Raw genomic sequence first — 60,948 nt, 5'->3', positions numbered from 1 at the left:
TAGATGCAACAAAATGGTTAATAAATTAGAAAAGATGGTATTTTTATCCTCACTTTGTATCGTATTTCAGAGACTAAAAATTCAATGAGTTCTGGATCATTAATACTTACAGTGAGAAGTGCTGTTTTCCTTTTTTAAAAGGTTTTTGTGTTTGAAGAGCTAGATTCTCCTAATGCTTTCAACCAGAACAGCAAGTTAATATCTGTCCACCGATTCCCAAACTGTTGCCAAAAGGAACTGAAAATTAGTTGTGACAGTTACTTTTCATAAAGGCAGCATTTCAGAAGTGTAGCTGACACTCTTCCGCAATATATAACAAGAACATCGATGTGGTGTTTCAATTTCGAAAGCATAGAGAAATTATTGAAGTTGCACTAGAAGTTGCACCTTCAATATACATTAAACACATCACAGAAGACTAAAACAGCCAAAGGGAGAGACGCAAAACCATTTTCAGTAATGCCCTTCAACATCCTTTATTTTCTCCCTGCCCACGAGGTGAATGCTATTGTCTGTACTCGCTTACTGATTTAGCCCTAGCGCAAATGCTGCTGCACTGGAACAGCAACATACTGCTTCCTGTTGCTGAGGCTTCACTGAACCTGCTCTTTGGGACACCTCAGTCCCCCACCACCCACACATACCCCAGTGGCACTTCTTGGAAAGTCTGCATTCTTAAAGATAGAGCACATATGGCCATACTTTAGTCTTTGACAAGACATGACATTTTTGGTTGTTTCTTCAGTTTGGGTTTGTACTATAAAAATCACTTTAGTACACTGTACTTGCTGATAAGCAGTTATGTTTCTAACACAGAGATACCTCAATTAGCAAGAATAAGGGAGAATAACAGCTGTAAAATCACAGGTATCCCCACTTTAATGTGTTAAGTAGCGTTTATTTAGTTCCAGCTTATTTAAGTATAGTTGTCCTCCATTTCACTCACTCTTCATGTCTCCGATTTTCTTCTAGTAGATACTTTGTCTTCAGCAACAGAAAAATATTCTGATGCACTGCTGGTATCAGTAGAGACAGATGTTTGACTTAGCTCTTCAGTGTCAGAATCGCTTTCACTTGGCACTCCTCCTGCCTCATTTACCGTAAGCACAGAACCTCCTAAAGATGGATCATTGCATATGCCAGGAACAGAACAAGCTGCATTCTGAAACTGTACAGGCTCGGGTTCATCTTCCCGCCTAGGACAGGAACAGTTGTTTTCAGCAACAGTTTCACTTTCTTCATCTTTTACCTTTGTTTCTTGTTTTGTTGCTGTAATAGTAAGTTGAGTGGAAGAAGCATTCTCATATTTAACAGGAAGGACAACTGAACATAAAGGTTGACTATAAGAAGAATTACTGTCAGCAAGCATTTCTGCACTTTCAGTTTTCTTAGATGAGTTCAGAGGAAAGAATGAACCTTCACATTTTGGATGACTATGTCTAGAAGCAGGCTCTGCACACTCTGAAGATACAGGCTCCCCCACATTTAGAGGTGTTTTGTCAAGAGATTTCATCTTTTCTTTTTCCATTTTTTCCATACCATTTCCAGACAAAGCCACAGAGGAAGTCAGGGAATCAGAGGTATTTCTGACAATACTTCCGAATGAAAATACTGGTGAAGACAATGGAAAACAATTATGTTTGAAGGAAAATACACAGTTACTGGGAAGAGGGGACTCGGAGACATCATTCACACCAGCTGCAGTGTTGGTTTCTGAAGTACTGCAAGCTACAGTTGTGATGGATTCTGAGGTGTTAGCTCTTTGTTCCCATGAGACAGATGGTTTCTGTGTACCATATTCCACAGTTTCCTTTGCAGAAAGTGGTTTTTCTCTCATGTGAGATAATGTATTTTTGTCAGATGGCTTCTCAGATTGGCTAAAAAATGAGGATAATGGTAAAACCTTAAAGGAAGTGCTGACTCCTGATCCTGCAAAACAATCTCTTTCTGAATTGCCAAAGGGAAACGAAAAATCTGGCTTCTCACTTTCTGCCGAGTCTAAAGTAGGACTGGTTGAGGCATCAGAGACTGTGGTTTTGGTTAGAGCACCATATTTTCTAAATTTGCTTTCATCCTGGTTATCAGTTTTATCTGCACGATCACATTTTCCTAGATAAAATTGAGGGAAAACATATTTCCTGTCTTTCTTTTTAAAGGAAAATGTACCTGCATCTTTAATAAGTCTGGGTAATGAGTTGTTACATGCACTGAAAGCAAAAGGTGAAGCAGAAAGTCTCTCTGCAGAAACATCTAGAAATTCTGAATTTGAAACACCAACAGCTACTGATGCTGCTGGTTTTAAGCCGGATGAAGTGCTAGAATTTGTGTCCATTTCATTGGAAACAATAACTGCCGATGCCTGCATTGGCAATTTTTCTTTAATTACTAAGTCTTTGGAGTTTTCTGATATGGCTGGAGTAGTTACTTCCTGGGAACTTCTCTCATGAAGTAATTTTAAGTCACCATTTGTTTCAGAAAAGTTCATATTTGTGGATGGGATGCTGCGATTACTGGTTCCAGAAAAGCTTCTCTCAAAGCCATCTGCTCTTTGCAGGGTTCCCATTTTCACTTTATCTGTATTATTTGCTTTGGTAGGTGAAGATGCCAAAGGAGTTCCTGAGGACCTATCCTTCCAAGCCTCAGTTACAAATTTATACTTTTTATTTGTAGGTAAAGTTTGTGTCTTGAACTCATCAGTAAGCTTTTGATGTTCCATATAGTATTTGTAACGTAACTCCTACAATTACAGCAAAGAATCACGTTAAGTAAAACGGCATTTGTGGATTCAGAGGTTATAAAACTCACATACAATCCTAAGACTGAAGAAAAGTTTTAGTATATTCTATAGCATTTATGATGTATTTTTCAATATTTTTCACAAGTCATTATCAACTAGATAATTGGAAACAAAAAGACACTGGATTCAGTTTCATGTCAAATTATCAGGAATTTAGGTAGTCTTAGAAGAGTGAGTTCTATTATCTTCAGAAAACAGAACACAGGCAGATCACTTCCTCTTCAAATAGGCAATAGATAAGCTTACATGGATTAAAAAGCTACAGATGTGACTCAAAAAGCCGCACTAAAATATAAGTATTTGAAGTCAGTAGTAAGATTAGGTTCCAGCTTTCTGAAGAGAAAAAAAAAAAAAAGAGTACAATCCTGACAGCTTTAATAACCTAGTCAGACTTACACTCTAGAAATGGAAGGGTACCTTTCTACTAAGAAAACTGAGAAAGATTATAAAAGCTTATTTAGAAAGTTGTGTCATAACAAATAGTAACTTAGCCATACTTACAACAGATGTTCAATCATACCTCATGACTCATGTTTTGAAATGCTGACATTTCTGATATTGACATTAAGCGAGTACAGATCCTGCTACCGTCTGCTAGTGCTTCCTCCTGTCCTGCCACAGGCTGAAAAATGTTTTGCAGCAGACATTATAGTTCATTTTGATAAGACAAAATAAACAAAATAGTACACTGTTGTAGCCCCATAGTCAATAACTTACAAAAAATGTGTTGGGTATATTCTTCTGGTCCTGCCATTGCTTTACGTTATATTTAAATAGAGTATTTCTTGTTGAGTTCTCATTTCCTCCAGAAGGTAGATCTATTAGAAAGAATATAAGAATACTGAAGGAGAGCATATTAAGTATGGAAAATACTGAAAGGTTCCTGTGCATCTAAACATAGATTCCAAATAAGAACAAAAGTGTATTGCCCAAAGTGAGACCCTAGTACTTGTCAAAACTTCTGTGATATAAAGCAAGAGGCCTGCATAAGAAGTTTTCTAAATGCCTGGAGATGCCTGCCCTGATACAAAACCTAACATTTTTTCCTATCAGGTAAAAGCATTTAATCAGAGCATAGTTAACATTCATATTACACTACAACAAATGTCCATCTAGTTCAGCAACACACTTCTGTCAGTGGCAATACTGGTTGGACAGGAAAATTATAATGATACTTCCCCCAGCTTCCAAAAATACAGCCTAGAAACTGTAGAGAAAGTACGTTCATAAAATGCATTTAAAAGCCCTTGAGGAATTTATCATCCATTAATTTGCTCAGAGGCTTTCTGAACACTTGCATACTTTTGCCATGCAGACTGTTTATTAGCAATTAGTTCCACAAATTGCAGGTACCTAGAGTGACTTCCCGTATCTTGTCCTATATTAAGTCCTTTTTCCCTACCTTTAACTATGCCTACATTAACGGGCATTAACTTCAAAGCCAAGATTTCATTAACCACAGGTTTGATATCCATCTTCTTTTGAGTATACTCTGGTGGTTTTTCATAGCTGGATGCTATATTCATCAGGTCAAGCTGAGTTTTCATTCTGGAAAAGGGGGAAAAAAAACCCCAAACCAAACTTAAACACTTTTCTCAAGGCTCACATGCCAGCAACTAAATTACACCTGCCTAATACAAAAAATTATTTTAAAAAGAAATCACTAAGAGGGAGAAGAAATCAGAAAAATTAAGTCTTCAATAAAATACCAAGTTTCCTACATTTTTTTCTTTAAAACTTACTACTTGATGATTCACTTGAATTAGGTTTCATAAACAATGAAAACTGCAAGTAGTGCCTGTAGTTCAGCAAAGATTAAAACACCCCCACTTTACTTAGTGTACTATACCTGAATCTAAAGTATACTCTTTCTTCAGAGGGCAGTGCTAATGTTAAGTCTGAACCACAACATATTATAAAGAACTCCATTTACAATATTCTTTCTTAAACTCTGCTTAAAAAGTGGTAAGAAATCTAATTAAGAATCTTTAGAAAGAAATATACAGGGTATGTGCACTGCAAACACAAAAATGAAGACACTGCAGAATCTCCATACACACTCATAGACTTAAAGATATGTGTAAGAGCTCCAGGCATGCTTCAGTGTTCCTGACTTTAAATAATATCTCTAAAAATATCTGATCACCATGTATTAAAGAATTCCTATACTCAGTTTTTGTCAGGGAGCAGATTCAAAAGATCTATTATCTCTAATCCCAGATCATGAAAATTCTTGACAGACTTCCTAAAACCTGGAATACAGAGCATCCAAAAATCTGAAAGCATTATAATGTCTTAATTAACTACTATACTATTTTCATTTTAAGTTGCTATATCTGACCATATCCAAAGTAACCACTTTATTAGTTTATAATCTTAAAGTTACACTAGAGAACTAAAAGCATGAAAAAAAAAAATATACCTTGTATTCAAGCCACAGGCCACCTATAAATAAAACAAGAATTTGTAAGATATGAATGAGTTTTCCTCCAACTCTCAAAAGGAGATTATTGCTTTATCAAAATATTTCAGAGACTAAACTCCCTTTCTTCATTTCACAGAACTATAGGAAATAAACCTGTTAACATTCAAAAAAAGTGGAAGGCAAAAAAAGAGCATCCAAATGCAGAAAAAAAGTACATCTGGGACAATGATTTATCTTATAACATTTTGTGTTAAAGACAAAAAGAACTCCTTCAGAGCCAAATGAAGGCATTCAAATCACGAGTCATATGGTTGTTTAATCCATTTCGGATGTTCAGATATTTGTAAACATTCATACAAAAGACTATTTTGTATTTCTTGGTGAGGGAAGCCTCTGCTACCTGCTCTCAAGGTGCTATTACACTGAGATTAAAAAAAGCTGTCTTTCAGTTTTAATCAGCCAGATAACAGCAGTATGAAGTGCACTGAGGTTTAGTCAAGCGACACTTCCCAAAAAATGGGTAGTGAAAAGTAAAAAACTGATTGGACTATGGACTAGCTGCTTCCCTATAAAAGCCTGGTGATGTCACTGTACTGAATCTTAAAACAACAAACAACAACAAAACCCACCTCACTGAAATGAGTTGTGTACTGATATGGGGGGCAGGAGGGAAGGTGCTAAGTTTAAAGCATACTAATCACTGGAGTCAGAATACTTCTTCCAAAAGTGAGAGTCACTTTTACTTTGGGTAAAAGTGAAATTTTCCTTGATGAGTCGTTACCAGAAACTTTAAGTACTTTCTTAACTTCTCATTTATCTGAAGGCAGCAAAGAGACCATTGCAGAAAACAGCACAGAAAATATGCTGTGATTGCTTAGGAAAGCTTAAGCCTTGAAATTAAAGAAAACACAAAATTCAGTAGTTATTTAAGTACTTTGCCCCATGTCTACCACCTGCCTAAATTCCATACAACTGCAGCCACAGTGTTTGACATAAACAAGATGAAAATGTCTACACTAGCTAAGGTAACAGTGAGGATTAAGCCTGTCTTGGGTTCCTCTAGCTTTTATCTCTCTAAATCAGAAACAGTGTTTTTCTCTGCAGTTCCCTTAAACACTATGAGGAAGACTTTCAGGGTCTTGTATACAGGAGCATATATATTACGTAGTACAGTGTATATCAGAAGTACCTAAGCTAACTTTGAATAGGCTGATTTATCTCCATTGCACACCTTGGTGCAAAGTTTACAGCAGGTTTTAAAATCAGTATAATCACCTTAGCTTAGGTATCCCAACACAGTACTCCACTGTGCAGCACAGACAAGTTACCAGTTCTGGCTCCAATCTTTCCCCAAAAAGCATTTTTAATATCTTACAAGTTTAAAAATGCAATGGAAGTGCTTAATACACAAAGCATTTGAAAATAAATACAAAAAAGCAAATAAATGTGAGACAATTTTGAAAGCAGTACTAGTAAATAACTCCCTACCCAGCACCAAGGCCGCTTTCACAGCTGGTACCATAATATAGGAAGTGTTACAACAACAGCTATAGAATCAGTATTAATTTCATTAGTTTTCAGTGAAGAAAATAATTCACTAAATATCACTCATAAACTGCAAAGAAACCTTTTCAAACTTCTAAAATGAAAAGCACTCAGTAAAAAGAGTATGAAGTGTTAAATAATTTTAGTCTGTATTTTTCATCTGTTGAATTTGTTTTTCCTGGTCCAGTTGTTATTATCTACAATATAGCAGGCTCTATATGACATTTGAGGTTCATTACACAACGGATATAAAATAATAACATAAAGGCCATCACCTCCAGGAAACGCTGAGGATCACACTCATGGACAAGCTTTTCACAATCCTTCAAAAAATTCTCAATGGTCTTCTTGTGAGTTTCCTTCATTTTCTTCCAAATCTGAAATTCTTTCTCTTTTTTACTTCTTTGATTTTCAACATCTTCTAGCAATTGCCGTTTCTTCATTTCCAGAGTTTTGAAAATTTCTCCAAATTCCAGTGCGATTATCTCTGCATCATTGTTCAGCACCATCTAGAAGCACAAGAACATAAAAACAGATGAAAATGGAGTAGCAACATCTACATGGAGTCACTTCCCTAAGTAAGCTCAGAGCACATCTATGCCACAAGAAGCATCAGTATGCTCTATACTGTAACTAACCTATCATAAGAAGAGAAACAGACATATATATATATATATGTGTATATAATATCCAGCATCTGTAACTCACCTCCGTATCATTTGGTTGACTTGAGATTTCATTTGTCAGCTTCTCATTTAATATTCTCATTTTTTTCAGACTGCTGAAGAAGGTTAACTGCAAGACAATTGAAACACTTATTACAACTTTATCCACTCCATAAAAAAAATACATTTCAGTGGTTATCTAGAATCACATCATGGGATGTTCTGTAGAACATACTAAACAAAGCTTGTGTTTCAAAACATCACTCAATAACATTTAAAGCTTTCCTGCATCAGTACACAAACTTTCTTTTGCTATTTCTCTCTCTCAAAGTAATGGTTTTAGGCTCACCTAGAATGCATATGCTAGAATGGCTACAGGGTTACTTCATAGTTAAAACATTGTTTCCCTCAGCCTTTTTTTTTTTTAACCTCTCCCCTCACACACACATCTATCACAATCTAAGTTTTAATGCTGTTATTCCAGTCGGACAAGCAACTGTGTATCAATTCACTTTTTTTTTTAATGCATCACACTGTTAAAATAGAAAGCTGTCCATAACAGAGTTATTTCTGTTTGGTTTTAGACTAAGATTATGACTGTTTTTAACTCCTTTACCTCACTACCTTATCACTAAGCTTTACATAGAAAATCTAGTGCAAAGACTGTTTTCCCCTGGTTTCCTGAGTGACATGCAACTGGTGATGGGAGAGGCAGGAGTGAAATCAGTGCAAAAGCAACTTTTGGTTTAAAGAATAGTCAGTGCTGTACTTAAACTTTTATACCTATAATTTTCCTGACTGCTGTGCAGTTGTTTCAATTACTGCACAGCAGAACTGCTGGAAGACATGCCATCCTGCACCCAACTTGCATAGGGCATGAAAAGCTCATTCTACCCAAATGGTAGCTATTTCAGCAAAAATCACAAATGACTACCACTACAGCCAGCCAGGCATTAGGCCAGGCAGTTGCTTTCTTCATGCAAACAAGAATGCATTTTGGTTTTACATTTATTAAATTATTACTTACCTAAACCATCTATTTCTAAATATGTAATTATCTATGACCCAAATTACCTATGCCAGCTCAGAGAGCCTATAAACAAAGTATCTGTGGGTGGTTTTATTTTTTTTTTTCAGTAGGACTGGCATCTTCCTGAACTTGGAAGAACTGGATCCAGACAGGCAACAAACTCTTAGCATCAGTATGTTTTTTTCAACAAAGACTGCTTGTCTCTATATTTAAAAAAAAAAACAAACCCAAAACAAAACAAAACCCAAAACCCCAACTCTTCCGGTGTTTTGGTAAGTTGGGTTCAGATCTGTTGATACTGCAATATCGCCTGGTCCAATATATGTGGCAGATGAAGCCTGACGGCAGCAGGGGAAGGCACACCCGTTAGTCCACAAACAAATCCTGACTCCTGGTTCAAAGCAGCATGCCCCCTTGCTGCCTCTCGCCTGCCCACCACACTGCGTTTTCCCCTGCGTTTCCGAGTAAAAGCAACCCGGGCCCGGTGGGATCCCCTGTGGGACAGCCCGACGTCCCAAGCGGAGCCCTGGCGCGGAAGGGAAGCGCTGCGCTTACTTTTTCCTCCTGGTACACCGTGTCTATGAGGTTGACGGAGTGGAAGATGCCTTGGTGCTCCTCGGAGACGCACTGCCCACACCCCGCCTGGCGGCACATCCGGCAGTAGAGCTGCACCAGCCGGCTCGGATGCTTCTGGCAGGTTCCCCCGAGCGCCAGCGGGGAGAGCAGCCCAGGCCCCTGCCCCTGCTCTGCCTCCCCGGCCTTGGCGGGCCCCGCCGTGCCGGAGCGGTAGAGCTTAACCACCTCGGCCAGGGTGGTGTTGACGGGCAGCGCGGCGGCGCCGCCGCGGGGCAGCGGGCAGAGCTTCCTGCACAGCGGGCACGACACCCGGGCGCCGGCCGCGCCGCCGCCAGCGCCCGGCCCCGGCCCCCCCCGGGAGAGGCGGGCCTGCCCCTGGCCCCGCTGCTGCTGCAGGCGGGCGGCCTCGGCCGAGGCCAGGCACTCCAGCACGCAGGCCCGGCAGAAGTTGTGCGAGCAGAGGGGCAGCGTCACCGGCTCCTCGAAGAGGGACAGGCACACGGCGCACGTCAGGCTGGCCTCCATCTGCGACAAGCAGGCGGGCGGCCGAGGCCGCCGCTCCTGCTGCCCCGGGCCCGGCTCGCAGGCGGGCCGGCTGGGCGCCCCCGGCTCGTCCCGCTGCCCCGCTGCCTCCAGCTCGGCGGCAGCGACCCCGCCGCCGCCGCCGAGGGGCCGCGGGCCACGGCGAGGGAGCCGCAGGCGCCGCAAGCTCGGGACTCCAACCGCCAACTTCCCAGGAAGCGGAACCCGGCAGTGGGGGGAGGGGCAAGGAGAGAGGCGGCGGCGATTGGGGGAAGGCGCCAGATCGACACCGCCGCTTTCCAGTCAGGGCGGACGGCGGGCGCGAGGCGGCGCCGTGGGGGCGGGGCGCGGAGCCGGCGGGGCGGAGGGCGCGGGGGCCCGCCCCCTGCCCGGCCTGTGAGCAGCCGCGCCCCGCAGGACGCCTGGCCGGGCCCTAGCGCCGCCGCCGCCATTTTGTGCCGGGCTCTGCAGGGCGTTCCCGCTCTGCGTGTTGCGAGGCGGGGCCCGGCTCGGGGCCGGGCGGGCCTGGGGAGCGCGGGCTGCGGGAGCACCCTGTGAGCAAGGCGTTTGCAGCTGAGGGAGGTGTCCTTATTCCCGTCTGCAAGCATACGGAGTTGGAGCGAAGTAACTCCGCAGTGCTGAGGTACGGCTGTTCTAGCTACCTCTAGCTGCCGTTGAAAAATCGTAACGTAACTTAAGCTAGGATTTTGTTAGTGCTGACAAATTGGGATGGTGCTCATCGCATTCTCGTTTTTATTTTTCCTCCCAGAGCCGTTCCTTCCAAAGTTCTGGCTTAATAATTACATTATCCACTTGAAATATTTGGAAATGTGTCAAACTCAAGAGGGACTCAACTGAAATTATAAGTTTATTGTAAAGCAATAGATTTGTAACAGTAAGTCAGGCTTTGCAAAAAAGCAAGATACATTGAAAAGAACGTTATTTTCACAGACCGAGGGAAAGGACAGCTGCAAGCAGCATTAAAGCAAACACGTATTTGTGTGTTTTTATAGTAGTGCTTTATTCGGTCACACTGGCTATATGTGCAGAAAGTGCCTATTTATAAAAAAAATGCCTGTGTCAAGTTGGGAACCTTGTAGCTGCAGGAGAAAAACAAAGGGCAGTTATTTTAGTGAATATTACCACATTTTCCCTTACTTATGGCTTTTTACATGAGACCGACAGAAGGTACAAACACAGGGGCTGGAAAGTCTCATCGACGGGCTGCACTGAATAGACTCAGGATATTTAAAAGCAGTGGCACATGTTCCTGTGGGACGAGAACTCAAGGCCGGGCTTTGCCGCCTTTCCTCATTGCGGTACGAGTCCTTGTCACCGGGTGTTGTCAGGCCGCGTTTGCTGGTATTCTGAGGAGCGCCGCATCCTTCAGCCTCATTTGGAGGTGCAGTGTTACCTACTACTAGTCAGCTCCTGAATTATACCATGTGGGGCATCCTGGAAATACCTCAGGGCTTTGAAGGTCCATATTCAATTAATGATTAAAATGAGAGAGGCACAAATGGGGTTTCAGAGTTGAATCCTCTGGAATTTCTCTGCTCAAAGCTACATAATGGTTCGCCTTCCAGGGGCTTCTAGTGCGTAGCACTAAATCAAGAATGGTTTGGGATACTTGATTCTAATTTTTTCTTTCCTTTCAAAGGGAAGAAGGGAAATGCCATTAAGTATGTTGGCTAAATGAAAGAGAATACAAAAGCACTCTTTGGTGAGAGACTGATAACAGACTGGGGCAGATGCTTAGTTTGATAGTAACTAAAACAATAATGCCCAAGAGCCTAAAATATGAAGTGTAAGAAGTGGGAAAGAAAAGAAAAAATTACTTAAAGGAAGAAATCATGTGCTAAAAGTAAATAAAGCAAAACGTTTTTTCTCTCCAGTGTGGAAGCGAATAGGTTCTTCCAGAGCCTATTGTCTAATGTTTGGGATGTTGCAAGACTAAATGAGAAACATGTGCTTACATGGAGTTATTTTGCTAGTTGCTTCATTAATTTACATTAATCATGGAAACAGAAATATTAATTAGAACTAGGGATAAAACCATGTTCCTACCAACATTTTTTTTCCTGTCTCAAGAAAGATTTAATATTACCAAATTTATAGCATTGATTTTTCTGTTCTTTTATGTAGAATAGGGATCTCTTAGTATTGTGTATAGCTTCAATTTCTATTTAAAATAGATTTATACAGCCTTCAAAGTTCATATTCTTCCTTAATAATCTTCAGCATCACCAGCACAGATAGCAAGTAAGGCACTCTCATAATGCCCTGAAGCAAAATGCTGCAAGAAAAAAAAAAAAAACATTTCTGTGACTATGTGTTTTCTTAATTTCTTCTTAATTCCTCTCTTTGTGTGTGGTAAAGACTAGACTGATGTTGTAAGGTGTTGTAAAATATTACAGTGTTTTCATAAGGATTTTAGGCCAAGATTTTTTTAATTTCACATACCTTGGGCTTTAGTTGCTTAGGAACCTAGAGACAATCTACCTTTGAAAGGTTGGATCAAACCTGTTTAATGCTTCTCAAGTTCAATACCAAAAGATCATGAGCAATGTCTTACAGTTACTGCACATCTTATAGTTGGATTATAGCAACATAAAAAAGGTAAAGTGTCTTAGCAAGAGTAATTTTTGTACAATTAAACAGTGCAGAGTTTTGTTTTAAGATACAGAGCAAGAGTAGAAGATGAATAGTTTTTCTGAAGGTTGATATTACCTAAACACAAGGATAAAACCAGATTTTTATCTGTTTTGCATGAAAGCAGTATCAGCCTAACTTTACAGGACAGTGTGAAAGAAGATGGTATCAATTAGTGTAGAAACTATTCATGCAAACTATTCCTCAGCATACATTCTTCTGCCCTGTTTATATCCTCTTGCTATTGGGGAGGACAAAATCACGTAGAATGAGAGTGAGTAGAGAATTTGCTGCTCACTTGCTGGAGTCAGCCTGAGGCACTGAAAAGATACACTATTGCGCTTTTCTTTTTTTTTTTTTTAAACCAAGTGATTGAATGACGATTAACCCTCTGTATTTTTCTGGTAGGACTTGGCACAGTCTATGTGGTGCCAGTGCTGAATATATGCAAAAATGTGTAAAAACTTACTTTAATGTCATGAAAGAGTGATTTCCCATATCTCTCTTTGTATCGCTGCCGTATATTCATCAAGTCAATCTCACTCCTGGCAATGAGAATCCTTATAACTGTTTTATTGTGAAACCCAAAGTCCTAAAAAGAAAAGAAGATGAGAGGAGACTTGACAGTTGGACAATATATGTTTGCCTATCTGTATATGCTCATATTAATGTTTAATAGATAAGCCAATTAATTAGGCTACCCATAAAGATATCCTAGATTTTAAAGGAATCTAAGCATTCAAAGGTTTTATCCTACCGAGTTTTCACATGCTCAAATAATAGAATTCATGGTAGTGAATAACAGAGATTCCGCACATACCAGTGTTTTAACCATGCACTGAAACTTTTAAAAAGAAAAACCTGATGAATTTATCTCAGTAGTCTTAGGTATTCAGTCTGTAGGTAGATGTTGTTACTGTCATTGTGGAGCCCATTCAAACTATACTGAAGCCAGTAATCTATTTCACAACAAGTGCTGCCGAATATGAATTCAGTGAGATTTTTAACCATTGATTTAGAATTTACGTAGCTTATATTCAATTGTGTTTTATTTTAACTGTTTCTAAATACATTTTTATACTGTATCGTGTGGAGAATGGGGACATCTAGTGGCAGTAAAAGTAATCAAAACAGATTGAGGGTTGGGATGACTGATGACCAATTTAGCTTGTTTAAAGATAGATCGTAATTTTATTGACTAGCCATTGATATTGAAATCTTGTTCTCAAACAAACAAGTAATGAGATACGCTAAAAAGCTGCATATAGAGAATTTGATACATGTTTGATGGCTAGATTAAAATCTTTCTTCTAAACCATTATGGACTATGATTTCAAACATTAGAATCCTCGGTGGGTTTTCTTATATTGTATTATAAGTGGACGTATTAAAAGCTTTTCGTATAATCTGTACATAACTTGACTGCAAAAACAGACACTATTTTAAATTCTTGCGTTTCTTTTGAGAATTTTCTGTGTTCATTAAAACACTTTGTGGAAACAGAGGAAAATATTAATTAAACCAAAATGCAAATGTTTGTTCTTCATCATTAAAAACTTTTTCCTGCATCACATACACCATCTGAATATAATGTAGAAGAAAACTATCTATGTGATATTTCTTAATTTAAAAATGAGGTTTTGATTTGAAAAGCAGTCTTGGTACAGGACCTTTTAGAAACATCACTTTTCCTGATAGCTGGTATTTCCTGGTACTTTTGGCAAACCTTTTTCATGTCATGTGCCAGAATCCTCTTTTGACCACTCAGACAAAACATTGCCTCTTCCTCTCAGCCCCTGGGATTTTCTTTGGTTCTTTGCTGCCACTGCTGCTGGTGTAGCTGAAACAGGGGAGAGCAGTAGTGGCAGCATCTGAAAGAGGATACTGGGGCCCTGTTGAAGTGTTGCTGCATAGTGTTGTTTGATAGCTTGAATCCTATCTTTGCCATTCCTGTTCTAAGATGATACTTCGCATTTTACCCATGGCTGGCTTTTATGACCATCTTCTAAAGATTACACTTAAAAGATTAAGCTTAAAACATTATCCTTTGGTTTTTTTTATATAACATAATGCCTCATTTTTTTTACTAATGAATGAAAAACAAAAGAAAATGTGTTCAGTGGCCTCCACTAGGAAGAATTTGTAGGTGTTTCTTTGCATTTACACACGTTTCTTCTTGGCATTCGTTTCAGTATGTTAGCACTTGCACACAAAGATAAAGAACCTGTACGTACACATTGAGCCCCACAAGAAAATATGACCATTTGTTTTTATGTAATAGTAATTTATGATTTAATTTTTAGTGATACTTATTAAATCTCTAGATACAAAAATTGCATAGTAAAAAACTTGCACATCGAGTTCTGCACAGCAGAGGGAGATACAATCCATAGAAAGGAAAGGCTTTCAACTGGAAAGAAAACAAAATCACCGGACAGATACTTTTTAAAATAGTCAAAATAGTTAATCTTTCACTGTTACTGTTAAATCCTAACGGCTGCTTAGGCACTAGTGCTTTGACATTTCTGTAGGTACCAACAGTTTTAAAACACGCAATCACACCTTAAAGATTGAACAGACTGATTTGTAAGTACTTGTTAAGAATAATCAAGCGAAAAAAAAATAGGAAAGCTACTTTTTATGATATGTGAAGATGAAAGACTACTTACATGAATTGCGTCATAAAGCCTGTAAGCAAAGTAGGAAGGCTTGTCACGAACACAGAGAACTAGGAGAGAAATGTTGCAACAGGTAAACATAAGATTATTCTAAAAGAATTTTTATTGGCTTTGCGCTCCTTGAAATATAAAACTGTGTAGTGCTGTCCGTGACTCAGCTTAAAATTAAACTACCAGTTTTCACAAAAATGACTATATTTATAATTTTAAAATCTGGTACTAATTTTGGGTGGGTACTCATAACTGTTGTGTCGAAGGAATATGCTCACATGACATCTTTGTAGAAATATTATTATTTTTATTCTATAAATGGGAAACAAAGGCACATAAAGCTTGGAACTTGCTTATATGCCGCTCAAATCCTGGAAACTTTGCCAATTATTTAATATGTGTAGAATCAGTTGGTAATGCAGTTGTCATTGATCACACAAAATTTGTTATCAAATGGAGAACAGATACTAGTTCTGCTCAGTCAGAATCTAAAGCTGCATATATACACTTTTAGATTTACACAAACATGGAAAAGTAGTTCAAATATTCTTTTCTGATTATTTCTGAAAATTTAATTGCACAATATAAGAGAGTAAAGTGGATTAAAAATATCAGAAAAATAGTATTCTTGATGCATCAGAGATGCCATACTAGATCTTTATTAAGAGATTACTGCTAGTATAAAATAATATTTTTACGTTACCTATTGCAACCAGTAATTCTTGAAAGTATCCATCATAACATTCATTAATAGCATCTACTATGTCTTGCCCAGAGATATTTTGGAACTCCTGGAAGACTTGGGGGAAAAAAAAAATATTGCTTTATTCTAGTTCATTAATGATTATCAACTTGCCTTTTTTTTTTTTCCTGCTTCCCCCCAGTACTATAACTGTTTTTTTCCCTATTTATACTCAGTGTTTTGTTATATTTATATCTCTCAGGTAAGGCAATCTAAATGAGTAGCCTGAAACCTGCCTTCCAGGACATTCTCTCTCTGAGTCCTCCAGTATACAGTCTGAAATGAATGCACTCCAAAGCCTCTGTTTCACTGGAAGCTTTAATAAATTCTCTATGTAGTAACTCTGTTTATGAAACTTGTAAGAATGTCATATCATTAAGACAACTTCCTTGCTCAGCTTGGCTAAAACTGGCCAGAGATTCACAGATTGTGACAAGAAGCCATGGCATGACATGCATACCATGCCAGTATCCAGACATGGACACTGGATAATGCAGGTAACCAGACTTACACACACAAATATACAGAGTGTGCTTACTCCTTTAGGGAAAGAGGAAAATTTTCAACTCACTGCCCGCTACAAACCTTATGGACGGCTACATTACAGGCAGAGCCCCCAAATCTCTCTTACGGAAAGAGAGTAGAGCATAAGCAAGTCAGATTTTTCCCTTCCACTCTGTGTTCAAACAGCTGAACCGCTGGATTACCCATCCACAATTGCTGGTAACTCTTGTTGCAGAGAATCATTTGCAGCATGTTTTTGTGTTCGCCTGTTTTCTGCTGACATGCTTCCCATAGAATCTAATGTACCAGAAAAAAGAAAAAAAAATGCAAAAGATTTTAAGTAAGTCCTAAATCAATTTTCAAAATTTGTATTTGTTCTTTTTTTTTTTTTTTTTTTTTATGTTTGAGAAGCTCACATCTGACTATATTTACCATTGCGTCCTGAGCAGCTGTAGAAGGATCTGCATATCCTTCCAGCCTTGTTCCCTGGGGGGAAAAAAAGATACATTTTCTTCAAAAGTTAAATCCTAAAAGACTGTAGGAATATAAAGTTGTCTTTATATGAAGCTACATTTCATTCCTTGAGATAGCATGTATGGGCTTTTAGATTCGATCAGTGTATTCAGTGGCTGAATTTGCAACTGTAGAAAATATTTTAAAGTTTTCATGTTGTATTTTCATTTCCTCTAAGTAGAGGAACTTTGGAATGACAAATGGTCTTGTGACAGGAAAAAATAGGGGAAGTGGATAAACCTATCCCATTTTTAGTCCCATTTTAAACAAGCTGTAACCTTACCACTACCATCCCACCACCATTTCCAGTATTATGGGTGTTATATTGCTTACTATAATGTGTAACTGTGAGGGGAAAACAAGGATAAGAGTGACATTTCCCATTCACTGATTATTTCTTATCAATATGCATATTACCAGAAGAATTTTTCTATTTTTTTTTTCTCCCTGCACAAACCATAGGAGCAAGCACATCACATAACAGAGATTTTGCTTGCTTATAATCATTGTATAAAATTAAGATCCAAGACTAGGAAATTGGCAAATTTGATATATCAACCACAGAAGAATACTTCTAATTTTCCCATACATTTAATAGCTTTTCAGTGACACAGCTCAAGCTGATATGCTTTAGTAAACACGCTATGATCTGAATTATATAGCTGTTAGAAAAAGAGACAAGTGCACAACTTTTGGAATTGCTTTTTTTAACCGTAATTGTCTTGTAAGGATACAAATCAGCCCTGGTTGCAGAACCCTTAACAGTCTCAAGCTGCGTATAATCACTGCATTAATGATACATATTTGAAGCAATTTAGTTTAAAATTTACAGTGATTTTACCCTATATGTGAAAGGGAGGATTAAAATTATGTATTGGCTGTCAACTTGTAGAATGACTGATTTGTAGCTCTTTCCCATTAAAAATGTTAATTTATATTTTAATTAAACTGTAAGAATTTCACACAGTGGAGTTCCTAGCAACAAGATAAATTACTTTAAGGAAATTACATAGTTACGTACATGAGAACACACAGGAAAAAAAGACAGACAAGCGATCAGTAAAATAAGTTAAGTAATACTCTACATGAGTCAAATGCCCACTTTCCACAGTAACATTTAACAGTGACTACTCTTAGCATAATTTTTCTGGAGAATCCCACAATACGTATAATTATTTTTTATATTGTAGAAAATGATTGTATTTTAATTTATCCTCCAAAAAAGACAATCAGAATAAAAATCTGTTTGTCTCATACTAGAATATTAGTTAGCCTGAATTTGTAACTCTGTTAATTCATTTAGGAAGGACTATAACCTATAACTTCTAATCTGCCTCAGTGTGGACATGAAAGCCATAAATACCACAGTATAGCAATTGAATAGTTTGCTCTCCATATGTGAAGTACATTTACTTCTATCTGTAGTCAGATGTGTATGTCATCAATCCCAAGATTTAATAGAAATCAAAGCAAAGGGTGTCTGAGAAAAGCATTGAAGTATGCATTGGAAATGTTGCTATGGAATAATCTTCTGTAAGTTGCATGGTACTAGAACTAGAAAGGATACATTTTAATGAAATGTCACTGAGTTTTAATATAAGAGCATATCCAACATGGATGATTCAACTAACAATCTTCAGAAGTATACAGTATAACTGAGTAAAGTTGGAAGTTCCTGCAACTCTTCTTTATCTTGAGAAAAATAGCAGTTAGAGCTTGTTAGCCAGGAAGTTGCTGATTTCAGACCTCTTTATCGATATCTAAGGTTTAAGAAAATAAGGGCTAATAATGTAGTCTCAGATAATTTATTTTAAATTTGTTCTTTTGATGAGTAAAATGTGTCCTGTGGTTTTAGTAAAGATGAGAAGTGAGGTTGCTTAACCTGTAGCTCTTCATTTTTAAGCAAGGAAGAATTTTCATTATTAGGGGGGAAAACCATCCAACATTAGAAAAAAATATTTCCTGTTTATAGCTTCTACATTTGAAACCTCTGCTCTTTATCTCTGTACCTCAGTGAACCTGCTGCTGTTTCAAATCTGAGTAAGAAACACTTTTTCCCCAGACACACATATGTAAAAATACAGATATACCTTATGTATTCTGTTATCTCCTGGCAGTCCTTTTGTCATTATTTGTTACTCTGGTTTACAAAAGATTTTTGAGATAATGAGCACAGTGACTATAATGAGAATGGGAACTCATGATCTGACAAGGATGACCAACTTTGTTGCATAAAAATGCAAATTTTTGCAAAAATGGCAAAAATTGGTGTGTGATAGTGACAATTTGTTTGCTTGCATGCAGACATACTGTGATTTAGCATATGCAGTAGCATAAAGAACATAATGTTTAAAACAGAGAACTATTTAATACTTCCTTTCATAGTCAGATGTGGATAAATCTCCATTTTTACATAATGCCTAGACTGGATTATGAACCATATATTCTAACAACGGAGAAAACAGCTTTAAAAATGAAAATCTCATTTGTACATGTGAGTAGACTCCTTTTGAGATGAGACAGATTGAGCAGAGGGTCAGCAGTTGAATATCCAGGGACTTAATAAAATAGTCAGTTGACCTTTGCCTCCACCTGAAAGTCAAAGTAGATGAAGGAATTCAAGTTCTCTTCCTCTTCTGCTTTCCCCCCTCTCTTGTTCAAAAGCGTAGCCCTATTGAAGTAGCTTTAACCACAGTCACCTTAAAATTTAAGATTTCTTAAACAGTATCAAAAGTTATTATGAATTTTTTAGAAATGTAAGTCATACTACCTGTTTTTACAGTACCTGAGCAAGGTTCATGAGCGTATCTCTGAAGTGACCTGAAGTCTCAGAATTGATATCTTGTTGAAGATCATTATTATATTCTAAGTTAAAACAAAAATGTATAATCTAAATCACAAATGAACATGCTCTGAATAGTACTAATGAAGATTAGCAAAGAAAGGATAAATAAATAGGGTGCAAATATTTGTCCATTTCTGTGGTGATTATTCCACAGTAACCCGTGCAGGTTCTGCATACACCTAGCCATGGGGCTGGCAGGTCTGCCTGGGCCCTGCCGGGGGGCTCTGCCCTGCCGGGGGGCCTCAGCCGCTGCCCCGGCTCGCCTGTCCACCCACCCACGGGTGCAGCCCCACAACTGCTGCTGCTGTGTGGCGGTGGGATACTTGGAAATGCCCCATCAAGGAGGGGAGTGGAGTGTCCAGCTTGAGCAAACACTTTTTGAAGGAAAACAGCGTATGTTTTTTTTTTGAATCAAGTGTGCAAAAGTTTCTGAAAATCCCCAAATGTGGCTGCCAGCTATTTCAAATGTCATAGGCAGCAATACGCCTCAAAAATGCTATGACGTATTTTCAACTTAAAACATTTTGCTTCAGCCTTTTGTATATAGTTATGGGAGAGGAGTGGGAAGGGAACCAGTTAGTACTGAGAAGTCATTTTTGTAGTTCAGTTCCTTCATGTATGCTAATACACCCAGAGCACAAGTAGTACAACTGCTGCTGTGTGCTTGTAAAAAACATTACGCATTAAGTAGGCTTCTTTCATCTGGAAGATCTCCGTATTTGATCTTGAGGCTAATATGTCAATTAGACATTTTTCTTCTGTGTCTGCTCCCTGTGTGGAAAGAATTAAATATGAAAAGATGTTGTTAGTAGAAACCACAGCTTTTAGAAGAAAACAATGCTGCGCTTATCAGAAGTAACAAAAGAATAGCAGTCTCTGCTGGAGCAGTGCAGAGTGTACTTTTGCATAGTCTACCTATTCAAATAAAAAAATTACTTTTAATTAATAGTAGAACCCTGTATTTCAAGTATATTCCTATTTAATCTGAATTTTAGCATTTACATTAACAAGCGGGGAATGAAGCAAGACTAGTGTTTACAGAAACATAATGGGAAGAATTTTAGAGCTTTTGTAAGAATTTAGGATTTGCTGAAAGAAATCGGGTGCAAAGATTGAGTATACATCCCCAGCAAATGTTCAGACACTCTGAAGTAGATATGAGCACAACTATTACGTTGTGCTTCTATCTTCTTTTTCCATTTATTTATTTAGGAATGTTATGGTCTGTAATGTCTCCTGTAGAGCTCCTGTAGAGCTCCTAGAGTATTTAAGGGAAGCATCGTGGCCATGCATGCAGTGCTGCAATCACTGTATTTTCCCACAGGATTTGAATTAATTTTATAAACTTGAATTGCCATAAGATACGGTGCCTATGCTGCTTTTGACATGCATGTCTATAGCATTGGTGAGTATTCTGCATTTGGGATAATGGGAGAACGACATTGAGCCTGAGCCTGGAGACATGTATGGCCTGTTTTTTACTTTGGCCATATGAATCTAGATCAAGATGGAATGCTAGAAGAAAGTTTAACTTTGAGCCACATTTAGAAAAAAGTATAACTTTGGCAATCTTGACAGTAATTTTAATAAAAGTCATGCTTCCAGTGCTATGAATGGTATTTCACAGTCCTTTTAATGCCAACTGTAGTTTAAAATATATCAGTAGTTCTAAAAAGTGCATTGATTTAAGTGTCTCAAAGACAAGAAAAAACAGCATTAATCTTTTTTGTTTTTGAGGGGATTCTCAAAATATGTAAGATAGATCACCTTGCTGAGTCGTATAATCTGTGTCTTATTTGTGCAGTGGACAGTAGCAAATATTCATGGAAAGAAAAAGAAAACAGTGTTGAACTCTGATATGCCTTCCCATCTTCCAGGAATTGGCAATTGAAGAATTTCCTGAGAAGGAATTTGCCAGGCATTATTATTTTCAATAGACAACAGTGAACCTGTTTTCTAAGAATTTGTTGAAGTCCTTTATGAACAGATTTGTGCTTTTGGCCTCCACAATGCCCTGCGTGAATGAATTTCACCATTTAATTACATGATCTTGAAAAAATTTTTGTTTGTTTGTTTCAAAATATCAGTTGTTTAAGGAGCACAGGCTCAGGTCCTGGGAAGAAAAGGAAATATTGTCTTCAAAATGTGCAATCAGTTCCATTTGGGTGGAGTGATCATTGCTTTGTCACAGAGTAATTTGTAAATGTTTATGTAAAGACATGTTCTGCTAAAGAAGTGTTGGTCTTTTCAGAGGTGGAGGCTTAGTGCATGGCACTGGTTCATAACATACATAAATGCTTGCAGGGTCAGGGCCTTATGTTTCCCTATATAAATATTTCTTTATTTACTGAGTTTACCATGGGTGTTAAATGGGTTGTGTTTGTTACATGACAAGGATATTATTTGTGCTGGTTTTAGCATACCGATGAATAAACTTAATCTAGCACTGTATTTCTGATGACCTACGTACTAGTAGTACCATGTACTACGTAGTAATACACTATTCCAGTGTACTAACTTCCAGCAGTTTATCAACCATTTAAATGTAAAAAAAAAATCAATTTAACATATGTTCAGTACTGTAATAAGTAACTGCAACTCTAAGCAATTCTGAATTTGACAAGTACCTTCAAGGCATGCCAGAGCTCGTGGGCGTCATAGGAGGCAGGTGGATACATCAAGCCAACCATGACTTCTTTGAAGTGATGAGAGAGATTCTCTTTTAGGTCTGTTATCAGATCCTTGAAAAGAAAAAGCAAATGTGGAGACAGGATTATTTCAAGAGTCACACTTTATGAAGATAGCTTAAAAAAGGTATTAGTGGTTTTCTCTGTAAATGAATAAAGATCAACTGTTGCAGATGAATTCTGGCTAAAATTAAGTAAGAAAAATATTATTTTAAATAGTACATGCTTCTTCTAATAGTATGGGTGAGATGACAGTAGACACACAAGCAAGTAGACCACATAGGATTGTTGATTTTTGGTTATTAGAATACAGAAGAAAATTCAGGGGTTTAAGTGCAACTACTACTTAAAGGCTTGGAAACCTGAATACCATGGCAGAGCATCTGCAGCTTCCCTTGGCATATTCCCTGTGTGAATTGTGGGAGCTAAGCACCTTTGGAAGTCAAATCCCATAGAACACAGGCAATTTCTTGTGCTTTTTTCAGTGTTACTTGCTATGTGAATAGTTTAAAAAATCATCCATATTGCTCCTAGTACATAAAAATATCTGCTTTGTATTACTGGAAGGTTATGTGCTTCAATTTATGTGTATATTACATTCAAACTGAATTCATTACTTCTGACAGATGCTGGATTAATAAAAAGGACCCCCCCCGCTCTTCCCTCACATGTGTCTCAGCATTTGCTTGCCACGTAGCTGAGTAATGGATGAGAGTTTCCTTCCCATGCTCCCCTTTCCCAGTAGCATCCTTCAAAACACTGCGAATGCCAAAAGCTTGTTAGTTACACTGTTGCTGTTTCTGATTAAGAAGATACTTGTGTACTCTTTTTGTTTTCATTTTTTGTGTACATCACTACACAGCTGTCAGATATGTTCTGACCTAAGTCTGAATTTAAAGGAACACCAGAAATGGTTCCCACAATATAAATTATTCTTCAGAGTTGCACCTTTTTCAGGCCTGTACTTTGGTTTTGATACGTATCTGAATATAAATTAGTAGCTGGAGTAGCAATGCAGGAGGACATATACACATTAAAAATTAAATTTATGATGACGAAACATATGCAGTCTTCAGTGAATGCACGTTAGATGCATTTGACAACCACTAAATCACACATGGAATAGAAATTAATTCATTAAGACATTTCACTTCTGACAACATGCCTGTGGGAAAATGGATTAATAATACAAATGGATACTAATTAAAAATTACTCCTGCAATCAGAACTAAAGGAAAGGGAAGTATTGAAAAATAAGAAAAGACAACTCTAAGTTGTCATTATTAACATTTCCTAATCATCTCTGCTATAAGAAATCCTTGAAGGCTAACTGTAAGAAGGAATCTTAAAGCTTGTCTGTATGTCTAAATCATGCAGCCAGTTCAGGGTTTTATTTTCTTTTTTTATATATTTCTCCTTCTAATGTGTCACACTTTACATTTGTCAAATGAATGGGCATAGTGGCTACCATATTGAACAGAGTGAATTGAAATTAAGAGGGCAGAGGATTGGACTGACAGGTTTACCATAGATTAAACTGAGAAGGCTAAAATTGTTATTGCCTAGCTGTCTGTCTTGTCTGTCCTGCAGAGTTTACCGCTCATAAGATGGGACTGCTGAATGGCACATCTGCCCAATGCAATATATCCATTAATACAGTTTACAGCCAATGAAATGCTATCACTGATGTGTCCTGAAGTATCTTCTGAAGTGTAAATGCAGCAATTCAGGGCCAGACACATCCCATCCTGTTTGGCAGTTCCTGCCCAAGATAGCAAACTTTTGAGGGATCAGTCAAATAAACTACATGGAGCAATAACCAGATTAGCCATTTCAGTATATCTGCTATCACAGGTGAGAAAAAAAAACCCACCCCAAACAAAACCAAAACCAACCAGCATTTCTGTTTCATCTCTGAACTAGATTAGAGCTACTTTGTACTGACCCCTGTTTCGACATGGCAAAAGGTAGAACTAGTTGGGGTTTTTTTGGAAAGCTGTCAAGAGTATCTTGATATATCTTGTGCTACAAAGTATACCCAGTCCTTAACAGATTCATTTAAATTAAAATTGTGGGTGTATAAGGAAGATGTTCCATGAGTTGCAGAATTTTCTGTAGCCCATTCCTGGAATATAAAAATAGTTTGCTTGCCTTTCCCTTCTATTATTCTTCATAGTTTTAGAGATTGAAATTCTTAAAAATTACATCTGAGTTTTTCTTTGACTTTTTTAGTTCTTCTAGATGTTTAGATCTGTGGCCACTGGCTTTATAGCATTTCAGGTTGACTGAATATGGCTGACAGAGGTATAAATTTAAAGCTGGGGGTTTATTTAGGGATTTATTTATTTGTTTATATTTTTGTTTTGGATTTGAAAAGAAAATCCTAATACATTGGTGGAGAGCAAGTCAATAATTGTTCTCTTTGAATACTAAATATGGCAAATCATAACTCCATTCCCGAAGGACATTTGGCAATTCTTTATTGAGATATCATTAGTGTTGTCTCTAGGTCATCTTCATGTATCAGAGGGCAGAAATTAAAGGTAAAAAATGATATGGAGCTTTTAAATGGTTTCCCTTGTTAAAATTATAGGTCCAGTTGAAACACTCTAGAGAAAAGGTTAAAAAACCCCAGCCAGCTACTATGGATGGAGTAGAGAAGGAGCACTGTCCAGTGATTAAGGAGATAGATGAAAACTTGAAAAGAATGGGCTTAGGTGCTTTACTATCACAGGCACCTGTGAGTAGCTTGACATGCTTTAGTTTTCTATAAGTAAAACTAAAACTCAGTGAGGAATGTTGCATGGATAAACACTGAACTTATGTGGTTTGCATGTGTAATGGTAATGGTAACATCATAAACACCTCATAACAGAAAAACCCTTTTAATCATTCAGATCCACTGATTTCAATCATTGTCACAGTGTTTGGAAGGTGAAAGATATCTGTGATTCACTTATTGTTCTTTTATGGTCTATTTAAAACATACTCATCCATTCAAGGCTGCATCTAAAATATCACAGGAGAGACAGAAGGAATGAAAGTACAAAATGGCTCTGTCATACCCTGCCATACATGTCTCTGTACGCCTCAGCAATCATAAGCCGCTGCGAATTGCAACGCTGTGTTAGGATATCGATCAACACATCTTTTTCACAACCTGTAAAGGAAACACGACACAGACTCTAAATTAAGAAAGTGTAGTTATTTAGTTACATTTGTGATTGTTCATGTTTTGTTCAAGAACATTAACCTAAATTCTTGACAAAAATAGATCAACAGATTAATATCCCACTGGTATTTACCAGCATCAATTATATTTACCATGCTTATGTGTCTTTCACTTGCTGGTGTAATATGAACAAAAAGTGAAGTAGTCTGTTTTTATCAGATGCATCATCATCTCTCTCAAGCTCAATGGATTTTAAAGCATCAATTTGAAAACAGACAGAGGCTTTCATCTACTCAGAACTAGGCACACTAGAAGAATTTGTGGCTGAGCCTGGGAAGTTATACTCGTATGCTCTGTTGATATTGATGAAATTGTCATTTCAGGATTCAGGATCTCTTTTATGAGGGTGACGAATTATGGTCAGACCATTTGATGAAAAACTGAAAGATTATTTTCAGATGAACTATATAAAATAAGTTATGAAGTTTTAAAAAATATGATATTTTAACCAATTTCCAAGAGCATTTTATTGAAGGTTACCTTGTCATCTTTTGCTTGATAGCTAGAGCATACTGCTAAGCTTCTATAATGAATCAGTATTAACTGCTTATGAAAAAGAAGATAATGATTAACATATTCTGAAAATTATTTTATCATTTGTGTATTTTTTTCCATCCCAAAAGATGGCTCTTGGTAATTTTAGGTGGCTCAGCATTTTAGTGACATTCCAGCATAAATGTATCTCCAAGTCTAAATCAATTGACTTTACCACACTTGCAGCAGAGGTGAATTAGGCTCGAAAGCATAGGGATCAGCTAGCATCTGAATGGAGTAGGGCAGTCTCTCATGTTTCTACCAGTCATTGTTATATAGGCACATATACATATGTTACAGATACACATTCTGTACCTATTACAGCTTTGTTAGGCAGATTTTATCATATGATCTATAACTGACAGGTTCCTTTTTGACACAAATGTAACTGGATATTGAATACTTTTTTAAGTTGGCAGAGGAAGTCTGTATTTGTTCATTATACAGGTTAAATTCTCTTTCTTCTGGATTATCTCACCACAATTACACCAACTTTTTAGCATGCCACTGATTTAACATCACTCTGATTCTTTTCCATCAAACTCACAAAAGAGATGTATTACTAAAACTCTGTGCATAAGCATTTCTTTTTACTTTTCAGAAAATAATTATCAGTAGGAATCTGTACAAGTTATACAGTCTCTACAGTAAAAACTAAGAAGGATTCAGGAAATATTTAAAAACCTAAATAACTTTATTCATTTTTGTAATACCACTGGCATCAGTGGGACGACATGTGACTGAACCTCCTCACAACAATGAGTGTCGTGTGCAAGATTCAAGGTCAGGGGTGTCGCTGCCCGTAAAGTCTATGGAGACTTAAACTCCTCTGAAGCTGAACTTTGTATTTTGCCAGTTGTCCTTGAAATTAGATTTTGTTCCATGTACTTTGATAGGTAAATTAAAAGTAAGGTTAATGCACTTGTATTTACAGTATTAAATGAAGAGAATCATCTCTGCATTGTTGTGTTAGCAATGTTACATTAAAGGTACTGTTTGAAGTCTAGCAAAATGTTTCAAACTTTTAATCTGTAGCCAACTTAATCAAAAAGATACATCAGTTTCCTCTTGACCAATAATACCCATTTTGGTTCATTTGACATTAAGTCTGAGTCCTCACATTTCCATTGAAGAAACTGAAAACAGAATGCAAGATTTGGTGCCTTGTGAAAAGCCCAAGGGCTATAAAAATTTTGATAAAGACAACAATTTTAATGTGAGGAAAATGTTTCAGATAGTAAAAAACAAATAAATCAATATTCTGACCCTCAGCAATACCAACAATGTTCAACAGGAAAACACAAAAAACTGAACAGAGAAACATGCTTTGGTGAACAAAAGTTTTTTCTGTACATAGACTGAAAGCAAAAATTACTCCTGAGTGAAAGATGATAAATTCTTTAAACTTTCTACTCCATTTATTTTTATTCCTTGATGACTGATTAAAAGATTTAACAGTCACTGGTAATAGTTAATTGTTGAAGTTACAACTAAAGCCCTTTCCTTTTTTGGCCTTCACTGTAGTGCATAACATAGAATTCTGTTTTCTTTTTCTTATTTTCTCAAGGAAAGCATTCATTACTGTAACTGTTGGTATAGATTTTAGATTAATCTTAATCACCTCTTGGTTTCTGTAAATGCAAATACAAAATTTATTTGGATGTCACCAGCATGTCTTATTGTGATACCTTGAAGAATCAACAGATACATTGTGACACTTTTAATTTTATGAATTTTTATTTTGCCTAATGCTTGTTATTTTATAAGAGCTTTCTGAAAAAAAAAGATGTGTTAGAATCAGTCAAGGTACTCACTAATTCCCTGTAGGGCTCCTCCTAGCAACTGGGCATCCATAACAGGGTTAAAATTCGGAGCGGGAAAAATTGTTCCTTGCACCTGCTAAAGGGGAAAGCAGCCTTTAATTGAGGTGTTTTACATCTATAACACTGCGTATATAATTCTGTTGAAAACCAACAATCACAACATTAAATTGTCTTTGCTTCATGGGGAACAGGATGCAAAGTTTTTAATTTATGAAACAGAACTTAAACTTGCAGTAAGCCCTAGGAAGACAGACTGTATTTGAGGAAGTTTCCCCTAGCATGAGTTAAGCCTGGGAGAAAGAATACTAATTAGGTTTTTTTGCATTAAAATGTAACCACATTTTTGTGTCTATCTTTTTCCCAGCCTTCTTCTGAAAATATTATTTTATCTTTCAAAGTTAATCCATGATATCCCTGACAGCCTTCAATATGTATTTCTCATGGTATTTCTAATTTTAAAGGACTAGTGAGAAAATGATGAATGAGATACATAGGTTGCTTGCAAACCTAGTGATTTTTTAAAGAAGTGATGTTACTGTTAAGTATGAGATATCCATGTATATGTCATGTAGAAGGCAACACCATTTTTCTAGTTGCTTTGTAACTGATTACTGTCAGTTCAGTCACAGGGAAACTTTATTTCATGTATTTTTTCTTACTCTTTTTAAGAAATCTGTGAATAATAAATAGAACTGATATACTTATTTTAATAGAATCACAGACCCATGCGTATACAGAAGAAAATAACCGAGGTAGAAAGCTACTTATCTCTGTCCCCTGGTTAACCTCTTTAGTTCCTCTGAGGATTCTACCTGCTTTTCCAGATGTAACAAGTGTAAAGGTTATCTTTTATGATGATTCCTGGTTTCAGCCAATACATCTGATTAAAATGATACTGTTAAGTTGAAATTTACATTTCAAGGAAAAATGGGATATATTTTATAAAAACAAATGGTGTATTTTTACGAATACCTGCTAGAATCAGGAGTTACACTGATTACACTAATTAATTTGTTTGTTTGCTCACTTTACATACACTTGAAAGCCTTTTATATGTTGTGCCTTCAGTAGTAATGACGTACACATACAGATTTTGTGTATGGTCACTAATTATGCTTCCCTGGCTTGCAATTTTAACAACAGAATTAAAAAGTACCAAGCAAGAAGTGGGTATTTTAAATGAGGAGGAAGACATAATTTCTTGATATGTTTGATCATTACTTTAGACCCACCAAGCAAAGGTAGGGGCAACAAATTGTCAGTGTCTAAGTGAGGTCAGAAATTTAAGATTTTTAAAGGAGTTACTTTAAAAAGTACTAATAGGGCACCATGCTTTACACAAAGAAGAAAGTACTCACCAGTGGACAAATATCCTTCTGCAGTTTGTTCATCATTTGAATACAAGGCCCTATCTTTACAGCTGAGCATAAAATACATAGTGCCTTTTTAATCATTAAAACAATCAGGAAAATAATGAGAAAAAAAGTCTTTTGGAGTTATGGAGATAAACGCTGACCATAGAGAAGCCAATGAGACCATGCCAATTTTTGTAGGTTGATATATGTTGTTGTATCTAAAACGAATTTCAGACTCATCTTTAAGTTATGCTCCATTCCATCTTCCTTTGTCAGTGTGGGAATTGTCTGTGTACCCTGGGCCTCACTTGTCACTTAAGGTATCTCTAGGGTACGGCTCTGCAGATATTAGCCTCAGAAATTGAGAGTGTATATCCTCATGACATCCTAGTTACTGACAGTACACATACTTCTTCAGATGTCGTTCCTGAGAAGTTTCCTAGGCACGTGCTGTTTGCAGCACTGGGAGTTTGAGTGCTGTTTGGCCAGACGGTACATGAGGCTCCATTTCCCCCCCTCCTTGCTAGCATGTCAAATAATGCTGACCTTAGTTCAATCATCGTTCTTCACAGCTCAGGAGGCAGAAATGCTTGAGCTCGGTGGCTGATCAGCTGGACAAACCACCCCAAAGCTTTCTAATAAACAAAATCACTATGGAAAGAAGTACTAGAAGACACTGTTAGAATGCAGAATCAAAAATATATATTGATATATGCTATGAGTTTGGAAAAGAAATTTAGCTTTCTGGCTCTGTAATTCATGCTTCCCAAAATGTCTGAGACATAAAAAAGCTCATCAGTCTTGAGAGGAAAACAAAAACAAATCCAAACCCAACACAAGATCAAATACTATGTTAGCGTTGCCAAAACAGAAAACATTTTGATGGGGATAATAATAAAGAATGGGAGTATGCAAATGGAATGCAAGTAAGAGATAGGAGATTCAAAGACTTTGAGTCTGCACTTTAAACCAAAGGTAGAAAGCCTAAGCATATCTGGGATTCAGTTTAAGTGCCCTCTGAACCTGTTGCTGCCCTCGCTGGTCAGAAGGGTGGCAGTGGGGAGGAGAGAAAATGTGGGACGTGCATTTATTCAAATCTAATTTAAAATACTCGTGCTGGCTTTTCATCTCTGCGTCAGCTTTGAACAGGTTCACTTCCCATTAAGATTAGTTATCTCAAAGTATTTCCTTTCAGACATTCAGGCTTGTGGTGTCACAAAATGAACCACTAAGTCACTGATCTTTTGAGCATTTATGATACTTGCACTAAAATCAGAAATAAGTGACTTAGTGAATGCTTTAAAGGTGGATTCCTGCATAGTCGTCAGAAAGAAAAATGAGTAAAAGTTTTTTTCTAAGTAGATATCACCTCTCAGTCAGAATGGAGGCAAGCATTAATAATTTCTGAATACATATCTTCATTTATGAAACAGTCAAAACAAAATAACTGCCTTGCATGCATGTATATTTGCAAAAATATAATGGAGAATTTGATCATAGAAGAAAACAGTTTTGAATATACAGATTTGCAGGCTTGTATATTTTTGACCGAAAAAACTCAACACAGCCCTTGTAATGTATCTCTCAGGCAAAATAATGGATTTTTGAAAGTGCTCAATTCTCCCTTGGTTTAGCAGAGTTGCTGAACACTTCTTTTATAAAGTATTCACCATCCCATTATTTGAGGCTCACTATCAGTAGATTAAACCTTATCTAGTAAACAACTATCTCCTTGCCAGGATCTAATTAAAAACACAATGCTTTTAAGTAGAACTAAGTTACATATGAAGGTTCAGGTAAAAACTTTTAGAAGATAGAGTAAAATACAACTTTTTAAAAATACAAGTCCTTTGTGGGAAAGAACTCTTGTCCTTTTGTTTGCTTTTAAACAAATTAAAATTTAATTACAATTTTCTTATAGTGTACACATTGTACTTGGCTTTGTCTTCCATCCCACAGAAGACATTTGTCCCAGAATGTTATTTTTGATGAGGATTTTCAGTGTACCTCGTATTTGGATTTTCAGAGTGGTTTCTCAGGAAATTCAGCATTCTGCCAATATATAACAGTTATCTGAACCAAGATCTAGGATTTACAGCATACGTGCTATCAGAATCCTTGGAAGGAATTTCTAATTAACTGATGTTGTCTTACTGCTGGCATAGCTCACAGAGTTATTGTTGCAATGTTGTGTACCTTGAAGAAAGTACTTTGCTACTTTGCGGTGTTTACACAGCCTAACCTTTAGGAACATTTATCCCATCACAACCCATGTCAGTTTTAGCCTGTAACCACTTTCATAGTTTCAGTCTTTGACAAGCCTGCAGAAGCATTCCTGGTTCACTTCATACACTTAATGACAAAATCTTCAGGAGTTTATTACTTATTAAAGCTATTCCACCTGTTTTCATTGAATTTTTGAAATATGGGCAAAAGCAGGTCTGGGCCAAACATTTAGAGCTGAACTTTGGTAATTTTGGGTCTTAATTCAGTGTGATTACACAGCGATAGCCTACCACTTTGTGGGTTGTAGCCATTTGTTTTCTGTCCAGTAGCAAATAATTCGAGTGCGCTGTGTGATATTTACCATGGAAGGCAAAGCCAAGTGTATTTATTGGTAGACAGTTCAGTGGAGGAAGGGATTGATTCTTGGATGCTGCAGTGCCGTCTGTGCCTCTCTGAAGTAAATAACATGTGGACAAGCCATACACTTGTCATGGAGTACGGGGCCTTAGTGCCGTGATGGCAGGTGGTACTACTGTCCTGTGGTGACAAGATGCTACTCGGCAGGTGAGAAGGAAGAAATTTGATTCAGAAGCAATGCAAGAATCCAAGAGGTTGCTTTTCTGAGCAAGCAACTGCTCTAATGTCCTTTGGTGTAGTTTTATGGGGAGAGTGAAAGCATGAAAGAGCTGGTGTAGTTTTAAGTTGTTGAGCAAGACTGAATGCTCACAATAACCTCCTGTCCTGAGAGATCGTAGCAGGCATTTTGTTTTGCAAAGATTTGTTACAATCTTGTAGTAAATCTGTGGTTATGACATTCTTTTGCTGACATTCTTCAAGCAAATGAGGAAAAAACTTTGAAACAATGTTCACCTTGGGAAAGCTAGGACTCTGCTTCCATAACCTAGGGCCCAGGGTGAAAAATCATGTTTCCCCAAAAAGTTATACAGAGTTTGCACGCCTAAATGTGCCTAGGAAATGCATACCTAGCAACAGTGTACTGCACAAACTGAAGAAGCAGAGCAGCAGAGGCATTTGGTAACTGAATGAAATTACAACAGATTGCATTTTGATCAGGGAGCAGGCAACTACATGGGAATAGGTTGTTCCTTGCCATTATCTTTGATTAGAGAATTTCTACTGCCCTGTTTTGAAGCAAGGCATTTTTAGGGTTGATTGAACACCTGAGTGTGGTTACAGGTAGTGCTATTTCACTTCATTCCTTTTCACTGAAGTCAGCTGTGACTGACCAATAAACCCCTATAATGGAAGAAGGCTCAGAGGAGCTGGGCAAGGGCAGCGTGCCCATGCAGCTCAGGGAATAATGCAGGATGTGACTGACCACAGCTGTTGCAAAGAAAGCTGATTTTATCTCAGCACAAAGGAGACCAAGGCTGGCCTTCATTTTATATAAACAGCTATCAACAGTTGAGTGGGTAACTGGTGGTGTAAATGTTTATACCTTAGTTCATTACAAGGGTGTGAATGTCTCCCTGAGTTAGCCAGACCAGCATGAAGGAAGTGAGTATGTGGCTCAGCCCAACATAGAGTATAAAAATGAAGCAACTAGTAAAATAATTTGGAATAGAGCAATGGGCTTGAGTTGGCTTTAACCCATGTATTCCTTCCTGGTGATGCCCAGCTTTGCAACATTGAGCATATCATAGAGACCAGTAATGGGGATCACATCAGTGTTACATTTGCGTTTTGCGTTGTGTTTTCAGTACATTTTGTATTACTTTGCTAGACTGAAAATCCTGTGTAAAATCACTTATCTTTAAATAAGTAAATTTGATACTAAACATCACACCCTCCATGGGTAGAATATCTGAAAGAACCTGATCAGAGAGTATTGGACTCTGACATCAGCATGGCCAGTTTTGAGTCTATGGCCATTTCTGTTTTGCTTGAACATCTTTTTCTCCCTAAGCTCTGAAAAGCATAAGGAAATTAATAATACAATCTTGTGACTTTTCTTCCATATGCCTTAAGATGGTCACTAGAGGGATGTTAAGTCATTCCCCTGTTGAGATTTTCTTACTTAATATTTATTTTTAAAAATACATTTAATTCTTCCAAATATCCATCAGAAGATCCTGAACATCAAGTGAAATTTATATGAAAGAAAACACGCTACCTACATAGAGAAGAAATAAACCTTTAAACACCCTCCAGTGAATGAAATGTCCAACAGAGTTCTGAGTAATTCAAGCAACAGCTCCCCATCGATCAGGATGAATTATTAGGAAGGCCATAGCACTAGTACCATCATCAGATTCCAACAGCTTTGAGGCAGCAATCACACTACAATAACTCCTTCTGAAGATTAGTTGGAAATATTTTACAGGACCAGAGAGCACATCATAAATCAAAGTGCATAAAAACCTGCAGAATCACTACAGCTTCCTCTGCAAAATAGAAAACATGAGGTGGCAACTGCTGTGAGACAGAGCATCAACAATTACTGTGATGAACATCTTAAAAAGGGGGGGGGGGGGGGGGGGGGCAATGCTTTTATCAGAAGCCACCCTAGATAGAAACAAGGTAAAAAACATTACTGATGTGCCCAACAAGAGCATTAGTAAACTGCGGAAAAAATCAGTACAGAGCATGTTGTGCACCTTACACACTAGACTGCTATAGAATAAAGACAAAAGAATTCAGGAGAATAGGACCGGCAGAACAGTGGCTTAAGGGGCGGGGAGGGAAAGGCTAGGATTGCACAGACATGATCTTTCCCTTTCTTAAGAAATAGTTTGACAATTGAAGTCTTTATTATTTAATTGTAGTTCAGCACTTCTAGGTTATAATTTATAATGAAATTAAATTCCAGCTTTTCATCTACAGACTGAATAAGTTTCTTTTATTTGTAAAAAGCAGGCTCTTCTAAAGTTAAACTTTTCTGGACAGTACTCTAAATGTTACTTCAGCTTTAGTCTGCTGAAATTGGCTTTATTAGTGAAACTTTTTAAAACAGGAAAATCTACTAAAATACCCAAATTCTCCTGTATGTCCTTAATGATTAAGCTATTTTAAGACCCACACCAGCTTATATTAAAGAGTCAGGGACTGTTTCTGTTGTCTGGAAGGAAGGCAGACCAGGCCCTTATTGCTTTCTCTGACCCTGAGTTTAATATATCTGAGTTTCTCTCTGTGGGAAAGTCCCATTTTAATTATTTATCTGTAACCATCTACTGTATGGTTTTTACTTAATACTAAATTCAAGGCAGTATTCTCTCTCCAGACTAAATCCAAGTATGCTCTGTGTCTGCCTTCTTCAAGTAAAAGTGGTTCAGAGGTTTGCTGGAGTACACAATAACTGATTGACATAGGTGCTGAAATACAAAACTGCTGAAGTCAGGAAGATGGTGAGACATGGAGGGAGGAAATAAAAGATCTAAGCTTTATGCTCACATCAACTTTGCGGTCCTGAATTTCACACTTAAAATGAACATTATGTTGCTGTTTTCTGTGAGCAGAAATTACACTTCATGGCAAAGCTAAATCCACAGCAGTGAAAGTTGTGTTGTGGTTGTCTTGGTGATGTCAGAGAAAGAGTTAGGGGTATGTTTACTGAATATAATTTATCTAAATACAATGCTCTCCAACCCACCCACACAAGTAAAACAAAACTGTGATTCAGAAGTAAGAGAAATCTTTTTGAAAGTTGAGAAAAGCAGGAACATTTTTGGATCACTTAACATTCTTAGTAGTAGGACTTCATCCATATCTCATGGTTAGTGTCAATGGAGGTCTTTTTATTGATTTCAGGGAGCTTTGGGTTGTGCCCTCAATGAGAAAACTGTTTTACACCTTGCTGAGGAAAGCAAGAGGAGCTTGTTGATGGCCAGTGGAGGGACTCCAAGGTGGTCAAAAGGCTGGAGCACTTGCCTTGTGAGGAGAAGCTGAGGGGATTGGACTTAGCCTAGAAAAGAGACAGCCCTGCGGGGCCGCAACAGCTGCTCTGCAGTACTTATGGGAAGACCATCAAGAACATGGAGCCAGGCTCTTTACTGAGGTGCATGAAGAATGAAAGGCAACAGTCCTAAAACAAACCAGGGAATGTTCTGGCTGGATGTGAAGAAGACATTTTTTACTGTGAGGATAATCAAGCAGTAGAAGTTGCCTGAAGAGGTTATGGAGTCTCCATCCTCAGAGGTTTTAGAAACTGAACTGGGCAAATCTCTAACCACCTTGGTCTCAATTCAGTGTTGACCCTGTTTTGATAAGGAGGTTGGGATAGATGACCTACCAACCCTCCATTCAATATAATAATTCTATAATTTTTTTCAAAGCCAAAATTTAACAGGGATTTCTCCAATAACATTTTAAAAATAAGTAAACATTATCAAACGCCCATTGGTCTCAGTGACATGGGATTGAATGATGAAGAAACTTGCATTATGCTCTGGGGGTCAATCCTGTAGGATGTACACCAATTCCAGACATATACTTTAAAGAATTCTAAACTTTTTGCAGGATCAGGCACAAAATGTGACATTTGTGTCAGTGATCACTGGTGTCCACTGTACATAATGTGACTATTTGAGTTATTGTTCTGGTAAGAATTGTGTACATTGCCAGTATAAACCACTATGAATTTCATGTGCAATTTATTTATGCATTTGCATTTCCCAAAAGGGAAACTATTGAAAGTATAATGAGTGTGGAGCCTAAGAGATTTGACTATTAGGAGTGACAGACTTCGATACTTGCACAGAAAATAAAGTTGTTGTTTATGGATATTAAGTGAGCCCAACGATAATGTCTGTATGGAAGCTACAGCAAGCCAGTTTATCTTTACCAGTCATAAATCAATCACATTAAAAAGATTCTTTCCCTAAATAGGTTTTATTTATAATAATCTAGGGTGGATCCCATAGTAAGTAAGGTGTTCGTTATTTCACCAGTATCTGAATGTAGTTACATCTTTCCAAAGGGACATTAACATACATTGAAACTGCAGAGCTGAACTTCTAAGTATCTGGAAGCAGATCAGAGTCAGTGCAGACAACTCATTATTCAGCTCTTTCATGGTAAATATAGTAACTCATTAAAAAAAAAGGGGGAGAATATCTAAATGTTGCCTTAGGGAAATACTGATCTAAAAAGCATACAGAAAAAATATGAGCTAGGTCCTTGGTGTAAATGTACATAACTTTGTCAAAGTCAGTAAAGCTTTGTTTTACACAAGATGATGGTTAAACTTAGATAAACTCCTAATGCCTCTGTTACCCAGATATCCTTCAAATATCCTCATTACTAGTACGCTGTATGTTTCCACGATCTTCATAATGAACCTTGTGAAAACTCATGCATTCTTCTGTGGCTTTTCTCAGATTTGCATGTGTTTAGCTATATTCATTAGGTACAGTGGACAGGATATGGTAACACTAAACTTTGCCTTCAAGTTGTCTGCTCTCGAAAATATCCATCCTCACAAGTGCATACATAGGTGTTTTGCTGGCAAAACAATGTCACATTCAGTTGCTCAGTTTAGGTGCAAGAATGTGGATTTTGTGGAAATTAGGACTGTGTAATGTTTTGAAACACAGTGTTTTGTGACACAAGTTGTTCTGTGAACACTGCAGCTAGTAACAACTGGTTTCTTCCAGATTCTTTTGACTCTGTATTCCTACCTCCTCCAGCCACAACAACAGCAGTTAATTTCCCCTCCTTGTTCCTTGAATCTACATTCACTATCCATCAGGTCCTTTCCGAGTCAACCACTGGCTAAATAAAAGATGGTTTGTCCTGTGACAGAGTCCAAAGTATGCAATGTACTGCTTGGCTAATGCTAGGCCAATAGGATAAATGACTGTTGAGTTTAAACTGCTGTATTTTTTTAACTGGAAAAAGAATTTGGTTCTCTCACCTCCATTGAGCAGAGTTTTTACAAAACTTCAGAAGACATTGGCATTCCTCTGCCAAATATGATAGAAATTCACTATCAAGTTCAAAGCTACTGGTAGGGACAGGTGGATGGACAGATACACAGGAATACAGCCAAATTTTCTGAAGCAGCCACGGGGCAAGTGCCTGGTATGGTCACTGAAAGAACATGAAGAATTCCACAATTTAAAAGACTGTTTTAATTTTGATATCTGGATTCTAACATCCCTCATCACATACGCACCATTTTGTTGGAGCACTCTTTGCAAGCATAGTATTCAGCATGGCAGGTCTTTCTGCATTAGAAAGAAAATGCCTTCAAAGAGCAGCTGAGGAAAATATTCTGAGAGCAATTTGGCCTTTTTATGGGTTAGTTTAGACCAGATGCTGTATGTGAGCATAGAGAAATGGTTTTCATATTGTCTTTCTTCTGCAGCATCCTAATGAAAGGGATATCTATTTTTCAGAAATAAGAAAATCTACAATATTTTGCTTTTTTCCCCCGAAGTATCCAAGCACCTAAAGGTAAGGCAAACAAATCTCCAGAGGTGATTCAGTGATTTTTGACTTTAAGGATTTTAATCCTCTTCCTGACGTCAAGATACCCTCATCTACAAAACCACAGATCTGTTTCCACAGAGGTGGTCCAGGTGGGACACCTTTATACATAACTGTGTTTGCACATGTGCGTTTAACTGCTTTGAAAGGAACTGATTCCAAAACAACTGTGCAGACAGAACAGGTTTGTGTGGTGTTAGTGGAATGAATCAAAACAACAAAAGAGATTGGAAAGGGACTGTAAAATTTGTAATAAGTCTGAAAAATGATACGTGCACTCTACCTTCCTTCTGTGCAAGAGCAAGGAAGTTACAGTTTTCCCTGACCAAAGCCATAAGCAGTTCAACAAAAGTATCAGTAAAAGCTGAGGCTGCTCTTATCAAATTATTATGTGTAAAGTTCAGGCAATTCAGTCTTGTGATGGAAAAAGCAATCTAAAGTATGAACAAGCTTCTAATAATATTTGTTCAGTAAGTCATTCTGCTGATAACAAACAAAGTCAGACTCCTTAGTCTGAATGTTTCCCATAGGGAATATCTACTAAAATAAAATGCTTGCTTTATTAGCTAACTACATGCTATACTTTTGCAAAGATATCCTTTGTGTGCAACTTTATTAAATGAAGATTTCATGAGTGTTTTGATTTAACGTGAGTTTATTGTACATGTTACACTTCATTTGAATAATATATGATACAGTAATGGAAGGGGTACTTCTAACATAGCAAATTCTTTCTCCAAAGCCTCCCATCTTTCCCTGTGTATGTATTTTAGAGAGGTCACAGATGTCATCTTGTCTAATTTTGGTAGTTTTACCTCTGTGGTACTGTGGGGAACCGTTTTCTGTATGTAATCTCAGATAATGTTGTCGCCCTGCATTGCTGAATCTGGCAGAACTGCTGCTGGTAACATTTTGTACATCTCATTCTTGATCTTGGGGGACTCCATCCTATCCAATTGTTCATATATAACATATGTAATTACTAATACGTGTAACATAAAAAATAAAGGAGATAAAGAACCAAGTAAATTTTGAAAGTAATACTTCTAATTCTTTTTTAATGTTTCTGAATTAATGGTATATTAATGCTTTGGGATTCTGTGAAAAATATCTTTAAGTCTAAAGTGTGCTTTTAAGACTTGTTCTCAATCTAAGGTTGTGTTTAAGAAGAGTAGACAAGAAATTAATGTGACAGTATTTTGGTGCAATTCAGAGGATCAAAATTAGGAACTTAAGTTCCCTCTCAGCTCAAGCGGTTCTAAAGGCTGACTAATGCAGAACGATTACATTAAGTTAAGCCTAAAATAGCTGGTGTAAACATCTCCCACAGTTAAGAATTAATGTGGAATCTATTAGATTTTTTTGATAATACTATCAAACTATTGCAATATTGTTACAAATATCATAATTACCAATTTCAATCAATTAAAATAATTTCTTCTATGAGTTATTTTATAATGTACTACCATTAATATCAGGCAACATACTATATGCAGATGCAGTGTCAATTATTTAAATACATCTGGTCTCAATAAATCAGTAGAAGAAGCTGAACTTCCTGACTTCTCCAACTGAAATGGATCTACTAGCTTTGTCAGATTAAGTTATTCTTCCTGTCTTCCTTTAATTATCAGGAATAGATTAATAACATAGTAATTAAAAGAGAAAATAAGAAACAAAGAAGAAAATCCCTTTTCAGTTCTTAACTGGTCTAGCAGAGAATGCAAGATCCCAAATTGCAGAAAACCAAACACATTAGTAAAGCCCATTCAATACCTATTTCTTTAGAAAAACAAATATATGCAATATAATTTTAGTGGAAGAAATACTTTACTGATGAGATTGGAATAATTAGTGCAATTATACTTTCAAATAACATAAGTAAGAAAAAATGTTTGTCCTTTAGAAAATTCTATATTGATCTGTATATTTATTGGGAATTCACATGCAAAAAGCATTTGAGAGGAATGGATCATTATTCCTACTAATAATATTTAAAAGAATATGAAAGTCCTTAGTGAACATAATTATCAGTATGCCAGGTGCAGAAAGCAATTTCATATTTTGCTGTCATGAAATAATAACTATAGTAGCTTTCAGAATGGAGATTTAAAATTGCAGTATGAACTTTTATTTTCTTGAAGAGTGCTAATGAAATCATTTAATATATTGCTACAATTTATTGATGGGGAATAATTAATAGCTTTTCCTGTGTTACGGCCCTTGTAGAGATAGTATTTCTTTGCCTTAAAATATTTTTCACATTGTGAATGAAACCAAATGTTTATAAATGATAAAGCTATTCAGTTACTTTATGCAGTTACAGACTGTCTTGTGAAAATATAAACCCACCAAAATAGTGCTGGGTTTAGATGGGAATTGGTATCTTCTGAACAACTCACATTTTTATTTTTGATACAATTAGGTGATAGTACGCAATTTTTGTGTTTTGTGTAACAGCTAAGTGGAAGTATAGAAAACGTACAAACACAGTCTCACAAAGAGATAAAAGACAAATTATTTTGTCTTGAAAGGTCTACAACTATGAGACAGGAACTGATAATTCTTTATATTTTAATCTTCACTTCAGACACTTCATATATACTGTAAGTAACCCCAGAATTAGACCCAAATCACAAATTAACTTCTCCTGAGATTAATTTCTACCAATGGAGGGAAATGGGTCCCAATATGTATGATGACAACTCAAGAGTAATGAAAAGTTTTGAAAAATTTCAGAGAACAGATCATTATACTCACATAATCTCCACAATACATTTTGATACAAGTCTTCAAGTTCTGTTGAGATGAAAATAGTAGCTTTCTTAGAATAAAACTAACAGTTCAGTAAACAAAGTTGTTATAGTTAACTCCTATTCTGTTTTGGAGAATTGAGAGAAACCACCCAATCAAACCGATACCAAGTACATTAGGCTCCACGGTAACAATGAAGCAGGAACACTGCTTGGTACTGTACGTCCTTGGGTTTTATAGATTCACTGTATACTTAGTCATTAGTCATATATGAACAAGTATGATTATATCGTTAAGTAAACAGAGTCATTAGCACAACACCCTCTGTTCTGCTGTGTTGATTTTAAGAATCAGAATTCAGCTAGTCACAGAATGAAATGCTCACCTACAGAAAGTGCTTGTGTTAATGGTTTACTTTTCAGACTGGGTCTGGTCTAGTTCCTTTTTTCTTTGTGCTGAAATTGCTCAGCTCATCACTTGTTCTAATAACTATTTGTACCTGGCATGCATAGGAAGGTTCTTTATAGCCCTTACATGTTACCTGGAGTAATGAGGGCAGATCCTTGGGCCTCAGTGGAACCATGTAGATGGGGGTCTCTCTTGATGTTTTCACACCAGTTACAATTTGCAAAATCCTGCAAAGAACTGATAAAAAATCCTGTAACATTGCTCTATTAGAAGACTTATACAGAATTTGAACTATCCAACTGACAGCAAACCCACGTTTTTCATAGCTAATACCATGTATTTCTCCTATTAATGATAATTATTATTGTGATAAACCATTGAGAAAATACAAAGTCTTCTCAACCCCCCCCCCCCCCAAAAAAAAAAAAACCAACCAACCCAGAATATAAAATAGAGGTGCAGAATCAGTCTGTATATCCTCTAGTACCACTTGAATGGAAGACATAGACTGCCATTATCCTGATTGGGTACCAGTATAGAAAGACAATTTTTCTGCAATAGTTGGACAGGAATAGTCACTCAAAATCTGAATTAAATGACTTGAAATTTTCTTGGTTTTCTTAATGTATCCATCACATGCTTTGTAGCCCTTATTAAAAGCTGGATTTTCTTACAATTTAGGAAGACTTTAGAAATAATGAAAAAAAACCCTTTATTTTGTAGCCTTAATATCTTAGCAACTCTTCTAATCATTAAAAACTATCTCTGGGCTTGTATGAACCCAGCAATATTGATTGAGTACAAGGTTTTGCATGTCAGCCTGTGTTATGCATAAGGACTACATGTGTGTCCTTAGAAATAGTTGGAAGAGTTTCACAGAGAAGCATATGCGTGTGAAACATGGGCTTCAGACTGGCATGTCTTGGCTTTCTCTTTTTCATTAGGGCTGTCGTAGATATTTTTCTTGACTATAATCGTACCAAGTACTTACTTTAATCTCTGTATCTCACGTGCTCTTCGAGGATGGCTGGGGAATATAGTCCCACTGTACAGCTAAGCAAAATAATCCTTAAAGAATCTGGTCTGGTCGGTTGGAAGATGGCACATGTGAGGTGCTGAAGGTTGTACCTAGAGTAGGATCCAGTCTCCTAACGATACATGTTTTAAGCAGTGATAAGAATATGAGAACATTTTAAGCCTCTCTTTCAGACTCTAATTTTGCATGCATTTCCTTGCTGTGATTAAAATGTAATACAGTTAATCTTCAGTACAACACAAAATAGATTAAATTTACAGGATTACAGCAATATTTTAGTCTGCTTGTGTCAAAACCTTCAGTGCTCAGGAACCATAGGGTGCAAATAAGTAGACAAAAATTTTGTTCTATGAAATACTAATACCTGGTATATAATGTGAGGAAAGCACTTAACTGATTACTGAACTAGATTCTGGTTTTAATGAGTCTTTCTGAGAAAAGCCATGAGAGAGTCTAGAGAAAATGGGAAAGTGTTCAACAGAAGAGGAGGTTTCAACCTCCTTTTTCCTGTGAACGTCCTTTGGCTGTCCTTTCCTGCCTTCTCCCCTCCAAGGCAGGAGGCAGGGCTTACAACAAGGAAATGCAAAATATATTTGTTCATGTAATGCTCAGCAAAATGGATCCAATGTTTGTGTACCAGAGTGAACATGTTGAACCTAATCTCACCTTTACATTTTCTTCAAGACTCAGTAGATCAGAGATGTGAATGACTTCTAGGGGAGGAGGTTATCCTGTCTTTTGGGGGAAACCAAAGAAGTTGTGTTCCAATTTGTTTTGGCAATCTCACATTTAAAAAAAATATGGATGACTTGGAGAGACTGCAGAAGAGAGCAGAAATAATTAGTTATACAGAAAGACAGAAAACACTCAGTTTGTTTAGACTAAAGAAAAGTGGAGACCTTAACTGTTCAAGAAAATAAAAGCTGTTGCAAGGGGAATTGAAAGAAAATACTTTGTCCTCTTGTTCACAGTGAACTGGACAGATGAAAAGCTCTTTTTCTGTTTCTCCCTCTATTTAATCTTTGCAATTCTCATCCAGTTATAGGGTGAGATTTTTGTTACTGTTCTGAGCAGCTGGTTGCTTTTCTTCCTCTTTTTCTTGCTAAAAAGTTTCCTGTTTCTCTTCCTTCTTGATTTTCTCCTCTCTCACTTCAGTACCTGTTCTACATTTTTGGAGAGACTTAATTATTTTCTGTAGGGATGAGGAGGGGTCAAGATCTTCTTCAGATCCTCCCAGACAATGGAATTTCTCACCTGTTGTCGTGGTTAGCCCCAGCCAGCAACTAAGCACCATGCAGCCGCTCACTCACTCCCCCTGTCCCGGGGGGATGGGGGAGAGAATTGGAAGAGTAAGAGTGAGGAAACTCCTGGGTTGAGATAAGAACAGTTTAATAATTGAAATAAAATAAAGTAAAATAGTAGTAGCAATAATAACAATATAATAATAATAATAGTAATAATAATATACAAAGCAAGTGATGCACAATGCAATTGCTCACCACCTGCTGACCGATACCCAGCCAGTTCCTGAGCAGTGATCACTGCCCCCCAGCCAACTCCACGCAGCATATATACTGAGCATGATGTCATATGGTATGGAATAGCCCTTTGGCCAGTTTTGGGTCAGCTGTCCTGGCTGTGCCCCCTCCCAGCTTCTTGTGCACCTGGCAGGGCATGAGAAGCTGAAAAAGTCCTTAACCTAGTGTAAGCACTACTTAGCAACAACTAAAAACATCAGTGTGTTATCAGCATTATTCTCATACTAAATCCAAAACACATCACTGTGCCTGCTACTAGGAAAAAAATTAACTCTATCCCAGCCGAAACCAGGACACCTGTGCTAAAGGTTCTTCCTCAAACTTCCCCTCTCCTGCTCGTTGATGTGCTTAGGCTTAGACATTGCAACTGATCATTTTCGTGTTGTTCTAATGGAAACCTTGAGTAAAAATAAGACATAATTAATTCCTAATTAGAGACCCATATACTTATAAAAAAGAATGGTTTAATTAAAGTGAGAGGTAAAAATGATGTAATATGAAATTATTCTATTTATTTTCCCTGAAAATGAGGTTTTAGCATATCAGTTACATACAAATTAAAACCAAAATCCACATTATTGGTATAATAAGCTTCAGGTATTGCTCTGGAGTCTCTTCAGATAATCAAAATGTGGATGCTAACAAATACATTTGTACTGCTATTTTTGTCCAATATTACTGCACTGGCAAGCAGTAATGTGTTAAAAGCATAGGAATGAGCATGCAGTTTATGTGCTGGAAAGAAAATCTGAAAATAACCGGAGCTGGTGGCATTGCTAGCCTTCACCAGAGTAGAGAATGCGTCAGCGCACAACAGAGGTCAAGAAGTAGTGGTAGAAAGGTAATCTCTAGCTCTACTGTAATAGTAACAGTCTTGGGCGTTTGAAAAATGTGGCAATGGGAATTACACTCTCTGTAGGAGCTTACAATCGTGTGTAGAATCTTACTCACCGTGATTAAATGAAGTATATGGTGGTAAATACCTTAAAGTAATGGATCACCGTAGGATCTATGAGTCAAATTTAACTTTCGCAACTCCCAAGTCTGTATTTATATTACCAAAGAAATTTGGGCACTTATCTAGCTGTTGGTTCCCCTTAGGGTTGCCAGGGCCGAGTTCCGTCCTCTTTCTGAAAAGAGCTCTGAGTGCGATATGTGTACACAGGAGGCAGTACCAAATACTGTGACGACTGTGGAGCTGGTAATCTGCGCCTTGGAAGGGCGACTGCCAGCTGCCATTTGGGATATAGCCAGCGACAGAAGGCTGCCCGCATGAAGCAATGGAGTTTTTTAAAGAAGGGAAGAGGTTTTGAATGAGACGGTGAGTAATGAAAGGTGTAGTGGGTGTAGCTTTCTAGAAACAGCAGAAGCATTATTACTTAGTGAGTGTAAAATTCTGTCTTCATCATTGTGTCAATATAATTTAGAATTGCAATTTCTGGTGGTTCATCAGCAGAAGAAGGTGAAAAAAGTCTTGGGCCTACAGAGCACATCTCAGTCCTGAGTGTCACTTGTTTTGGTACCGGGAATTATGCTAGGCTTGCACTGATGTTTTTGCATTTCTGGAAGTGCCCTAGCTCAGAGTCCTATACTGTTAAGTACTCCTAAGTAGTATAATAATTGTAGTGAAGTGGTAGTTGCCTAGTGTTCTACTTTGGCAACAGCTAATAGATTATTTGTTAAAATATTTGCATACTGGCCACCCAAAACAAAACACTGCCACATTTGTGGCAAAGCTCTAATCCTCCAAATGACCAACTTCACCGCTGTTGGAGGTGGTGAATCAGTTTATAGATTATTTATAGTTAGAGGAGATGCAGAACCCCTTCCTTGCTTACTGTTTCCCACAAAAAATTGCAGGCTTTTTCCACAATACAAACCATAAAGCTCCACAGCGCACATTTTGTGACATCCTTTCATGCCACCACAAGCCGTGAGGTGGCTGCAAGTCTCCCAAGCTGGAGGGTAGAGCTGACCCCATCGCAGCCACCATTTGCAGTTTTGGTGTCCCAGGGGGAGCTGCTGAAAGGAGAGGTCCGGTGGGTCTTCTCTCTTTCCACTTCCCTTTTCCTTCTTCTCAACCTCCCATGCCAATACAGAGATAAGGCCAACAAGTCTGTTCAGCTCTTCTTTGAATCTCAGGTGATGTGCTACAGGGAAGATTTATTTGGAAGGAGTTAGGGACTGCACCAGCAGCTTCTTAGGCAATATTTATTCTCTGGGGCAGATGTGCTCTCTGGCACCCCGGTGATCCTGGTCCCCTGATTATCCATACTGGATGGGTACCCATTTAAACTAGATACAAGGGCTGAAGGAGGAAAACATGCTCAGTTTTTGTTCTATTATGAAGCTGGGTGTGATAAGGATGTTTGCCTCTACCTGGGGGCTGGGCATGGCCATGGGAGTTTGAGAGATGTCAATGTCTCATGGGCTTAGCTGCCTAAAATGGTAACCAGGTAGCTAAGCCTTTTTGTAGATTCGGGCTCTGAAGTTTATTGAGTAATTCACAAGTTAGACTTTGGAAAGTTCAATGTTTTTTATTTTAAACAGATTTTCATCTACAAAAGAATTTGTGTGGTATTACAGGACTAGCCATGCAGAGCTGGGAAGGAAAAGGAACTGAAGGAAAGTTAAGGAACTGAAAAAAGACTCCAGATTTTTATGACCTGTAAACCCAGAGAGGATCTAGGTGACTTCTCTTGGGACAAGCATAGTTTGTCTAAAAAAGAACAATCTTTCAGCATATCAAAAGCACAGATCTGTGATTTAAGAGAAAGTACTAAAATTAATGAAGAATAATTTAAAGACATTTCATACACACACAAAAAGAATTTGTTTCTATGAGAAGCAGTTAAAGGCTTTCTGAGTGTGATGAAAGGATTGGCAGGTTCTGGCAGTCTGTGTGCAGTAGATTGCAGTTCTGGTGGGCAAGATCCACCTCTAGTTCTACTGCTTCACCTCTTCCCCCCGCCCCGCATTTTATTCGTCAAATGTTTTCTTTCTATCTCCTCCTCTCAAATGTGCAAGCTTCATTTAATCTACTGTTAGGCAAGGGAGAGTGAACATGAATATATACAATTGTCACTGCATTTGCGATTTTAGACTTTTCTGGATAGACATCTTGTTTTTAATGGGTTAAATATAGAAATTTCTTTTGTGATTTTTATCTTACACTATAGACTCTTTCTGCCACTGTAATTGCATTCATTTACAGCCTTTTACAGCCTCTTTCATGTTTAACCTGCTCAGGTTATGTTTAAAACTATGGCAGATATGTGCCCCTGGGTTCCTAGGGTTCTGATCACTTGGTTTGGGGAACTGGTTGGAGCATGCTCTTCTCAACAAGAACTCTTGGCTTCTTCCCATGGGAGAATATATCATTTTAATATATTATTTGGATGTATTGTTTAGATATGTTTTCCTAATTTGATGCTGTGTTCTTCTATACAGTTATTCTTGTTTTATGGCACACTGCTAGTGTTTGCATGTAACTTGTATGTTTTAAGGGTGTGAAAATTGTTTCTACAAATTTGTATTTAGGAATGCAAGCAGTTGATGTGAATTCATTTTAAGGAAAATTTCTCACTCTTTGGACCTCACTTCTGCTGACAAGTTTACATGTGTTTCTAAAACTCCTGTAACTGTTATAACTGTTATCCTGAACCTTGAGAAAGTATTAAAGCAAACATCTGTACGCATGTGTTATTTTTAACACTTGTGTTAATGAAGGACTCAGCATTTACCTTCTCAAAGCTTGGTAGCTAAATGAAAAATAACTATGTTTCCAGCCAAGAAAAACTTTTCATTAAAAACCTATTAAAGCTGTATAAAAGTATTTCATCAGAAATTCTGACACTTTTGGAATGGTTGTATTTGAATCACCATGGGTGCATTTTTTAAAGTTTCACAGTTTAAATATAAAATTGGAATGAATGCAATAAAAAAATTAACAATGACAGTGGCTAACCTAATACTGCAAGGAAAATCATGTTATTTCAAAATATTTTTCTCTGACTATCATGGAAGGAATTTTTCACTATAAAAAAACTTCCCAATTATTTGCTTAAAAAAAAAGAAAAGGAGGCAGCCAAGCATAATTAATAGTGTTAACATGTAACTTTAATGGCAATGTGTAAATGCCAGTAGGATGAGTATCTGACCTTGGTATTGTCTTCCTACAGACATTTTAACTTTCTCTATGCGCGCCTTTCTGGGAAGCAGATTGTCTATGCCAAACAAGCAAAATACGTATTTCTTGAGTCTCAGTTATTACCATGGCAACTGGTAATTGGTATTAAGAATTATTTCACTTATAAACTGAACCAATTTTTATCCTTGTTTACAGAAGCTAGTTTAAAATGTTTAGTCATGGATAGCATGGTAAGCTGTGCAATACAGATGGAGGGAAATGTCATTGTAATTGTTTTTATGACTTTAAATACAATACATATTTGTCAAACAAATGCATAGCACTTATATTGCCTCAAAGGAGCAGACAATAAAACCATTCTGCTTTGTGTAATTTATTACTCCTTTATTTGGAAGTTGGCTTTGTTGTTGTTTTTTTGCATTTGATAGCTTGTATCTAATCCTGTTTCCTTTGTTTATCTCTCAACTATTGTATTTCCCAAGATTACAGTAAAACTGAGCAAAAGATTAATGAGTGAAAAGGATAGACATTAAAATGAGCAAATTAAATGCAAGGTCTTTTCCCAACCATAGTTATTTACAGGTTGTATCTCATGCTGAGCTGTATTCTGCATATTTTACCACTGCTTAGTAAGTTATCCTGAAATTTGGGAAAGTTTTTATCAACTTCAGGTTTTGTTGAATATGAAAGTTAAAGGATCATTTGCTTGAATAGAAACTGTGTGATTAACTTCATAATTCCCTTTTCCTATCAATGTCTTGCTTCAGAGAAGTATCTACTAACTGTGTCTGTAGCACCTTATATTCAATGATTATGTTTAACATTTTTATTTATTGTATGCTGTCCCCAGAAAACTAATATTATTTTCTTATTTTCCAAATGAAGGAAATAGCGATTAAGTTATTTGTGTAATGTCACCTAGGAAGCTGGTAGCAGAGCTGGTAGCAGGTGTCAAGGCTTTCAGGCCTTTTAGTAAAACCGCTCTCCTATGGTTAGCACAGATTCCCATTTACAAAAATACTCTCAGAAATGCTGGTCTAGTGAAAACAGTCTTGTATGGTGATGGGTTGACTGAAGTATATCCCATTAAGGCTATCTCAGGGGAGTGAGACTAATGATCAGGTGTAAACACCACATAGTCTAGTTGGTGTAAACTAGACTAGCTTTGATTTGCTTTTGAGTGTGAGGGCTTATTAACCTAGGCTGAACACAGCGCCAACAGCTCTGTACTGCTTTTTGGATGTGCGGTTATACATACCCACTTTGGGTATATGCTACATTGGGGATCTCTGTGCCACGCTCTGTTGTGTGATGTGCCCAGCTTTCTCGCTTTTTTATTGTCTAGCCGTGGTTCAAATGATTGTCTACTGTCCATCTGAGTAGATGTGCACATGCCTACACTTAAGTCCTATGGTGGCATCTCTCTGAATTACAGTTCCTGTATACTAATGTAAACAGCAGAATACATGTAAAATTGTCAAAAATAAGATTGCCATGGAAATGGAAATGAACTATATTGTGAAAAAGCAGATGAAAGAACCTACATAGGAATTTAAAGAGAAGTTTAGTAAATAGAGCTGTACTTTGAGGCATAGAATCATAGAATCATAGAATCATTTAGGTTGGAAAAGACCTTTAAGATCATCCAGTCCAACCATTAACCTACACTACCAAGTCCACACTAAACCAATCAAGGGTTGACTAGACTAAACCATGTCCCAAAGTGCCACATCTACACGTTTTTTGAACACCTCCAAGGATGGTGACTCCACCACCTCTCTGGGCAGCCTGTTCCAATGCTTGACCACCCTTTCTGAGAAGAAATTTTTCCTAATTTCCAACCTAAACCTCCCTTGGTGCAGCTTGAGCCCATCTCCTCTTGTCCTGTCGCTAACTACTTGGGAGAAGAGACCAACACCCACCTCACTACAACCTCCTTTCAGGTAGTTGTAGAGAGCGATAAGGTCTCCCCTCAGCCTCCTCTTCTCCAGGCTAAACAACCCCAGTTCCCTCAGCCACTCCTCATAAGGCCTGTGCTCCAGACCCTTCACCAGCCTTGTTGCCCTTCTCTGCACACGCTCCAGCACCTCAATGTCTTTCTTGTAGTGAGGGGCCCAAAACTGGACACACTATTCCAGGTGCGGGACAAGGAGCCCTTGCAAGGGTTCATGTAAAAAAAGGCATCATGTGTGCTTCTTTCACCCTTAGAATGTATGAAAATGCTTTCTTTTAACTTTGCCCTAGGAGTTCTTCTCTTAGCAATTTCCCTGTAGTCATTTCTCTTTGATAGCTCAGAAGGCTAAAGTAATTAGCATTTATAAGAAAAAACCTAAGCTCTAAATATGTTCACCATAGGAAGGAAATATTTGTATCAAATAAGACAGATCTCTGCTGACCTAGAAAAACTGGCTGTAGTCCAGCACTATATGAACTATTTCTTTATTTTGACTTTTTTAATGACTGTTAGGCTGTTCAAAGGGTGGTTGGGCAGGAGAATTAGGGCGTTTTGTGGAGAGAATGAATTTATGCCTGAGGCAAATGTAAACTTACAGAATATAGTGGATCTATGATATACTCAGGAAGTTACATGTCGAGGTAGTGGAAATACGGGTGAGTGGAAATGAGTCCTCCTAGGAGTTGTTTTCTTACACTTAAGTAGAACTGTTCTGAACTCTACTTAAAACATTCTCCTGGGTGTTTTGCATAGTGTTCAAAAATGCCTTGTTTTATTAATTTCAACAAAATCCACTTTTGATAGAGAGCCATAACAGAGGAAAAAGGTATTCCTTTGAGAAAATATACACAGAAAGGAAAAAAAAATAGGAAGGTGCCATAAACCACATAATTATCCAGCAGTAAGGTTCCTAAAGCTGCTGCCTAAAATATTATTGCAAAATGAAAAGGAAACAGTCACCAAATTTCTTGACTACTAATTTGTGTAGATGGCAGCAATGTTTCATAGCATTCTTGGTACAATGGTGTTCCAGTTTAAAATTAATATGGTTCTCTGGAAATATGGCTATATAAGGATGAACTCTCAGTTCTGATTCACACAGTACTTTATTACTGACTCATATCATATAGGCATGTAATTTATCGGTTAACAGTTTAAAAATAAATCAGATAATTATACATATAGAATTTATTGCAAACACTTCAAAGATTTGATACGTTTTATGAAGAATATTTAAGGATTACTTTATTTATACAATGAAATGCTTACTGTGTTCCTATAGACAGCACATTACTTTTTAAATGAAATGTATATAAATAAAATATGAAATATTGTGAATTTAGACAATTTGTTAAGCCCAACTGTGTTTGGAAGATGCACCTGTAACTTTCCACATTGATGCCTGGTTTAACTATTCTAAGTCTTGTCGTGTGTTGTAAGTTATACCAAAACCAGCATATACAGTGAATCAGTGGTTATAGACCACTGATTTACACAGGCACTTGTAGAAAACATAATGAATGTATGATTTCTTGCATGCTAAGCTGTCAAATTACAGCGCTGTCTCCATTATGCAAGCACTTGATCTTGCAGAGGATGGAACATTTCTCTACTGCATGCTCGTGCTGATAATGGATGTTGCTCATCTCCCATGCAAGCTCTCAGAAAGAGGAAAAGTGGCTGTGGGTGTGTATGTGGGGCAACTACAATTTATTTGGAGAGCATAGCTTATTTGTGAGCTTTTGTTTCTTGCGAGGAACTTTTCTGTTGTAATGACATGCTTAAATCTGTTAGCACGTCTCCCACCATAAAGGCTGAGAAATACAATTAGCTAGTTGTTTACAGCAGAGCTGCAACTGCTGTGACTAAAGTGTTATTGATAGAGTGAATCAACTTCTGTGAGAATTGTTTTCCAAAGATGAGTTTAATAACAGTTTCATATGATGTTATAACTTAGCCTTGATTAGGTACAATGTAAGGCTCAATGTTATTGCTTCACTGTCAAATTACTTCACATAAAAGTGACATGATATTTTGCCTACATTATTCCAGACGGTTAAGCCTGTTCTTACGACTTTTAATCCTGAGCGGTTCCACTAGCCTTAGAGCCTAGAAGCTGCTTGATGCTAAGCACTGTTGAAATTTCATTTATTTGGATGCCTGAATCTGAAGGAAGGAATGATAATAACTTCCATACTTAAGGTAGAACAATTTTCTGCTTGGGAGTGAAGTCAAAAGAACATAAGTAAAATATGATGAAAATTGGTGTGTGCAGCAGAAGAAAAAGTAAAATTAATGGTTCCTCTTTAATAACTAGTGCCAGTCATCTGTTTTTTAAAATCTTTGCCAATGCTGATAGTCACAACTCATGCATAAATAGGAGTTGATTTTATCTGGCTTGTGCATTTTTTGTGTGTGTGTGTTCTCCTTGTTGCCCTAGTAACTGCAGTAAGGTTGGCAATAGCATATGCACTTTCATCTGAAAAAATAATATTATTTATGTCTACTACACCTAAGGAGGAAAGCTTAGCGACATAGCCAATAACATAAGCCTAACTCTCCACAGTTGGCCATAAAAAGCAAGAATCATCTTAAACCCCTCCCCAGTGTTGAGAACATGGCTCTTTTCTGTGATAATCTGAGGTTATGATTTCTATATTTTGGTCATCATTTTCAGCATTGTGAGAAAGAATTGAAAAAAAACCCAAATGGACTTTGGGATCCAAGTTTGTGTTCTTGGATATACAATCAATGGGCTGAGGCCCCATCGGAAAGTTAACTTACCTGTCTGTACCTCCATCTTCCCTCTTTAAGTGGGTATAATGGCACCTTTTATAAAGTTATTTAGATGCTGTTTGTGAAAAGCATTAAGAACTGGTATGGACATATGGCTTTATCTTGTGTGCAATACATTACCCTGTGAATATAAATAACTTACAAAGCAGGAGGCAGGAAAGACTACATTAGGCTGAAAATAAACAGTGTGAGCTCGATTTCCAATATCTCCACGGCAAGAAAGATATGAGTCCTGTTTCTTTTATTGTTGAGAGGCAAATGAAAACTCCATTTATGATCAATCTGATCTCCATACTGAAAGATCAGCATTATTTTTTGTGCATATTCAAAGGCAATGTAGCCTCCAGTCTACAGAATTTTTGTACATCCAAACAAAATCTTATTGTCCTCTGTATGTAAAAGCTTATTTTTAAGCCTGAGGATGTATACAACCATACAGATTTTTCATCGCATAACAAGTTGCCCAACTTGTCTTACACTTCCTTCTCATTCTTTCCAAGCTCATTACATTTACCAAAATGGCTTGTATGTTCCTGCAGTATTTAGGTATTCAGATGAACATCTCTCCACATAGAGGAGCTATAACTGCATGATGCTGGGAAACCCATTTGTCAGATCTATTTAATCAATATTTTATAGTTATTCCTTTACACTTTCTTTCAAGGATTTTTTTTTTTTAAATACACAAATCCTTTTGTTTATCTATCAATAAGAGACCTACCCAGTAACAGTGTCTTTGCCTTTTGTTGATGTTGTGCAAAATCTCTAATTAATGTTCCCATCAGTAACCTCAGTACCATTTAGTCCAAGTTCTACAAAATGTCATCAAAACTGTAGTCAGTGAATCTTTTTTTTCTATTCTGCTTTTTTCTCTTTTCTATTGCTTACTGCTTCAAAGTGTTGTACAGATGACTCTTGTAACATTTCAGCCATTTGCCTTGAATACTATAATCTATGTTTTTGCTTCAATATCTGTGCTCTGACATTTTCCTCATCACTGACTGATTGACTGAAGATTTCACAGAAAGGCTATAATTTGAATACAGTCTTGTGTTTACACTCATAATACCTGTTTATCTTTGAACCTTAATGACCCAAAACTGATTACAGATGTTTCCATGTTTCTCCAGCCCTAACATATGTAAAAGTCACGCATTAACTTCCCTTGGCAAAGTACAAAAGCTAGGCAGGACACAAGGGAGAGTCTTCATATCCTTCAAGAATACTCCTGCTTTTCACCATACAGTGGGATTAGTCGTTCCAGTCAATGATGAAACAAGTTGTAAGAAGACTGTGAGCCTCTACACCCTTGTGCCAGTGGCTAAATATATGGTTGGAGGTGATAGTAATGAGTGTGGACACAGGAGTGTTACTGGTTGAATGAATCTGCTGCAGTAGTACCAAGCAGAAGCATTCAGAATCATTCAGCAGGTATAAGTATTAGATTTTGTAAAACTAAATCAAGCTAATACTCATCTTGGTTTCGTCTGTTCCTCTAACATATGAGGACCAAGAATGAAATTTTGAGCTATGTGAGAGCTTTAAATGAGTAACGTTGCTATTGGGGTGCCTGCCTTAGCCTATGATGGTAACAGAAACAGCAGAACAGATACAATGGCTTTGACAGTCATTTGGAAGAAGACACTGAGCAGAAAATATGGTGGGGGCAATTAAAATTCACTTCATACTTACATGGTAACTGAAAAAGACCTACATGGTAGATGTACAGCAGCACATTGGAAAAAAATGCATTAATTTTTGTCTTGTTGAACCAGCACCAGTCCTCATTTGGTGTAACAATATTTCTGAATATTTTTAGATAATGCCTGGTGAATCCTGTAAATTGTTAATTTGGCAAAGAAGGATTTGAAGACATCACAGACATTAATAATCCCATGAGTAAACCATTAGAAAAATGATGTTGATCTCAATTAATGATTTACAGTTGATCTTTACCTACTAGCATAATGGATTTCATCTTCCTAAGGCTTGTATTAGGCACCATGGCTCCTTATGACTCCTCCTGCTGTGTATAATAAGAAAAAATAACTGAAGATGTTAGGAATTCTATAAACAAGCTGCTGATTGAAAATCAGGTTTGCTGAGATCCTCCTGTCATAGAGGATCCATTAACTTTCCTTTAAGTCAGATTTAAAAATTGCTGACTCTTCTGCTGATTTTTTCAGGCTAATACATGTTATCTTGATTCTGGCTTCTGAGTAGGTATTTCTTCTCAGCACATTCACATTTCTAAACTGCTCAGCAGAGAGTCACTTCTGTTTCCTTGTAAGGAAGGCTACAGACAGGAGCTAGAGATGGCAATCCTGTTTCATAGTACAGCTGAAGCCAGGTCATTAAGAAGAAAAGGCAGTATCTGAGCAATCTTTCCTCTATCAATAATGATTCACAGGGTTTTCAAGAAATGATGTTGACGGGCATCTTTATTGTATCAAAACTTCAGAAGAAAAAAAAAAGTTTAAACAAACACCCCTGAAGGTAATCTATAGCCAGGGCTGTAATTTGCACCCAGCTTGCCTGGTGCTGTTGAAGCGACCCGTGTCTGCCTGGCACAGCTCTTAACTTGCCTTGGTGGGAGGAATACCTGTGTTTGATAATGCTTCTGCTTGTAAGTGCAGTAAGTGCTCTGAACACTAACGTAGCATTGACTGGTATTGGTGTGAGCTTCTCAGTCTCTTCCTCTCTCTTACTAGGAGAGCATTTTTTCAAAAATTTGAAGCAAGTGTTATTTGCCTTCAGCCAGGCGTTTGCCCTGCTATGGCTCCGCTTTTGGGTTGGTGTGTTTGTGTGTCTTTAGCTGGTGCAGAAAAGCTCTGTGAGTGGCATATATACAACTCAAAAGTTTTGTAAAGCAGTCTGAGTCAAGGTGATGCAGCTGTGTTTTGTCAGAGGTGGGCCTTGAATTTGTTAGGCAGCTAAACACCAGGTTGGGAGGTGGTGGGGAGCTGACAGCAAGGATTGCAGGGGAAGGGTTACAGAACAAGGGTTTAGGACAAGAGGAAATGGGCTTAAGCTGCGCCAGGGGAGGTTTAGACTGGAAATTAGGAAAAATTTCTTTACGGAAAGGGTGGTCAGGCATTGGAACAGGCTGCCCAGAGAGGTGGTGGAGTCACCATCCCTGGAGGCGTTTAAAAAACGGGTAGATGTGGCACTTCGGGATGTGGTTTAGTCTGGCCTACCCTTGATTAGTCTAGAGTGGGCTTGGTAGTGTAGGTTAATGGTTGGACTGGATGATCTTAAAGGTCTTTTCCAACCTAGATGATTCTATGATTCTATGATTCTAACAGACCCTTGTATGCCCTCAGCCTAGTCTGGATGTGGAAAGCTCCAACAGCAATCCAGTATGTCTAACGCTGTTTGAGAAGTAGCCTATAGTCAATTAATCAGATCGCTGAGAGTAAATTATGTTATTAGACAAGGTTTAACCATGAAAGAATGGTTTTATTTTATCCTGTTCACGTAAGGATGAAAACATTTCTGTGATGAAAATGGGTATGGAAGGAGAGCACACACAGTCACATTTCAGAATATATTTTTCAAACATATTTGTTTGCTTTAGTTTGTTTTCAGTTGTTCTTTATTTGCTTCAGTGTTTTCCTCTTCCGGGGGATGATGGCCTAAATGCACTGTTGTACCCCAAGGCTAGCATTGCCTGTGAATTTCTGCTCATCCTCCCTGCTTCTGTTGCCAAAGCACTTTCTGCCGATCCTCCACTCCCTTTACCTGCAAGAGTGTGAGAAATGCAGAGTAAAAACAGCTTAGTGAATCCTCCTATTCCTTGGTCAGTCTGGAAAGCATGAGCTTCCTTTCCAGCCCTGTAAAGGATTTTTATTTTTTTCCCTCCAGCAATGATTAGGCAACGGGAATTCACAGGAGAATAGAAGTTTACTGTTCAGTTGTTAGTTCCTCCCCTTTTTGTAAAATTTTAATTACCTCTTCTATTGTCTCAATTAGCACGCGTCTTGCAGCTTGCCTGGCTTCTGTCATGACTCTCTGAAGATACAATGGTAGAAGATACAATGGTAAAAACCTCATAATCACCTTACTTGACTTGCTTATTCTTCTATAAGCTTCTTAAAAAGACAAATATGCTACCACGGATAATTAAATGGGGAAAGATGATGTTGACACCCATATACAATTAACTTCACTGGGGTCCTATCTGAGGACCCTGTCATGGTAACAAATGCCCATTACTGGAAATCTAGCAATGGTCTGTGTGCCTTGTGCAGATCACTCGGCGCCAGGATCTTCTTTCTCTCAGGGGATGGATCAAGATTTAAGACCCCTCCAACTATTTTAAAGGAGATGAGACCAGTTCCAATTAAAGCAAGTTGCCCGGTGCCTTTTCCAGCCAAGGGCAGCCACCATCCCCAGCACACTATTGACTGCTAGCAGTCGACAGTGTTGATAGCTTGTGCCTTCTGACTCAGGGTGACTCAGCTGCTGCACTGTGAGCTTCATGCAGATCTCCCTTATCATCCCAAAAATTTTCACCTGCTATCGATTGTCCCAGGAGTGCAGTGCAAACCCAGCCCCCCATCAGCATTGTTTCATGAGTATAAAGAGCATAACACATAGTGAAATTAGATTTCTTTCACGAACTACTGTCCTTCTCATCTTCCTTACCTACTGATGCTGTAGCTAGTGTCAGGGTCTGTGCTGCTGACAAACTCACTATGAGAGCTCCTTACAGGACCTAATACACAGCAACAGACTTAGAAATACAGTTTTGAAATCATTGCTACATATTTGTGATTATTAATATTACCACTGAGCATTATGTCAGTTATTCTGTCTAGAAACATCTTGAAACAGCTGAGTAGGGTTTAGAATAGCAGAAGAAGAATTGAGGGGATCTGTGAATTTTCCTCTACATTTCATAATTACTTATTGATACCTGGCTTCTACTACAATGGAAGGCTTCTTACAGTTTGGGGAGAAAAAGCCTGCATAAATTATGATTTGATCTTCAGTAGGAGACTCTCGGTTGTGCAGGTACTGACACCTTGATTATTTAAAAGCAACACTTCACGTGCTACAGCTCAGGGGAATTTGATATATTGTCAGACCTTAGGAAAATTTAATAGTTCAATATGCCTAAACATTTTTCATGAAACAGAGCTTTCGTGGTAAAAGAATTTCCTTTTAGGTTTTACCAGGTACTGTAGTTAGGAAAGTAACATGTTTAACATAGCCATCCTACAGTTTTACTTGCTTTTTTTTTCCTCAAAAAACCAATTGTTTTCAACTTGTGCCAACCTAGTTCTGATGAATATGGATTAGCTTAAATTTGTTTAGCTGCAGGAAGGATACAACTTTACTGGCTTTGGAGCAGAACTGTTTGGAAAAATAAACACCTGAATAGCATGTACTTGCAAAGTAGCAGCTTCCAAACCAGTGTAGCTATGCAGCTGTGTAGAAACACATGCTGTATTGTGTGCAGTTCAGCAGATTGCTGAAAATGCAGGGTTTGGACTTGCTGTTAATGCTGTTAATCGCCATTAATAATGCTGTGAAAACCTGCCTACATTTTTAAAGTGATATGTATACTGTATATGAAGTTAAACTGCTTTTACAATCATTTGCACTTTGTGATGATCTGGGCAGTGCTACAGAAGAAAACTTTCCAAAATGATCCATCAGCCTGTTTACTAGATAATTACACACATTTTGCTAGTTAATGTGCAGTAGTGCATTGGGTTTTTTCTGGCAATGCTTGTGCATTCAGAAAGGATAAATGGAAGCTGCTGAATCCTTAAAGGACGAAGTACAACATGCGACAAGCATTGTCTCAGTCCTCCCACAGCTATGTAATTATGAACACTGTGTATTGGAAAGGAGGATAAAGCTACTTCACTATTCTGTTAACATCCCACTTCTTTTTAGTATAGGAAAAGAGAAAAGTGTAGGCAACTGAACCAAATGTTTTATTATTTAACTTCAGGGGAAATGACACTGGAGGCTTGTAGTTAAACTCCCATGACTGAGTCCTTGGCTACAGCTATAGGCTCTACTTCCAGTATTTCCAGTACTGAAAAGAAAGGAAGGGAAAGAAAGGAAGAAAATTGTCTTTAGGGGGCTGGCAGATAATATTTTTTTTTTCTTTCCAAATTTGGGGTATTGCCAACTATTGTTTCGTTAGTTGTACAGGTATAGTTGGAAGGGAAGGAAATGAAAAATCCAGCAGAGCGAATGACATTTTCCTTGGGGGTAAGGTAGACCTTCCATGAGATTTTTGGGGAAAAATGCCAGAATCAGATCGTCAACCAGCACGCAAGCAGAGCAAAACCCACTGTGCCGACTGGCCTCCTCTCTTTGCTGTGTTTTTCTTATGCTTCTGCACTGTCTGGTTAGGCTGGGGAGAAAAATCTAAGGGGCAAAAATACTGTCTTATATTCATAAGCTTTTCAAATGGTGTGTGTAGATGAAGAAATAGCGGTACATTTCAGCATGCACTGCATATACGCTCACTTTCCATATAGAGATGTGTCACTCGAAACCTTGCCTGATAAGCTAAGCCAGAATTCTAGGTATTAATGTCCTAAAATTTTGAAGTGAGAGCAGTTCAACATATGGATTTTTAAATAGAAAATTTAAAATCCTGTTCCTCGAAATGTTGGTTAGCCTCAAATTTATCGAGGGTTCAATATGGAAATACTGTCAATCCCCAGCACAGAGATCAGCCATGCAGCTGTACCTATTCTGTGTCCTCGTTGTTTGGTGTTACTAGGAATACGGAGAAGAGAACCTACCTGTGAAGGCGCGAATCTGAGAGGCCCTGATTTTCTCTTGGCAAGGGGGGCATGAGTTAAAGGCACATTTTTCTCCTTGAAACTTCCAGACGACAATCAGGAGAGTAGTTGTTTTTTAAAAAAAAGTCACTATTTTAAGTGCTGTGATTGAAACTAGACAGCAAAGTACTCATAACTTCATAAAATCCAGCTGTATGCAAACACTGAAGAAGGGGTTGCCACATAGGAAGAAGTGAGTGAAAACTGCTCTAAGTACTTCAGTCTGTTTTACTTGAGCACATTAGTGAGGGCAACATTGTTTTAAAAGAAGGTTTGTGCCAGAAACTGTCTGCATTGGAATTACAAATAATTTTTTTATTTGTTTTGTCACTTGCCTACTTCTAACTTGATTAATACTGAAATTCGTAATTTCTTGCTGCAGTTTTGGAATATGTGGCAGGTGAGTTTAGGTCCATTTTTATTTACCACAACACTTTTGAAATAAGCAGAAATTAATGTCTTTGAATAATTACTGATGCAATTCCAAACTGATTTTAAGATTACTATAAAATATTCAGGGAGTAGGGGAGGGAGGATGTAGTCAGCCAGGTAAATTTAGATAACTTCTGTGGTAGAGATATGATGGTTTCTGCTGGCTTGTGACTCTTTCTGTGTACCATTGAGTGAAATGTGACTGCCTAGCTCAAAACAGAATTTGTTGTTTCACTTTCAAACAAGATTCTTGTTTCTCTCCCTATATGCTCTTAGAGGGAAATCATGTTTACGGTTTGCAAGATCACCTTAATTTCCATGACAACTACTTTGGAAGTCAAATGTACAGGATTAGTAATTCTTACAATGTCAAGCAAAAGAAGAACAGAGAAAAAAAATTGTTTATGAAAGATGAGTGGCTTTAAAGATTTTAATAAACAACTGCTTGGTTTTGACCATGACTGTAAAAGCACGTCAGACCAATTGTCTATCTAAGACAGTTTCCTGACTCTGAGAACGGCCGATAGCAGGTGCTTGGAAAAGAGTGTAAAATTAGGCCAAGAATATAGCAGGTTTTTTCTTGGCAAATTCTTATTGGATTTTTTCCATATAATTTTCTGCTGGTTTTTTTTTCAAATTCAACCATTATGGCTCACTTAAAGAAAAAAAAAAGAATGAAAAAAATACCTATATGTGTATTTAGGTAATCATGTGTATTTAGGTAGTTTGTGCATCCAGTTTTCTGTAGAAACATGCAATAATTCTTTAGATGTATTGGGAGGTTTTGGTGAAGTTAGGTCTGGCAGGGGTCAGAGAAAGATAAATGTGGGGCTGGGGATCAGAGGAAGCTTTGGGAGGCTGTCATGGAGGACTCTGAAGAGACTTGTAGGAGTTCTGAGGCTCTGTGGGAAGAACACAAGGGAATCAGTGAAGCTCAGAAGTGATGTGAGAACTGGCCAGCGGGTCATGGTGGACTGCCAGAGGTTGCTGGTGAAGGGGGATTCTTGGCAAGGAAGGTGAGTTGGGAGTGCTCAGAGGATCTTCAAAGAGTGAGGAAAGGTTTCCTTCTCTTTCTCTCAGGGTGGCCTGTTCCTCTCCCAGCCCCCTGTGGTAAAAGACCACTATACCTGCACTTGCAGTGACCTTCTCCATTGCAATAGGAGGGTGCTCACATCACCCTGCAGCAGCCCTTGTGTCTCTCGGGTGGCTGCTCGGGAAGGGAGCAGCCTTCCATAAGGAAGGGGGCCCCGGGGGAGATGTTCTGATGTTGCTCCTTATG

At 37.7% G+C, this 60,948-nt stretch overlaps 2 protein-coding genes across 2 annotated transcripts; both read right to left on the bottom strand.

Moving 5' to 3' along the window:
* Window positions 1-511: 511 nt before the first annotated feature.
* Window positions 512-9,563, bottom strand: LOC104033168 (uncharacterized). Its single transcript, XM_009485729.2, has 8 exons — window positions 9,018-9,563; window positions 7,476-7,562; window positions 7,043-7,276; window positions 5,220-5,242; window positions 4,200-4,345; window positions 3,515-3,615; window positions 3,318-3,419; window positions 512-2,737 (listed from the first exon to the last, which is right to left on the bottom strand). Exons 1-8 carry the CDS (start codon window positions 9,561-9,563, stop codon window positions 950-952), a joined length of 3,027 nt encoding a protein of 1,008 aa, XP_009484004.2. The 3' UTR covers window positions 512-949.
* A 2,224-nt stretch (window positions 9,564-11,787) lies between these two features.
* ANXA10 (annexin A10) lies at window positions 11,788-27,831 on the bottom strand. Its single transcript, XM_009483926.2, has 11 exons — window positions 27,753-27,831; window positions 25,238-25,332; window positions 22,113-22,226; window positions 20,166-20,256; window positions 19,426-19,505; window positions 16,560-16,613; window positions 16,331-16,424; window positions 15,585-15,680; window positions 14,882-14,940; window positions 12,682-12,804; window positions 11,788-11,856 (listed from the first exon to the last, which is right to left on the bottom strand). The coding sequence occupies exons 1-11, from the start codon at window positions 27,790-27,792 to the stop codon at window positions 11,788-11,790; spliced, it is 915 nt and encodes a 304-aa protein (XP_009482201.2). The 5' UTR covers window positions 27,793-27,831.
* Between the last annotated feature and the right edge of the window lie 33,117 nt (window positions 27,832-60,948).

This window comes from Pelecanus crispus, chromosome 4, assembly GCF_030463565.1.
Source record: "Pelecanus crispus isolate bPelCri1 chromosome 4, bPelCri1.pri, whole genome shotgun sequence".
In the NCBI taxonomy this organism is placed as follows: Eukaryota; Metazoa; Chordata; class Aves; order Pelecaniformes; family Pelecanidae; genus Pelecanus; species Pelecanus crispus.
The sequence above is the reverse complement of the archived record's forward strand: the minus strand, read 5'-3'. Positions and strand labels throughout refer to the sequence as shown.

Coding starts and splice junctions, on each gene's coding strand:
- LOC104033168 (XM_009485729.2), bottom strand. CDS start 9,563: ATGGAGGCCAGCCTGACGTGCGCCGTGTGCCTGTCCCTCTTCGAGGAG. Junction 7,277..7,475: donor GTCAACCAAATGATACGGAG/GTGAGTTACAGA, acceptor TTGTGCTTCTAG/ATGGTGCTGAACAATGATGC. Junction 5,243..7,042: donor ATCCTCAGCGTTTCCTGGAG/GTGATGGCCTTT, acceptor TTTTATTTATAG/GTGGCCTGTGGCTTGAATAC.
- ANXA10 (XM_009483926.2), bottom strand. CDS start 27,792: ATGGATGCCCAGTTGCTAGGAGGAGCCCTACAGGGAATTA. Junction 16,425..16,559: donor CAGCTGCTCAGGACGCAATG/GTAAATATAGTC, acceptor CTGGTACATTAG/ATTCTATGGGAAGCATGTCA. Junction 12,805..14,881: donor GGCTTTATGACGCAATTCAT/GTAAGTAGTCTT, acceptor TTTTCTTTTTAG/GACTTTGGGTTTCACAATAA.